This window comes from Trachurus japonicus, chromosome 22 (genome assembly GCF_045865225.1).
Source record: "Trachurus japonicus isolate A0001 chromosome 22, Traja_1.0".
Taxonomy (NCBI): domain Eukaryota; kingdom Metazoa; phylum Chordata; class Actinopteri; order Carangiformes; family Carangidae; genus Trachurus; species Trachurus japonicus.
The window spans coordinates 5501842-5568226 of NC_140928.1; the positions used below are offsets into that span (position 1 = coordinate 5501842).

The following is a 66385-nucleotide window of genomic DNA, read 5'->3' on the forward strand; positions in this document are numbered from 1 at the left end:
GAGCGAGGGTGAAAACACAAAGAGGAGAGAGGATGACAGGTATGATGAAGAGTGGCAGAGAGAGAGAGATGAGTCTGTTTGAATGGAGGTGGGGAGAGTGGGGGGGGTTGGAAACACGCAGAGAGTGAGGTATCAATTGAATTACAGTGTGCTTGGCTTGCTTGTGGTTGCCATGGACACCTCGCAGCAGCAGCAGCAGCAGCAGCAGAGAGAGAGAGAGAGAGAGACAGGTGTCCCAGGGAGTTTCTTCTGAGAGAATCGTCCAATGACGTCGTCGTCTGTCGTCGTCGTCTGTCGTCGTCGTCTGTCGTCGTCATGATGTGGCTATGGTTGGCTGGCTGGCTGTAACCGTGGCGACGACAGCTCTGACATCAGACACATCTCACAAGTGGAGCCGTCGTTGTCGTTGTTGTCGTGTGTTGTGTTGTACGCAGGTAGACAGTGGGCCAAGTCGACACACACACACACACACACACACTCCTTTCAGCAGCACCTCAGTGAGAAATTCTCACTTTCCATTCACCCTCCACCGTTCTCCGTTCTTTGCCAGAAGCTCATTCCAGGAGCGGGAGCGGGGGGATGAGGGGTGGGGGGGATGAATATTCTCTGTGTGAGATATTTATGCCATGCTTCTGCTGATTTTCCAATTCACCCTCTACTCTGCAACAGGACTTCCTATATTCAAGAGCAGCCACAATGCAAAATAGACCTCAGGCCAGAGAGAAAGAGAGAAAGAGAGATAGGGAGAGAGAGAGAGAGAGAGAGAGAGAGAGAGAGAGAGAGAGGTATGTATTAATCTTTGAGTTTCCAAGGCGGAAAAAAAAATGTGCAAAATTCTTTTGGGGATGTAAAGACTGGGAAAACATCTCTCTCAGCACGGATAAATATTTGGATTAATCCTGGTTTTCTCATGCTAAGTGGGGCCTTAGCGATACCTTCAGCAGAGCGCCGGCTCCTGGATGAGTTAAGTAAGCCCCAACGGCTTAAAGAGATCAATTGGAGCCCCCCACCCTCCCTTAAACCTCCTCCTCCTCCTCCTCCATTTTCTCCCTCTGCCCATTCAAAGAGTGGCCAACAGCATGAGATGGAGGCACACTCATGTGTGAAATAGACTCTTCATGAGGACGCCGGTCTTTGGCCGTCTCGTTTTGGGACCTTCGTCTTAATCCCCCCTTCAGATTCTCGGAGGAGGGAAGGCGAGGACAAGGCCTTTTCTTTGGGAACAGAGGGCGAAGGGCGGGGCGGGGGCGGGGGAGAGAGGCCGATGAGTCCTTTGACAACAGTTGCGTATCTGTGAAGATTTAAGTGATGATTTCATAAGGGACGGTCGACTGAGCAGCAATGGATGAAAAAAAAGAAAACAGCTCTGCAGTTTCTTCCTCTGTGCTGATGTGTTGTGTTTGTGAAACTGACTGATGAAGATTTCCACATAACACAAACAATGGGATTGAACCCAACTAATATAGCCTACACATAGAGACGCCCATGTCAAAACTATATTAAAGGAATAGTTCACCAAAAAATGAAATTAATGTTGTTGACTCACCCTCATGCTGATGAATAATTTGGAGTAGTTTTTTATTTCTCAAAGTGCATCTGGAGACCCAGGAGGAGCGTTCAAAACTTTAGCCTATATGAGAGCAATAGCGCCCAACACAAAATCGTCCATAAAACTACACAAAAACCCTGTAGCCTAATATTCCTCCACACTGCTCGTCCGCTGCAAATCCAAGTGTCCTGAAGGGATATAGTCCAGAGTTTACTCGAAACAACGTCATTTAGGCCATTTTTACAGCCTAAACAGTCTGTATTGAATTTGCCTGGTGTGCGCTTGTAACCCAGTGAATAGAAACACAGGTTAAAAGTAATAATGTGCCAATCTAGATGCACTATTTCTACGCTGTGAGAGTGAGAGATGACAGCCAGTCAAAACACGGAGTTGGTCAAGTCCCGCCTCCGGTTGAGCGTGATTGACAGATCACAACGTACCTGCGTGATCAGAGAGAATTAACAAGTTACGGTTATAGCTGCTAAAACACATAGTTTATGCACGCCAGTGAATCAATATAACCCGCCGGTGAAATACCTGGAGACGGTCCGGAGTGAGGAAGTCTTGGTTTTTCCATCGGTCGATCTCGGTAAGATAGCAGTGTTGTGCTAATGTTGCTAACTGTGTATACTGTGTCAGGCAGCCGGCCTGCTATAGAGAGCCTAAGCGGAAGCAGGAAGTAACGGTCACCATGGGACCTCAACTCTGAAAAACTCGCCATTCAAATGAACGGGACTGAAAATTTTATTTCGTGATCCGTTTGAATTGTGCCATGAGAAAAAAATATGTCCTCTACCTGTTTAAAACATCACGTTTCATCCCGAGAAATCAGCAGTTTGTTGTAAACCTACTGTAAAATAAAATTCAGAAGAATCCGTAACCAGAAAGACTACAAGTCGCGTAGGTGACGTCACACACCAAATGCCGCCCTTTCCCGTGTCAGTTGGTGACATATTTTTTGTGGGACACAGATCTGTAGTCCGTAGAGCGTCTTTACACAAAATACATTCTTCTGTTGCCGTTTTATGATAAACGGCTGATTTCTCGGCATGAAACGTGACGTTTTAAACGGGTAGAGGACATATTTTTTTCTCATGGCGCAATTCAAACGGATCACGAAATAACATTTTCAGTCCCGTTCATTTCTATGGCGAGTTTTTCAGAGTTGAGGTCCCATGGCACCGTTACTTCCTGCTTCCGCTTAGGCTCTCTATTGAGTCGGTCGATGCTAGCGGCCTAGCTGCTAATATCAAGCAGAATGGTAATGTTAATGCTGCTAATTAGTCAACTTAACAGTAGCTATTATGGAAGGAGGGTATTGAAATACCATAATATGTTAGTTTTATTGTGTTATTCTTTTGAAGATGTGAATGTTTAAACAGTTTACTGTGAGAGATGTGAGTTATTTAAATGTATTTGTATTTTCACTTGAGAGTGGGCATTGCAAACATCAGCAGAGCCATATGTGGCAGGTTTACAGTTTATAATCTGTATAGTAAAATACAGTAATGTTTGCTGACTGTATAATACTACTGCAATGATAAATTGAGAAATTGATTGAGATTTAAAGTTATTGAACTGAAGTGTAATAAAAGGCCTTAATAGGCTATGTGATCATTAAGTATTATACTATATGTTATGCTTAGTGTTACATTATTGTTATGCTTTGGAGTGATAGTTCTACAACAAATAGATAAGATAAGACATTAAATTCCTGTTTGTAAAACTAAACAGGTCAGGTCTTATGGATAGAGTGAGAACTTCTTCAGGATATCCATTGATGGCGAGCCTCCCAGCGTGATTCTGCTTGGAACTGAGACCCGATTCATCGAATACTTCACCTGGTGGTAGGGTGGTCAGCCGCCAGGACTGTCACACACATTCACACATTCACATTCACTCATCCCAGGAACATTCATGAGAACATTGGACACTTGAATACTAAGGAATCTCCAGACACTGGATTTGAAAGACACTTTATTGTGACAGAGATCACAGTACAGACTTGACAGATGGACTTTTTTTGACTGACCAGATTTATTATTTTAAAGGGCCCATTTTTATTTCTTTGTAATTCATATGTTATTTCATGTTGTGAATTATCACCTGCAAGTTACTTAACTAAAACATAGGCTACATTTTGCAACCTATACCTTGTCGTGTGTACTTTCCTGTATGGTTTCAGCAGTCCTGTCCCTTAGCTCCTCACGAACCTATATTAACAGCGTAGGCCTACTAACCAGGAGTGGGAGTCGGTTACACGCTCAACAATGACTGAATTTAATTTTTTTGGTGAACTATTCCTTTAACACAAAAAACATAGTCCACAACATGCTGCGATGTAAAATATGCACTGAAACAACCATTGGATTCACTTCCACTTCACTGTCCAGTCTCCAATGTTCATGTTTTGCTGGTTGTCACTAAAAACGACTGGATACGTCCACATGAACTCAAATGATCCAATAGCCTAACCCACAGGAAATCAGCAAATATCAGAGGAATGACTCAAAGATTAGTAGTTTGTTTTATGTTTGTTAATCATCTTGTAGATTTATTTAGATTTATTTTATGACGTCTCAGATCTCAGCGCCCTGTTGTTGTTGTTGTTGTTGTTGTTGTTGTTGTTGTTAGCTAACGACGGATAGCCATAACGACACACTACATGATAGTTCACGAGTGACAGCAACTAACAACATATCTGCAGGGTGAAGTTGCACAATACTGTCAGTGTGACTAATTTCATGACACACAAATGAGACTAAGTGGCTGATAAACGGTGAGATGTTCAGCTTTTACGCTTTGTTGATGCTCAGGGGCGGCCATCTTGGATTGCTAGCTTAGGGTTAGGCTACTGAAGACATAGCCGACTGGTGGACATTTATTTTAAGTCTTTCCTGTCACTGTGGTTGTCCAAGTTGGATTTGATCATTTGAAATGTAAATACAAACCAGACAGTGATCCCTCACTGACTTCCCACTAGTTGAGTTTATTGACAAAGACTCAACCTGACGTGTTGCTGCTTCCTGATCTAACCCAGAAACCTCTGGATGAACCTTCATGAGCTTCGACTACATCTGAGAGAATAATTCATCGTCTTCCAAACCTTTAGGATAAATTTCCATATAAGGCTATTAAAACTTTCCTTATTCCAGTCAAACACTTTGAAATCCTGTGATAAACATTGCAGCGGTGGACTTTTCTCCTACTGAAGCTCACATTGAAAAACACACATAAACAGCATTAAAATGTCGAACACAAATAAACTTCTAGGAGTCTGCAGTGATTGTTTTAGCTGATAATGAAGAGATTGTGGGCTCTGCGCTCTGCAAATGAAAGCAGACAACAGATAAATGTGTGCGGTTGTAGAAACAGATGCCTCCTCCACCACCACCACCACCGCTGTGCCCTCTTCAGCCTCCATTATAATGAAGCTCTCTGCCGCTCTGTGACTGGCCCATAGATTCAGCTCCAACTAAGTAATTATCCATGCTCTGCAAAATCCTCACAGCTAATGTGTAAGGATTCATTATAGTGTAAAAAAGATAAAAATTCAATTATTTTCTCCTGGGTACATGCATTAGTCCGGATTGTCCTTCTTTCTGTTGAGGCTATTCTCACTGACCGTGGTATCAACACCACATCACAACCTGGTGGTTAATGCAGCCGCTCTGGTTAGATATAAATTAAATGGGGAAAAAAAATAAAAAGAGGCGGCAGTTCATTTTATTCACACATTTTCTAAAAGAGGGAAAAGTTCCACTGATCTCTGTAAAACGTCTTTGACTGTCTGTTCTCTCTCTGCAATGTCATAAGGTGGTGACGGATGTTCTGTGTGTGGCTGAACAGATAATAATTACAAGTAAAAAACTACATTTAAACAAGGGCAGTATAACAGAAGTTTTCACTTTTTAACATGTTGGTGCCATTTGTAATTAGGACCCATTTTAATATTATTCTCATTGTTTCCAAGGAGACAGATGTGTTTGAATAATGTGTATTATTAGAGTTAGGGCAGTAGATATACAGCTGTATTTATGAAAGATCTAAATTATCATCTGCTCAAACAGACTAGTTTCAGTCTCTTGTAAAAAACAAAAACAAAAACAAAAACTGTGAAACACTGAAACACAAAGAATTTTGTCAAATAAACTCTGAATAAATAATATGGTTATAGAAACTGTAAATAAATAACACTGACACATACATTGCAAACACATAGAAGAGTGCTGGTGGTATTGTTTCTTATAATTTAATTATGCCAGAATAAATATTGGAAATATTGAATAAAAAATAAACAAACAACAACAAATAAAACGTCCTGCAATAAGTCTCAAAAGCAAAAATAAACTCAGTTCTTTCCAAAAAGTCTGTTCAGTATCTAAAAATACAATAACTTTTCTTTTTTTTTTAGTCACAACTAACACTTTCCATATAAAAACAAAACAAAACATTGATGTCAATGTTTTCGATATGGAAAAATTATAAATAAAGTTGTAAAAGAAAAAATAATTTCACTGATTTTTGTGACATCATTCCATGTCATCAAGAACCTCATGGTCTTGATCTTATGATGTCATAGCCTGCATCACTCTGATGTCATCGACCCATGATGTTTACATTCCATACAGAGGCTTGTGTCAGCAAAACATTCACTTCCACTCTAAACAATCAATAGGAGACATCACAGGAAAGACAGGAGGGATTTTGTCAATCGCTGGACGACCACATCAGGATTCTTCACACACAACAGTAAGAATTATTCAAACACTGTCTGTGTGAAAGATAAACAGTTACAACAATGAGTCCGTCCAAATTCCATATGGTCGACTGTAAAAACATCACAGCACAGGCGATTTTGCCCATAATCAACAAATATGTGAAGAGATTCACTCCCATACAATGGAGTCTGATAGTCCGCGAAGCCCCTGATTTCGCCACAACAATGACTCTGGTTGATATGTCTAAAGAACTGGTTCACACAATCCATACACTTGTCCTGAATGTCATCAAACCGACGATCAAGGAGAGCTTCAGTCGGAAATCATCCCCCGAGAGTGTCAGACAGTTCTTGGAGACGCTCCATGACGCTGTCGGTCAGTCTCTGTCCAGCGGCTTGGCCGAGGCCTTCAACGTCCCGCAAGAGGAGCATGATGTCATTGAACAACTGACAGCAATCATCGAGACGGAAGTTACAGATAAGGTATCTGCCATGGCGTGTGCAGCCATCCACAGTCCTGAATGGTCATTAGATGATGCCGTTCAAGTCAGTGAGTCCAACAAATGCAGCTCAGAGTCTCCTGATCGAATTGTATCCCATGTTACCAAATGTCTGAAGGGAAGTTTGACCAGACTGACACCCAATTACCTGGTAGCATGTTGGTGTGAGTACCGTGTTACTCCCTCACCACTCAGTAGCCAACCTGTGGGGTCAACGGTTGAGAAGTTCCCATCGCCTCAGAGCGTGAAATCAAGGATATCCATCCCCACAGCCGCTGAAACTGTGGCTGATATTCTTGTGAAATGGGCCAGACCGACACCAGAGCTGGACGAATCGGACCTCTTCATGGAAGCTCTGGATACAGCATCGGATATAGTCGAAATTATAGTAGACGATCTGCATTATGCTCCTGAGTGCAGGGAGAAAAGCAGCTCCCAACAGCATCATTTCAACGTGAGCATGATTGTCGACATAGTGAGAACCTTTTTCGACTCACAGATCGTCAACGTCAAACAAAGAAATCGGCACAACTTCAAATTTGCCAAAAAAGAGTTCGACAGGTTCTCACCGGTTCTCTCGACCGGTGAAATGACAAACACACCACGACCGATGGCCGACCAGACGTGTGAAACTCCTGCGGTTTCACCAGACGCAACTTCATCATCAGAAAAATCTACTCACAGTGAGGAAGTCTCCGGTGCACTCACTGAAATCCAAGATGAGATCACAACCATGCTGACCACGCCGGAGGGAAATGACAGCATGGAGCCGGCTTCAACACCTACTTGTTCAGGTCAAACAACCACAACAGATGACAACATCGATGACTTGCATTTCAAGGACCATCTTGATAGTCTCTTGGTGATTGAAAGCCAGTTTGCTAAGGGGAAATATGGCGACGAAAACAACAGGGCTTCACCAAACCTACTTACTTTCTACAGCTCTGAAGAATCTCCATCAAGTCCTTTTGCAGAGACTCAACTGCAGGAAGTGAAACAACCAAAAGAGTCGTCTCATATCGCTTCTCTACCGGAGATGACGCTCAACGACCTCATGACTGCTCTTCTCGTGAGGGTCGTTAGAAAGGCCCAACCCCAAACCGAAGGATCCGAAGAGGAAGGAAACATCGACGATTTAACCAACCGACTGCTACAGCTGTCGAAGGATGACAAGAAGGACGGCAAAATGGAGGAAATCCAAAAAGCCATACTGAAAGATATTCAAAAGATGGTTAGCACTCCAGGAGAACTGGCGGAGGACGCAGCATCAAGTAACAAAGACTTTGATGACGCTCTTTTGAACGTTCTCCGCAGCCAGCTGTATAATCAGAAAAATAATGATGAGGATAATAACGTCAATAATGAAGAACATACTGAAAAGGAGCCCAGAGTGACCAGGTTTTGCTCAACACTGAGGAAAGCTCTCTGCCGGCTCTTCAGGTGCCATCACTACAACTGCAGCTGCATCCGCTGCAGCTGGACACGCGACATCATGTGTCAGACAGTTGAGGTTGTCGGCCTTCAAGAATGAACCCACATGTTTCATCTAAAAAACTGTTTAGCATCTAGATGAATATTTCTCGAAATCGGGTTTTCTCCAGGTGCTCCGGTTCGCCCACTTCTTTGATACAAATTAAAGAGAGAAAAAAAATCACTTCCTCATTTCTGAACCTAAAGAACTGTTTTCCTTGCAGCTTTGTGTTAAAATCAATAAAATTCTTCATAAATATACTGTATTTATTTTATTTTTTCTTCACCACTCTACACTCACCGCACCACAATATCGGCACAAACCCAGAACTGTAGAACTGTTACTGAATGGAGAAAGGGGCGTGGTGCTATGTAGCCTATACATTTGGAACACGATGTTATTTGCGTATGATAGTTAAAGGGATAGTTCACCCAAAATGTAGCGGAAGCTCCCAGTGTCTCAGCCTCAAATCTCGCGCGATTTGCACAGACACAGGAAGAGCAGTGAACTGAGACACTGGGAGCTTCCGCTACAAACAAGCTTAAAATATAGACTTATTTAATTTTTTTCGGAACAATTTCTCATGTTGGGGCTTCAATACAAGAGGGACATTACAGATGAGCTGTGTGGAAGTATTTGGATGTTTTTTGGTGTGTCTTTTTGGACGAAGAAAAGTGAGCCCCGTTCGCAAACGTCATATGGACATGCAGTGCTGCACGGAGCCCCGCTGTAACTCAGAGAAGGCACGGAGGACTCTGAAACTTCTCCCAGCCCTTAGTCGACATGAGGGTGAGTAGATAAGGAGTGAAATTTGAATTTTGGGTGAACTATCCCTTTAAGAAAATCTAGAAATGCACTACATTCGTTTTGGAGACTGAAACAGGGGTCACAGTCAGGGAGGATGTAGTACTCATGTGCCTCTACATTTAAAACCGCTGCTTCATCCCTGCATCGCCCCATTTTCTCTCTGTCACGTCATTTACTTGTGTCATGAAATGTCAGATCCTACAATGCATGTCTCACACCCGCACATCTGCAGTGCATTAATATTCAGCACTCTGCTAAATATTGTATTCTCCCTGTCCCCGGCTGAACTTTAAATATCAGGGGTGAAGGATGAAAGAACTGAAAGTTAAAGCCTGAACGTTGAGAAAATGTTCTGGATCGGTGTCGATGTCTCAATGGTTTTATCCACATGGATGGACACACTAAACTGGCGTTCTTGTAATGTTTTCCATAAACACATGTGTACACACGAAACCCAACTCAAAACACTGTAGGTTATAAGTCAGGCCTGTATGCTGGATGTTGTATACAACACAGACTCCAAACAAACAAAGATGGGGAACATGTGACGTCTAGCCAAAGATACTTCCTGTCTCCTAAGCAGTCGAGGATAGTAAGCTATTTATATTTTCTTATTATAACTTTAGATTTGTACACAGCTAACAGTCATATTTAGCATTGGCACGGGTGTTCGTGAATGTTAGTTAACGTTACCTATGAGATCTGTTTGAGACACGTTTATGGAGTATCTGCAAAAATTTGTATCATGTCTTAAAGTTAAAGCCTGAACGTTGAGAATTGTTGGGATTCAAACCAGCAACCACCTCTCAATTTCATTTAAAATACTTTTTTTGCTTCAGCCTCAAATCCAAAAAACTGTCCAACATTTATTTGCAATGTGATTTAAACAGACAGATGTGACACATGTACAAATGCTGCAGGACTTCTCTGTGCGCGAGCATTCAGAACATTCAGTACTCACTAATTTGTTTCCTAGTTTATCACTTAATTAACTTCCAGCATTTGAGCCATGAGTCTCCGCGATCAATATAAATCACGGCTACAGACGGAGAGACCAGCTAATGAGATCAGATTAAGGGGCCGAATTACACCCGCTGCTCCCGCGAGTGATTAGAAATCACTAAGTAGCTCTCTATGCTATTAAAAGGCCATTTAAACATCATCTATAAACCCATGTCTGTCTGTGACAATGCTGTAATTACAATAAGTCGGACACAGATGCATCGCTCACTCCTACTCCCTCTTCCTCCTCTTGCCCTCGTTCCTCTCCTGCCTCACGTTCACGGTGCAGTTAACCTGGTCGCCTGACACAGTGTGTGTTTGTTTTAAACAAACTATGCATTGTTAAAGGGATAGTTCAACATTTTGGCAAATTGGCCCATTGCCATAATCCCTATAGTCATATAGCAGTAGGTTCGTTACCTTTATTTGTCGGTGCAAGCTATTTTTAGAACGGTGGAGCAGAGCCACGAGCTGCTCAGAGCTACGCTATGGAGGCTAATGGGATTTCTTGGTTTCCCTCATCAAACTCATCAAATACACAATCCACCAACTCCAAAACGCTCTGGTGGACAAGTTGTGACCTGCACATTCACCACGCTATGAGATAATAACAGAACGTTACCAGACAGAGTTGTTTTAGAGGTAAATTCAGAGACTGCTTGCTGAAAAACTGTCCCTGAAGGCAACGCGCATCAGCGGTTTGGCATGAATTTCCCTCTAAAACAACTCTGTCTGGTAACGTTCTGTTATTATCTCATAGCGTGGTGAATGTGCAGGTCACAACTTGACCACCAGAGCGTTTTGGAGTTGTTGGATTGCGTTTTTGATGAATTGGAAACCAAGAAATCCCATGAACCTCCGTAGCGTAGCTCTGAGCAACTCGCGGCTCTGCTCCGCCTACTGACTATAGGGATTATGGCAATGGGCCAATTTGCCAAAATGTTGAACTATCCCTTTAAAACACATAGCTCCAGGTCAGCTTTCCTATGTTATCGCCTCAAAAAACCTTAACTGTCCCTTTAAGACATTCCTGCACCTTGGTCACTGAATCCTGTCTGATTCATTCATTCATTCATTAAATTCATATGGGAGCAGTCAACACTATAATTTATTGCTCTCACTGCAGTGAGGTGTGAAGTGAGGTGTGATACTACTGAGACCTTATGTTGGCTTTAACATGTGAGGATAAAACACTGTGTGAAATGTGATATACATCAATGCCAGTTTTTTTTAAATAGACTTTATTGACATGCTAGAGACAAGACAAAAATCAACATTTAGAAAACAAATATGGTTGAATGTTCCAGTTTAAATGTTTGCACAAAGACAGAGGAGGATTTCAAGGCTGCACAGGTTTCATCACTCTGGTGATCATCAGATGTGTTGACTGCATTGCAAAAGCTCCAAATCTTACCAAGAATATTCATCTTATTTCTAGTCAAAATGTCATTTCTAGTCAAAACAAATCAAATTATACTCAAAATAAGACTCGTCACATAAAATTAGCTTGTTCTTAGACACTTTTTACTTATTTCAAGCATATTTTCACTTGAAATAAGTAGAAAAATCTGATAGTGGAGCAAGTTTTTCTTTCTTATTACAAGCATAAAAAACGTTCTACTTATTGTGTAAGTGAAAATGATCTAAAAACAAGTAAATTTTTAGGTGATGAGTCTTATTTTAAAGCAGAAGTAAGTGGTCCGGTCGTTTTCGCTAATGCTGCGTTCCAGGCAGGCTTTTGAAATCGTAAATTACAGCTTCAAGTCACAACTTACGACTTTGTAGTGTTTCAGGCAACCCACTAGTGTTTTTCCGACCTGTTTTACCGGTGAAAGTCACTATAACGGCCACTCGTAACTTCCGACCCGTGAACTCGTACCAGATCGAACTGGTACCACTTCACGGTCGGAAAAATACGAGTTTCCTTGAACGCACCATAACAGTCCTCGTCCCTACGTCGCCACATTCACGGCGTCCCTTGGCTGCACACACAGCCCTGCATGCCGTTCTCTCTCCTCATTGGATAAAAACTGTAGGATACGATAAATGTTTTCTCTTCGGCTCAGAGCAGAGCAGAGGGACTGACTTACATAGGGGGACTTACATAGAGTCCAAACACTCTATGTAAGTGATTGCTGTAGGAAGATATAACTATTTAAGACTTATATTAACACAAATATATCACTTACTTCTGCTTTAAGTGGAACGAGATTAGTTTTGACGAAAAATTTGACATTTTGACAAGAAATAAGACAATATTCTTGGAAAGATTTTGAGTTTTTGCATTGTGTGTGTATCTGTGTGTGTCTGTGTGTGTCATCAGTGCACATCAGATTGAGAAAACAACATCTCAAGCATCAAACAGTGTTTTGTGAAGTCGCAGTGAGTTCTTATACCTGTCTGCACACCTGCTGCTCTGAGGTCGTTTTCACAAGTGTGAGCTTCATGTTGCATTCAACAGTCGAGTCGCTATCAGACCTGAGCCCGGCGCAGGACAGAGACTGATTTACACCCGGCCAGTGAGTGGGAGAAGAGGAGATAGAGACTCCGTGGAGCAGGAAACCGTCCTATAAACACTCTGCTCCCACATTATTAGACATCACCTCACACACACTCGCACTATCAAGCTGTTTTTCTCACCATCGCTCCACTGAGGTCACTGCAGTCGTCCTCCTGTTCCGGCCGCAGGTACGTGGAGCTGCTGAAGTCAGGAAATGAGGGAGAGAGTTCTCACAAAGATTACAAAGTTAACACTGGGAGGAAACGCTTCAAAACCGGAAAACTGGTGGTGATTAAAAAGACATTTTCTTGTTTTGCTCCATCTGAAATGAAAGAAAACAGGTACTGAGCCAGCAGCGTAAGGTCTTATTAGGCTACCTCATGTCAGTTGATTTTTTTTATTAAAAGCTTGAGTGAATAAATGTTTTTTACTTTTTACATGTGTCTTTCTTTGCAACCTCATGCATGTACCGTTCACCGTTTTCTACTGCATCAACCTGGAACAATCTTCAACAGACTAGAGTTTGCTTGAAACAAACCCAAATTCGTTGACCTTTGGCCAGGTGTGAATACAGAAATCAAACTTAGGAGCATACTGAGACCCAGCGTGGTGCGGTTCCAATACAAACACTGGTACGGTTGGTTTGAGGTTTGAAAGCACACGGCTCACATGAGAAGTTGATGAGGACAGCATCGTAAAACATGACATTGTATTAAATGCTCTTGAGGCTCAAACTATTCTGTGAAGGTGTCTGAGCCAGATCAATATCAGAACAACCAAGCTCTCCGTGATTGTTTACTTCCACTTATTAGCGCTCTTTCTGATGATTGCACAACCTCAGCAAACATGTGGCTTTTTCTACAAACTCTGGTCCACATGCAAAAAGTGCAATGTGAAAGCAAACCACACAAACAATAAATAAATAAGTAAATAAATAAAACTCTGCATTTTTTTCTGGACAAAAGCAGGTGAACTAACAGATTTTCTTGATGTGAAAACGCCTTTAAACCCCAGCTATACATTTGTTACCAGAGCCAGTTTAAAAATATGATTAAAAATATCTGTAATTTTGAATGCAACTGCTTTGAATGATGATATGTTTCATGTTGTTGTTGTTGAATGTGCTTTTGATTGTGTCTCTGTGCTCTGTAATCAGAATCTACAGTGACTCCTGGAGATTGAAATAAAGGTTAAATGAAATGTAGGATTTATGGGTTACATGCTGTCATTCCGATATCCCACCATTTAGACATCCCACCACTCCGACATACCGCTATTCCGACAAGGCTGTCAATATAAGGAAATGTGCGTTACTCAACAGGTGTCTCCCCTCTTTAAGACATGCTGATAGAGGAATACCCACATGGTTGTGCGTCATTACGCAGCAGAGCGCAGACAGGGACTAGTCTGCCTGTCTAGCCACTACCTGGTCTTTTTACTAAACTTAACCAACTCCTTTCTTCATTGCCTAAAAAACCCAAACAGTGCAAAATCTTTTGGGGAAACAATACGCTAAAGGAATTGTTGGAAAGGCAGGATGTTTAAAAAAAGACTGGTGGGATGTAGGAATGGCAGTTGCCCCCCCGATTAATGCACTTGAATGTGAACTGGGATGTGGTAAAACTGCTGCATCAGACTGGATCTGTGCTGAGAACCTTCTCCACTATCCTGAAAGCGACAAAACACAAATCTGTCGTCAAAACAGCAGCGAGCTACGCGTGCTCTCCAGAGACAGGTGTTCACCACCAGCACCGCTGTGACAAGACGACGTGTCAGACTTTGCAGAAACATCTCAGACTGAGCTGTTTCTGGATTTATTTATAAGTTGCCCTCTCACACACACAGAGAGAGAGAGAGAACTCCACAGACATCCAAGCTCGTCGTCTCGTCTTTGTGTGAAAAGTCCTGATCCATCACAGAGCTTCCTGTCACAGTGTTAGAGGGTAGAGGGAGAGAAACACGGGCCCGACTGTAAAGACCGGAGAGACCCTGCAGTATCTCAGCTCGTCTCTGCTCCGTCGCTGGCATCCGGACTCTGTACCTGGCTTTATAAGGCCTTGAGCGATGCCAGAATGGGGCTATTCCTGGAGACTCACTGTACCCAGAGAGCTTTGTTTGGACTGAGGCAGAGGGGGAGATGTATGGTCTCCACTGCCACATAGAAACCCCCCCCCCCCCCCCTACCAGCACCACCTCCACCTCCACCTCCCCAACATCGCCTATTAAATCTTTATTATCTATGCCGTCCAGCGCTGCATGGGAGTATGGGACGAGGACACACTTTTAATTTTTATTTCTTTCCCCGTGTGAGGAACAGAACAGTTTGTTCTCCCGATAGCAGCTGTAAATAACGCTGATGGTTTGTTTAAACCTGTGTGAGGGTTACAGAACCACATGGGTACAGTTTACTGAAGCTGCTGGGCCCAGATAAATCAGCGCGACAGACGGTCTCTCTTTTTTTTTTTTTTAAACCTGTGTTGCTTAAAGGAACAGCTCCAGTTAATACTGTTGATTTCTGCAAACAGACGATTAAAGGGGAATTGCCGTTTTTTTACAATCTGGACCTTATTTCTAGCATAAAATACGACCATTTACTCACCCAGATAACTTTGGTTTCATTACAAGTCGTTTCCGACAAAATTAGCTCCAGCCGAGAGCCGTGTATAATGCGAGTGCATGGGGCAGCGCAATGCAGCCTCTAAATAACACATTATCTGCCACGAAACTTGTTAATTTCACCAATATTTCGTTATGATACACTAGTGCCATTCCCCTCTGAGTCCGGGGTGGCATGTTATCAACATTCGTGGTCTGTAGGTTGACCTACTGACCTCTGACCTGGATGATGTCATCTCTGAGCGCCGCGCGGCTCATTCTGATAATTATCATTCCGCTTCGGCATTCGGGTCCATTTTTAGCTCAACTAGCCAGAGCTTTAGTGAGTCCAGGCTGAGGAGAGGAAGCCTGTGGAAGCTGAAATTCATCCAGCTGCTCATTTTGTTCTGACAAGTCGGAAAACACGCAGAAACGAACCGTAGCATTAGCGGTAGCAACAAGCCGCGCCGCACAGCACTCAGAGATGACATCATCCACGTCAGAGGTCAGTAGGTCAACCTACAGACCCCGGATGTTGATAACAGCTAACCCCGGACTCAGAGGGGAATAGCACTAGCGTATCATAACTAAATATTGGTGAAATTAACAAGTTTCGCAGAAGATAATGTGTTATATAGAGGCTGCATTCTGCTGCCCTGTAGACTCACATTATATGGATATTGATTGATTGAGTACTTTATTGTCAGAATCACTTCACTATACGCGGCTCTCGGTTGGATCTAATTTCGTCGGAACAACTTGTAATGACACCAAAGTTATCTGGGTGAGTAAATGATCGTAGTTTATGCTAGAAATAAGGTCCAGATTGTAAAAAAAAAACTGCAATTCTCCTTTAAATTGACTTTGATTGGGTCAAACTCCAGAGACACTGGGTCTTTCATTTCCCATCATGCATTTCATTTCATTATGACTTCAGTGCTTGTTAAAATCCCACTCCTTTTAAAGGTTTTCCTTTGCTCCTCATGACTAAACGTTGGCGAAGACGTGAACTGTGACATTAACCATCAATTTGTAACATTTATCAAACCGATGTTCTTCATCTCAACATCTGCTTCTGTTTCCATCACAGACCTGAGACCTGAGACGAGCAGCATGAGAAGATGTGAGTGACACACACATGTCTGTGAAACTGGAGGTCAGTGTGTGATCCAGCAGCAAGCTGTGATTGATTCTCCGTCAGGCTCAGGCCGAAGAAGAGATCCCCCCTCTGGGATCGGCCCGAGCTCAGCCCCTGTGCAGCCTCAGCTGTTGGATGGCAGGATGGCGTGGCGGCCGGCCAAACGTAATGTTTACACTAACACGCACAACTGTTCTGTACGTAGTCACGGCGAATTAACAGCCATGAGACGAGGGGGCTCTCGTGAGCTGTTGTGATTACAGCGAGACAGGTGCACTAGTGGGAAAAGGGGGAGGTGGAGGGGTGAGGAGAGGAGAGGGGAGGGGAGGGGAGGGAGGGTAGGACGGGACTAAACTGCCCCACAGGATCTACATTTGGTTTCCATGTTTGAAATGAAACACACAGGCTGACACCTCATTCGTTATCAGGCCCTGGTGAATACGTTTTACAGCAGCTCCGTGTCATAGTAAAGTATGAGCATCACATGGTCTCACACCATGGGTTCTTCACTTTAAATGGAAAAGCATGGAAGACAGCGAGCTGCAAAAAAAAAAAAGTCTGAGGTGAAGTATTCATAATATTTCACTGAAACAAGTGAAAAAGATGGCATTCAGTCTTCACTGGTTGCACGGCTAAAAATATTATTTTCATCATGGTGGTGCAGCAACCTGCTGAATTTAGTTTCATAAGACAAATTTCAAAGCAAAGATAAGATTACATGTTTTTAAAGTTGTACTATGACTGTGATTGCTATGATTGATAAGAAAAAACGAACTAGTGCTGAAAACTCAAATCTCTTAACGTAGCTGAGAGAGACAGCAGTATTTTATTTTCTTGTTTTTCATTGGACACTGTTTCATATAACCTTAAGGATCAATTAATGCTGTGTTCATCTGAGTACAGTTGGAGGAATAAAACAACTCACTGAATATGATTTATATGATCAGGCCACTCATATTATATGAAGTCCTGAGTGTCTTTAACTCACTGCTGCTCCAAGGTGGAAACACTCAGTCATGGTGCTGACTGACCATTTCACTCATGATTTGCCCTGTATAAAAAAGCAGCATCTGGATGTTAACAAGGTTAAACACCTAACATACATGTTGCAGCTGGAGCCTTTAGCAGCCAAATGCTCCTCCCAGGAGCAGGAGTGAGTATTGGCCTCACAGCTCGCTGCTGATTTTAAAGTTGTCAGAGTCAGTTCTTGCAGGTTTAAGAACGAACAGTCTCTCTTAGGCTTAGGCTCTTGATAAGGTGTGTATTTGCAGTCGTGTGTGTATGGTTTGATGAACTGTGGTTCGTGTTGCAGGTGAGACGAGAGCGTCGCCGTAGAGCCGAGGTAGTTGAACTGTGACAAAGGTTTTGTTTCTTCCCGCGGCTTCGCAGCAGGGAGGCTGGTTGTAGCTACGAGACACGTGTCTGCTCTCTGTCACCGCCACAGGGTTTCCCTCTGCTCCTACAGCTGCAGGTGTTCAATTAAAAGTCACATCAAACTTATTCTGTATCTGTATCCGACAGACACACACGTGTTCGGCTGCTGCTGCTGCTGCTGCTGCTGCTGCTGTGTGAGAAACAAGACGAATCACAGCCTGTGAGATACGAGGCTGCAGCAGCATCTCAGCGCCGTCGACTGTATCCATTAGCAGGAGGATAAAGCAGCTAATGAGCAGAGGGGTCAGTCGTTCAGGTCCCCAGAGGAGGCGAGGAGGGGGGGTAGTGGGGGGGCCCGCTGCTGTAATACATTCAGCACTTAACCTGAATCTTAACCTGAACCGCCTCATTACACATCCAGCTGTACAAATGGAAAAAAAAATGTGTTGAGAATGTTTTGCTGCAGCTCGGGGATTTTCTTTCAGGAGAGAAGTGCCTGTTGGGCAGAGAGGCATGAAAAGGAATCAGTTCCTGTGATGTGGGGAGTTCAGGCGAGGTCAGCGCTGGAGGACCAATCTGGATTTCGTCTCTTCTGGTGCTGGAGAGGAGGAGAGGGGGAGAGAGAGAGAGAGAGATCATACCTGCATCCGAGAGTGTTGAAGTTAGGCATGTACCCGAACCCGAATACGTATTCGGAAGTAGCCTACACGAATAATGCTTTGATCCCGAATAGTTTTGCTGTCCGAAGTTTCTCCTCGTCATTCAGGAGCTTTTTTCTACAGAAAAAGAAACGTTTGGATCAGCAACAGCACATAACCAGGCGATTCTGGTTCACACTCCAACAGTAGGTGGCGCTAATGCACCTTAATTTTGGTGGTCTAGTTCACGTTAGGATTGCTAAAAAACAGCAACTCCCTGCATGCATTGCATTACAGTAGACAGGAAGTGCTCACCAATACTTCCATGGTCACCGTTCAACAAATTAGCATTTTTTTCATAGACAATAATGGGAAAAGAAGCGGCTATAAAACGGTGGATAATTAAAAAAAATAGGTCACAACCCCCGCAAAACGACTTGTTTCTCTACCAGAATTTGATCCATCCAGTCCAATTATGTTTGGAAAGTCTAGAAGAGCTGCACGATTAGAAATTATTTTATTCCCGTTCTAGTTAGCCGAGAGCTAAAGCGGAGGTTAGCCGGCTAGCTCAGCGTAGCACTAGCTCGGCTGAAGTCAGTGCACCCACTTCCAGTTTCTTCCCAAATCCGAATCCGAATCCAAAGTTTTTTTTTAAAGCCAGAAGCCAAATCCGAATACAGTCGACGTGTGCACGACTTTCACTTTTCAGACACTTCCTTTCCATTTATTTAGATTTGCTTCCTAAACGAGAGCAGTGGAGCGTTAATTACAGCGAGCAGGGACTCTGTGCTCAGCAGAAAAGGTCGGAGGCTGACGGAGAGATGCAGCTCCATGAAGAGGAGGTGAAGAGAGGAGATAGTCCGGGTAAACAAAGTGTGTTTGTGACCTTCATCACATCAAATACACACACACACACACACACACACACACACACACACACACACGTGTCTCCTTGACCTCGCTGTGGAGGCTGCAGCTCTTGTTTTTCATAGATAAAGCTCTGAACAGTTTGTTGTGTGCAGAGAAGAATAAAAATCAAAAAACAAAAAAACTATTCACACTTTAAAACAGAAGCTAATTAAAAAGTAGCAGCAGCTCAGTTCCTTCCTGTCCGCCCAGTTCATCTCCCATCTAAACCAAACAGCCGCAGCAGCAGCTCGGCCTCCACTCTGCTCTGTCTGAATTAAATGCTGAATTTCTCTGATCAATATTGAAATGTTTTAATATTGAAGGATCTTAATCAGTCTTTTTTTCTCCCTCATTCTCTTCATTAAAAACAAAAAGAAAATCTGATAAAAAATGAATCATTATACAAAAAGTTATGTGATTATCAAAATAACAATTACAACACAGTTGGGAGGAAACAGCTTCAGCAGCTTATTTAGCATTTTCTCCATTTTTTTTTCTTTCCACTTGATGTTTCCTTGTTGAGCTGCAAAACGTCTTCATTATAAACTCGAGTGAAAAAAAAGCAACAACTTGAAAATCAAGTTACAGAGCACATTTGAAAATGAATTGTTCACAAATCACATTGAGCACATAAAGTATAAAAGCAATTTGCAAAAAAACACAAACACTGTACACGTACTGTAAGACAAGTAATTAGTGAAAGCTGAGTAAGTAATATTTCGGGATAGATTTTTTATTTTTATCTCATCTATTATTGTCTTATTAAAAGAAAGTGGTGTTTGTGGTTTATAATGAAATAATAATTACATTTTAATATATCCAGAGTCTACCATCCATCAGACACACCAAAAACAAAGACACATATGCATATATATATATATATTTAGGGTGTGTAATACAGTAGGCTATATGGTATATTTTAGGATGCTGTTTATTCTGGTGAGGTTGTGGTGCCTCTGTCTGGGCAGCGTCAGAGCTGGAGGAGAAGGAGGTGGTGGGCGGAGTCAGTCATTATGTTTAATTACAGATTAGAAGATTGTACTAGAAGGTTTTTCTTTCATGCATGAAAGTGAGTTTAAAAACTAAATGCTGCTTTCAGCTCAAAACAATGAGTCTTGTGTATTTTTTTAAAAAAATTTTATGAGAACTCAGAGCCAACACTTTACCTGTGGTTCCCAGAAGCTTTTGCTCTTTTGGTTGAAGTGTTGTAAAGCTACAGTTGAGGCCTGTTTCCCAGATTTAAAAAGGCAGAAGTTAAAGGGGAACTAACCAAGTCCAGTCTCTTTGCCTCTGTGTCTCTAACCCTCCTCTCCTCCATGTGCATTTGTTTTCAAAGAAGCCGGTGAGAAATCAATCCATGGATAACGTTATTTATCATATACAAGGTTATGATATATTTGTGTCTTATCTGTCGTAAACAAGACATTACAAGTTACGGGGTGCGTTTGTGTGGCGGTGCCGCAGAGACGAGAGCGCCGGGTCGGAGGCTCTGATCTTACAAGGTTGGTTTTCAGCCAAGAGACGCTAGGTGGAAGGCAGAGAGCCTCCATTCTCCCTGGAACTAGTTAGTCATTGATTTCACATCACAATAACTCCAAAGCTGTAAAAGTGTAGCGAAGTTAAGGTAACAAATCTTGCATAGTTCCTCTTTAACTCGTCTGAGGTCCTAGTGATCGATATGTTTGTGGAGGACACTATTTGCTGCTGCAAGGTGCATCCAACAGGCTGGAGATCAGTTTGACTGTTCGCCCACTGAAGCCTGAAGATTTCCAGATCACCCGGGCTGTTTTGTTTTTTTTCTTTTTTAACGACTGAGGAAGGACTGAGCGTCTTGCGCAGGGGGCACATCTGCAGCAGGAAATAATCTGTGGTGTGAAACCAAAGTGGCTGAAGTGGGTGATCTGAGTTACACAAGCAGCGGTCAGCGCTCTTGAACGATGCCCCCCTGCTCTCTGCAGCTGTCTGTGTTGGCAGAGGAAGCTGCCGGGCCCTGGCAGTCGCCAACGCTGTCAGATCAAGTCAGTAACGATCTCCTGGAAGCCGTTCAACAACCCGAAGCCATCAGTCAGGGAGACAAAGGCCTGCCCACAGCATGGTCTGGCCCTAAAATGCAGCCATTCATCGCGAGGGAGAAGCCAGAGCACCGGCCAAGCCTTTCATGGGCAAGAGAAAGGGATCTGTAACCAAACCGTGCTCAATTAAGGCCCTCGATTCGCCAGGGGGAGATAAGGGGTAATCAATCATCTGTGGCCCGGCCTTGTGCAAACAATGTCAGGACGTGTCAGCACCGCAGCTCTGGGCCAAAGTCAGCTGACGACTCTCAGACAAAGGTACGAGGAAGGACTCGTCCTGTCAAACACTTTCACACGGAAAAACAGGTCGGCTCACAACAATGACGCTCTGTGCCGGTGTCGGTGCCGTCGTCTGCGGGTAAACGCCGGCTTATTTGTACGACTTGCATGAGTGCTGATGTATCTACAGTAGATGCTGTAGATCTGTTAGACTGTCATGTGTGGGAATGTGCAGAAGAAGCCTTCTGGTGATCTTCTGTTGTTTATTCAACAGCTCCACCTCTGGATGGCTCTATTACTGAGAGCCGATGATGTCATCCTGTTTCTGCAGGAAGAGCAGCTCGACAACACCTGATCAGCACAGGTATCAGGATAAACGAAGGCCCCGCACAAAATTTTATCGGTTGATGTATCATCATCACCCGGAGAATATGTGAAATCAGATTCAATCCAAAGCTGCAGGATAATGAAAAATAGTTAAAGAAATGTAATATATGATAGATATAGGAAATATATGACTTCTGGTGCCGTTTGGCTCAGTGTGGGGGCGTTGTTTCATTTTAAAGCAGCCACAGCTGATGGAGGATCTGTGTGGGCGAGTAAAGGGCTTGAAAAAAAAAGAAAAAAGAAAGCTGGTTTCTACAGTAGAGGAGAAACAGTCATGACTGTGGAGGAAGTCTAGAATAAGTCATTAGACGCTGTTTTTCCCTGGAGCTTCATTACTGGAGGTTTAAGCTGCGCGAGTGTCACAGAAACTTTACGACTTCCTTTAAAGTGAGGAGGAAAGATTCGCATTTAGTTTGGAAGCTGGGAATGATGTCAAATCTGAGCTATTGTTGTTGTTATTGTGTGTTTGGCAGCCATTGGTGACGTTGCGCCGACTTCTTGAGTCAGAAAAACTGACCTTGTGAGGCGTTCAGGTTCATATTTTTGAATGGGAATTCTCCCGTACTCTCTCACATACAACATAAAAGACGTAAAACTCAACAAAAACACACACCTGTCATGTAGGAGATAATATCTTTACCAGGTGGAGACCGTTATTCACACAAAGCTTTACTGATTGTAGTCTGAAGCTGGAGGTTTTATTATCTATTTATTGGTGATAAATTATGTAAAAGATGGCAGCATATTTATATAACCCAGTAGAAATAAAGTTTGAAAATGGAAAATAATTGATTTTTCTTATCAAAACTGTAAACAAATAATCCAACTTTAATTTCCTGTTGATAGGTTTAAAGAAATAAAACCTCTCTGAAACTTTATTTGGTGACTGTCCCATTTTGAATAATGGACCTTGGCCTGTAATAAGAAAATGATTGAATATTAAAAACTTGTTAGTATTCATGGTTGAGTGCATGTGCTGCATTCAGGCTCTGCTGTGAGCTCTTTAACTTTCTGTGGGTCACTCTCTCTTTTCTTGTTTCTCTTGGTTTCCATCACCAGTTCTTCTCTTCCGTCCAAACAAATCAGAGACGTTCGCTGCCTCATTTCCGAGCAGCGGGAACTGACTGCAGCAGCAACATGGAGAGTTATTTATATAAAACTGTGGTGGGTCGCTACTTTTTCTTTTCTTTCTTTTTTTTTTACTAGTTTAAATGTCTTTTTTCTTCTTTTTCTTCTTCTCTGCATCCTCCTCCTCTTCTTCTTCTGCTCGACATCACGTCCGTCCCAGCAGACGTGTCTAAAGAGCAGCGTGTTTTGGATGAGTCAGCAGCAGTTGGGCACCTTTCAACCGTTGTCTGTCGGTTAAAATAATCCAACACTTCAGTCTGTCACATCGTGATCCTGGAGGAGCCCACAGAGGGCGAGCAGAAGGCGGCTTCTTCTCTCCGTGAATCATCGTTCACCTTCTGTCTGCTGATTCTGACTCCGCTGAACTCACACAAGTCATCAGCACAGAGGAAAATATACATACTGGAACTTTCATTATAATACACTCTTTATTTAAAGCAGATATCAGTGGAATGTTTTTGTTAATATAAGTCCTAAATAGTCCTATTTTCCGTCAGCAATCACTTACATGAAGTATTTCAGCCTAAACACGAGTCTCTCCGTCACTCTGCTCTGCTGTAACCCGAGGAGAAAATTTTCCTTGTGGGATACAAGTGTTATCCAATGAGGGGAGAGAACGGCATGAAGGGCTGTGTGTGCAGCCAAGGGATGCGCGTGAATGTGGTGACGTAGCACGAGGACCAATTGATGCCTGACAAGGGCGGGGGCTGCTAACTCATGGTGCGTTCAAGGAAACTCGTACTTTGTGTTTTTCCTTCCTGTGAAGTCATACCAGTTCGATCTGGTACGAGTTCACGGGTCGGAAGTTACGAGTGGCCGTTATAGGGAACTTTCACAGACAACAGGACGGTAAAAACACGAGCTACGGGTTACCTGGAACGCTACCAAGTCGTAGTTGTGACTTGAAGCTGTAACTTACGGTTTCAAAAGCCTGCCTTGAACACAGCATTAGCCGAAACGGCCGTGCCGCTGTTATCTGCTTTAATTATAAGCTTACCATGTGAATTTATGCAATTTTATTTCATTTTACTTTACTGACTTGATTACATACTTTCATCATCAGCTGCAGTACTTTATTATTTCACATATAGAATTTAAGTTTTAAAGGGATAGTTCACCCAAAATTCAAATTTCACTCATTTTCTACTCACCCTCATGTCGACTAAGGGCTGGGAGATGTTTCAGAGTCCTCCGTGCCTTCTCTGAGTTATGGGGGGGCTCCGTGCAGCGCTGCATGTCCATATGACGATTGTGAATGGTGCTCATTTTTCTTCGTCCAAAAAGACACACCAAAAAACATCCAAATACCTCCATACTACTCGTCTGTAATGTCCCCCTTGTATTGAAGCCCCGACATGAGAAATTGTTTCGCCGGTCAGTGCAGAGCAGTGAACTGAGACACTGGGAGCTTCCGCTACAAACAAGCTTAAAACATATACTTATTTAATTTTTTTCTGAACAATTTCTCATGTTGGGGCTTCAATACAAGAAGGACATTACAGACGAGCAGTATGGAGGTATTTGGATGTTTTTTGGTGTGTCTTTTTGGTCGAAGAAAAGTGAGCTCCGTTTGCAACCGTCATATGGACATGCAGTGCTGCACGGAGCCCCGCTGTAACTCAGAGAAGCCACGGAGGACTCTGAAACTTCTCCCAGCCCTTAGTCGACATGAGGGTGAGTAGATAATGAGTGAAATTTGAATTTTGGGTGAACTATCCCTTTAAGTTATATACAGTAGTTGGTGTGGAGCACTTTTGTTCCCACCTGCCACTGTTTGCAGGGGGACAGGTGTTAATGTGACGCTCTGTGAGCTGCACATGTCTTTGCCAGTAGAGGTGGATAAAGTTGAGTTCTCTGAAAAACTCTGTTTTTTTACCAGATTAAATTGTGTCAGTTTGATCAGTGTAATTGAGGGCAGCGGTTCAGTCCAGATGTTTACAATGTAAGTTTATTGGCGTTAATTACATTTTCTCAGAAAGAGAGAAATTCTGTCAGAACATCAGCAACATAGCTTTACTGAATAGAGATCAACTAATTCCAAGACACATGCTCATACATGTGTCAGATTCCTCCAGTTTATCCAAGAAAATTGAACACAGTTGGTCATAATTGGCTTCTTCTCTTGTTTTTATGACTTCCCTCATTACAACTCATTTAAAAATGAGCATTGGTCATGTAGTTATACCATGAAATCCTTAAAAAAAAACAAAAAAAACATACAGTCTGTGCCAAAAGAAAGTAGAAACCAAAGCAAAAACTGTTTTAATCAGATTTTTTTCTATTGTCGAAATGTCTTTAAATGATCAGGCCCACACTATGACGCCTTGATCCTCAGTCCTGGTCTGACACACACCCCCATCTACAGGCAGGATGTGCACACACACATGCAGCTTCACCCACACACATGCAGATGCACACGATGGTCACGACGACAATCTGCACAAACACAGACACGAAAAGAAAAGAAAAGAAAAAGGAAGAATCATGGTGAGGTCACGGGGTCAGCTCAGTTCCTGAACACTGTGCCGCCGGCCACTTGTTTAGGTCGGTTTGGCCCCGGAGCAGGAAGTCTGCCCGGGGGACCCGAGGGGGGCCCCCTTTCACATCACCCATCATCCCTCGCTGCTCGCCGCTCACTGTCAAGTCCCACTGGCCGGAGCTGCAGAGGAGCTCATTGGCATGCTGTGCGAGTGTGAGAGATGACAACTCTACAGTAGCTGGCGTCTTTTCTCTCGTCTCTTTTCTCCTCACGTCTCTTCTCAGAAAAATTCTTGGCAGGAGAAAGATCCAGAGGAATGGGGAGGACTAAAACCAGCCTGCACAGATAAGACGCTGTATTGTTTAGCCAAAGTCCCACTTTGCACAATGTGAGCTCGCTTGACACTGTTACTGTTTGTAAGATGTGACGTTCAGGATAAATCATGTGTTGATCCACCCTTTTTTTTTTTTTTTTAAGTCGTCACAAGTTACAAGAAGCTGCAGGATCTTCTTAGGCTGTCAAGGCTGGTTCTGCACCTCTATAACTATGTATATTACATTTATATTTCATATAATTCAACAGCTGGAGGTATAATCAACTACAATTCTTCCTAATTGATATAAGAAGGGTTTTTTGCATAAAAAATTGGCAATGTGATGAAAACGCTTCAGGAAACATGCATACTGATCTCTGAGATGGTTGAAATTTTTAATCCTTCAAATACTTTGTTTAATAACTAAAATACATGCAATATTTACCTTTTATTATCACCCTTAAACCTTCACTCAGACTGAATATTTCAGTGTTTTACATGGGATGTGGTTCCATATAACCTGCGGTTTATGTTTAATCAGAACAGCTGTGTGACAAAAGGGACAATTATGTCATGCAAATAAAGAAGAAGAATTAGTAGACCAAGTGTAGTGTTTTATTTGGGGGGTTTAAAGTGATTCAGAAGAATATTAGGCTCCATGTTTCCCATAATCCTCCGCACAGCTATCTTGTGTTTAGTGCTTATATTAGCATGCTAATATCTGTGTTTTAATCTTAAATCAGAATATTGAGATCCACGTTTCCCATCATCCTCAGCTCAGCATCCTAACATGCTAACTAAAATGGTGAACTTGTAAACATCATGTCTGCATTTGTCTTAAAGGAGACATATTATGCCCCTTTTCCACAAATTAAAATAATTCCCAGGTGTCTTAAAGACATATCTGTGACATGCTTCGGTCAAAACACCCCAAGGATCAAACATCACAGCTCTTTTCATACTCTCAAAATGGCCCTGTTCAGAACAGCTGGTTTCAGTGCCTGTCCCTTTAAATGCAAATGAGGTACTCACAGGTAGGGGTGGTATTATGCAAATTCAAAAACTAATGACATCATTGGATGACAACGAGGGAACAGCTCATAAAACCACATGGATTTCACTGGGAGCCTGAAAAAATTACATTTTTTTTGGCAATTCTCACATTTTGGGGGCCGGAAGGCAAGACAAACACCCAAATATTATGTTAAAGACCCTTTAAAAAGTAGTATTTCCATAATATGTCCCCTTTAAAGCACAGCTGTGTTATGCACAGACTCTAGCAGTTAGCACGGCTGTAGTGTTTTAGTTGATTGAGAAGCAATGTTAATAGGACTTCATTATTTTTCTTCGTGAACAAACAGGGTTAAAAAAAAAATGTAATTTCTGAACCTCGTTTTGTGCTGCTGGTCCTTTAATATGAAATATGAACTGGTTTCCACTGTCAGAGCCATCAAAGCCAGACAGAGACAGGAGGAGAGATTCATGAGAGGGGGCCCAGCGGTTTACATGTCTGATGGAGGTCTAATTGGCCTGAAGTTTACTCCTCATTTAAAACCCCCTTGTCGGTTTCTCCTCCTCCTCTTGTACCATTGTTCCTCTTCCAGTGTCTGAGCTCCCTCGCAGTATAATTATGCACAGTACGCCACCACTGCAGTAATAAGGAACTCAGATGTGAACTCTGCCCCCGTGGCCGCCCCCCGACTATCCTCTGCCCACTGCGCTGACCAGTCACCATGGCAACTGGCACAAAACTCATTTTGCTGAAATTTGGCCATGGCCTTTGGAAAGAAAGAGCAAAGCAAAATAAAAAAAAGTGAACAGTTGTATTTGCTGAAACGCGTCTTTCATATGATGCCAGAGAGCCGGCGAGGCTTTGTCCTCTGTACAAATATGAGTGGCAACCTCTTTACCAGCCCTGAACAAACATCACGGACCTCCTCATCTTCCTCCTCCTCATCCTCATCATCCTCCTCGTCCTCCTTCTTGCCGGGCTTGAAGGTACCATGGGACTGTTGTCTGGAGGCTCAGTGTAAGAAAAGGAAGCGGTGGCACTGAGATTGATCTGGCTTTAATTAACCATTGTACAATGATCCACGACTTCTGCCAAGCAGCCGGCATGATTTACGGTCCGCCTGTGGTTGAATGGGCACAGGAGGCGACTTCAGCTGCTCTTGTTCTGCTGTAAAACGGCGTCTACGTTTAGCCACACATGGGTTTAATCTCAACTCTATACACACCAAAATGTTCTTTTAATCAAACGAGGAAATAAGGATTGTGTTGCAGGTTTCAAGGTGTTCGTGTCACAGTGCGCTAATGCAGACTGTATGTTTACTATTCTAAATTAATATCAGTACATAGTTGTGTTTTATTCAAAGTCCAGGGTCATTGCACATAAAGATCCACTTGTTGCATGAAACATAAAACATCAACAGGTTGTCAACGTCCAGATTCAAGTCAAAAATGTAGTTTTTTAATCATAATGTTCCCTTTATTCATTTTATTTCATAGCAGTTAGTATAAAGAGATGATTAATGCTTTTTATATTAACTCAAATACAGTTTTTACTTCCAAATGTGATAATGTGAGGTGTCATCTGTCGTCTGTCTGCAAGTCTGCACAAACATGCTTTTCCCTCCTGTTTTGGCTGCTGTCGGATCGACTGTCAGGAGGATGAAGAGTTTATCTGTTGCTTCGTTTTCACAAGATGATTTTTAAATAAAATGCATTAAATGGTAACAATTATGCTTAATATTGTACATCCCCTATGTCCCCTTACAAAATAATAATAATAATCAAAAACTTAAGTTCTTAACTCTATTCTACACACATTGAAGATGAATTGAACAGAAAATTAAAGAAATAAGTCTAAGAAAAATAATAAGTAACTAAATCCATCTGACTTCTCTCACTGATCTATGTTGAATGTTCATCTTTCTGATTTAATGCTAAAAAACCATCATGATTGACAGCTGTCATTGGCTCAACATTGGGTTACGCAGGTTAATGGGTGGGACTTCGATACTCCTGCACACTCTTGACTTTAGCCAAATGAGAGACAGGTCGTCCATCTTTATAAACATCTGTATTAATTCTTCATGAAGTCGTCTACAGGCGATTTTGTTTCAAGTGAATGAATTATACATGTTTTTTTCTCTCCAGCTCTGGACGTGACCTGCACTCATTCGTGTGTCTTGTTGTGTCTTTACACACTGAAAACAGCTGCTCATGTTCTTTACCTGCAGCTTGTGTCTGTACAGAAGTCATCCAACTGCTAGATTGTTCTCAGTCAACTGAAGTGGTTTCTTCTTTTAAAGGGTTAGTTCAACATTTTGGCAAACTGGCCCATTGCCATAATCCCTATAGTTATAGCAGTATAGGTTTGTTACCTTTATTTGCCGGTGCAAGCTATTTTTAGAACGGCGGAGCAGAGCCGCGAACTGCTCAGAGCTACGCTACGGAGGCTCATGATTTCTTGGTTTCCCTCATCAAACTCATCAAATACACAATCCAACAACTCCACAACGCTCTGGTGGACAAGTTGTGACCTGCACATTCACCACGCTATGAGATAATAACAGAACGTTACCAGACAGAGTTGTTTTAGAGGGAAATACAGAGACTGCTTGATGAAAAACTGCCCCTGACGGGAACGCGCATCAGCGGTTTTGCATGAATTTACCTCTAAAACAACTCTGTCTCATAACGTTCTGTTATTATCTCATAGCGTGGTGAATGTGCAGGTCACAACTTGTCCACCAGAGCGTTTTGGAGTTGTTGGATTGTGTATTTGATGAGTTTGATGGGGAAAACCAAAATTTCCCATAAGCCTCCGTAGCGTAGCTCTGAGCAGCTCACGGTTCTGCTCCGCCGTTCTAAAAATAGCTTGCACCTACAAATAAAGGTGACAAACCTACTGCTATGACTATAGGGATTATGGCAATGAGCCAATTTGCCAAAATGTTGAACTAACCCTTTAAGGCTACAAATCACTGACCAAGCAGGATGCTCTCAGCCTCCTTCTTTCACCGGAGCAGGCAGAGGATAACGCTGCGCCTGCACAGCCACCAAGTCAATACTTTAAGAAGAAAAAAAAAAAGACATGAAAAAGAGGAAGGTATTAACATATCAAAGGCCAAGATCTGACACGGCCCTGCCTGAGCCTACAGTAAGTGGAGTGCAGCGGTTGAGTAAGGGTCGACCGTTGGAGGAGGAGGTGAGAAAAATAAAAGTCCTCCGGTCGAAGCTCAGCTCGGGTTTTTACCACGGCTGCTCATCAAGTCGCACGAGGAGAAGGAGTCTACGCCCGCAGGAAGGAGGATTAGGAGGAATACGAGGGGGCAGAGGATAAAACCAGGACAGGATGAGAGCTCTGCTTTCTGCCTCAGGCTCTGATTAAACCACACACTACAGATCTCAGTGTGAAAAGGTTAGAGGTCAAAAGTAGAAGAGGGTGGGAAGAGCAGGAGGAGGATGTGAAGTAATCTGGAGGGAAGCAGCAAATGAGGGTGGAGGGTTAGGACGGGGAGAGGAAAATCACCTGCAAATTAGACAATTACGTGTTTCACAGCTTTACACTCTGAGCTAAAATTAGACTAAAGGAGGTGTTTTTAAAACGTATGAGTCTCCCTCAGCTGTAGCATCATAGCAACCGTGCATAGATCCAGAACAAACTGTGTAATCCAAAACTAGAATTAAGAAACTAGAATCACCTCCTCACGGTTGTCTGGCTCCAACACTCACAGTTTTTCCACAGTTACGTATAGGAATTTAGTCAGAACTGCAGTGCGAAGTCTTGGAGTAATGCAGTAAAAGGTGCAGCAAAGTCTAATCAGCTCGTCTTTTAGTCCAAGTGAACACTTGTTTGAAATTTTAAATTTTAAAGGTATTTCTTGAGATATTGTGTTCACATGGCCATAATCCTGTACTATTATGTCACTGTGACCTTGACCTTGACCTCTGACTTTAAGCGACCAAAATGTAATCGTTAAGTCCTTATAGGGATAGTTCGACATTTTGGCAAATTTGCCTATTGGCATGATCCCTCTATAGCAGTAGGTTCATTGCCTTTAATTATAGGTGCATGTTGTTTTGAGATCCAGAGACAGAGACGCGAGCTGCTCAGCAAACACAATGGAGGTGAATGGTACAGGTCCCCTGTCCCTCAAAGGTAATTAACCTACTCCTATTGACTATAGGCATTGTGGCAATGGGCAAATTTGCCAAATATGTTGAACGATCCCTTTAAGTCCTGGTGAACATTTGTACTAAATTTCAAGAGATTCCTAAAAGGTGTTTTGGAGGTTTTGCATTCACAAAGCAGAAATTGCTTCTTTTTTTTTAGAGTCACTCCAACCTTGACCTTTGACCTTTGACACCCAAACTCAAATCAGTTCAGTTCTGAGCCTGTGTGTCCATGGTAACTTTATATTTCCCCACTTGATTTGAAAATATCAGATGAGAAGGAGTTTGTGTGAGCACCTGAAATGTTTTTTATGACCCATTTATGTAGAGACTGCTGCTTCAAGTGCTACTTGAGTAGGAAATTCTAGTGCTATTTCCAGAGCAACAGTGACCGTGGACGAGAGACAGAAATAAAAAGAGAGACAGAGGGAGAGAGGGGGGGGGGGGCTGGTTGAAGCGGCAGGCAGGTGACGGCATATATGGCAGGCGGTTCAACAGGTGCCGCGGTAAAAGGCAGCGCTGACAGACAGGAAGAGAGATGAATGTTTGGTGTCAGATCTCTTCTCTGGCTTCTGTCTGTTGTCAATGAGGTGAGGACAACCAGAAGAGAGGGGGAGAAAGAAAGAGAGAGCAGAACAGTAGAGAGGAAAGAAAAAAGAAAAAGATGAAGAAGAAGAAGAAAAAAAAAACGAGTGATTCTTGGCGGCGGTGCAGTACATACTGTATTACAGCTGTATTTAATAAAAAGCACAGCAGCATTGATCTGAGTGGGGGGAAACTCTCCAAACATCCTGCAGACCTAAGAGGCCGGTGGAATCCCTGCGCCGGCCGGCCTGATGGAGAGCTTCCTGTTTTAAGCGCTTAATGAGGAACTGGGGAGAAATTTAACTTCCAGGTCTCCCAGGCTTGGAAACTTTCCTGAAAATATGAAAGACTAACCCTTTTTAAAATTCCCCCTTCAGTTCATCCTGGCTGATATTCACCTGCCACTGCTTCACTTGTGCCATTGTTTCAGGGTCTCTTAACAGACTGTGGCCACTAGGGGGCAGGAGAACCAACAGAACCGATCTATTAGGCCGTCTTTACACTACAGACGTTGATATCCAATTCCGATTTGTTGCCTATATGCGATTTTTTTTGACTGTCTATTTACATAGATCTATCAGAAGTGACCTATATCTGATCTGTCTGTTTAGACTACAGATGTATTGGCAGATGTGTATCTGAGTTATTTCCACATTTGGGGGCCTGAATCTGATCTGACAATAGCCGATTCCATGCGTAATTGTCCCGTTTACACGTTCGTGTTACAGATACGATTTTTTCCTCTCCGATCTTGAGAGGAAAAACCCGGAACTGGGCCACTTTGTAGTGTAAAGACAGCCTTATTGTTCGACGTTCGCGCCTGAAAATCTGAACCATGGTTGGTGTTTATGCTCCATTGTCTACATTTGATCCAGTTGGTTCTGGTTTCATTCTGCATTAAGAACTGTTTGTCCTTGTATGCTGCTTCTCCCTACACTTTACATTGATTGGTTTGTAAACAAGTGTGTGTATGACGTAGTCTTGTCACCAAAGCTCTCCATGAGTTAGCTCGTTAGCAAAGTAGCGAAATGAATGAGCAAGTTTCTGGCATTGTGGCAACGATAATTGCACTGTTATGGCATAGGCTAACCACTACAACTTCCTGTTCAAGCTACAAAAGTCTGAACCATGGTTTTGTTTGGTCTCAACCAAGACCACCTCTTTTGATCAGACCAAATTTTGGGTCATGGGAGATTTCAGACCTGTAAATTTGGTCTGGATCAAACGGAAAAGTCTGACCAAAAAATCCAGACTCAAAGAGATCGGTGTGAAAGCCCAACATGTTAGCAATCTGGGTTTGGAGATACAGAAGCATAAAGTAGTGAAGAACTACCCAATTGACACATAAAAATGACAATGAAGGAATCAAACCATTAATTTCTCTAGTAGGCTATTCAGTTTTTTTCTCTCATTGCCTAATGCTTCATTTTCAACATTTTCGTCTCGGAAAATGATCATTGGAGTAAAAATTTGCCTATTGTAAACGTTGTTTGGCCTTGGTGAAATTCATTTGGTTACAATTTAATAACTGTATTTAATAAAAACTATGTCATTCTTCTTCTGATGTATCTTCTCTAACAGAGTTCTAATTAAATTATTCACAGAGCTGAGCTGCCGCGTCCGTCCTTGAGTGCTTCATTGAGAGGCGTCTTATTGACACATTAATTTACTCCATGAAGACGTTTCATTAACTACTCTGTCCGTGTCTGACTGACTGGATCAACTGAGAGGGCGACAAGGTGAAGGTTCCTCTCTCTCTCTGTTCACATCTCCACCAAGATAGGCTATCAAAAGAAAAAAAACATAATGTACAAATCAATAAAGTGAACTCCTATCTGATAAGATAGGAGCTGCTGCTGACCATATTTCTTAAGTGTCAATTCATTGACCCACTTTAAAACACAATGTTGTTGAAACACCTACCCTATTGCAAATCCCTGTGTGAACATTCAAAATCATATCAGATTAGCAGTTAAAGCTCAGAAACTAAAAAATAAAGATGCTTGATTATTTGTTGTTTTTTTCAGTCCAGCTCAATTTTGGACCCAGAGGATTTGAGAGATGAAACAAGACAGGAATTTGTTTTCTTGTTAAAACTATCACTGCTGTGTGATTTATGCAGAAGTTCTGTCTCTAGAATTACAAATGCAATGTTGTTGATATAAAAACACAGAGACAGTGTGTGTTTGCACGTACCCACTGCCCAGTTCCCAAGAAACGAAACCTACCCTTTACTGCCTTCAGCACTGCCTGGCTGCAGTCCAGGTCCAGTGTGTTCATCTCTCTCTCGAGTTAATGATTTGCAAATTAAGGCCGTGCAGCCTGGTTATATCCAGTGAGCACCGATGTGTTTATCTAATCTTGCCCTGTTTGTATTTCGGTGCTTATCAGCTGACACACCAGTGTGATCACTTTTAGCTCAGGAATCCCGGAGCACTCTTAGGTTTCGTTTCCTGCTCAGACCGACGGGCTGAGTCACCCCTGTTGTTGGAAACAGAGGACACATGCAGGAGTGAAGACATGGCTCCGACACTGGTGAGTCTCCTGCTGCTCTGCTCCCTCACTGACACAAGTTACTGTAGATTTTGTTTCTTTTTTTCAGTCTCAGCTGATGTGTTTATGTTTTAGGCTATTTACACTGACACAGCTCTAGTTTCCTGCAGTGCAGCATGACTGACTGACTGACTGACTGACTGACTAAAGCCTGGTTTGCTCCTGACCTGTATAGCCTACGTGTGTTACCATTTCAATTGCAATGAAAACACACATCTAAATGTTATTAAGCTTTTAGATTTTGTAATGTCTGTGGTACATTCATGTTGCTGGAAGTTAAAGCACTTGTTTGAGTTGTAGCTGAGTAAACTGAGTGTTTGATTGCTCTGCAATGTTTGTTTGATGATTTACACTCAGATTTCTAGTGTTTTGTGAAAGAAGAAGAAAGACGAGACACTTGTGCATGAGCGGCAGTCGTTACAAAAGCTTCCTGCACATGCATGAGAACCAAACAGAAGACATGAGCGCTCAAAGCTAGCACTAGCATTTAGCTACAGCTGTTTTTCTGACCAGTTGTGCCAAAAGCCTCGGCCATGGCTGCGTAAAAGTGATAAGAGATTGTTTTGATACGCACTGCTACAGAGTTGTTATAACAGGAGCAAATGGGAAAGTGCACTGATGTTGTGTAAAGACACAAAGTTTAGCTGTCAGGGAGAAGTTGTGAAGGACACACAAAAAAAACACCACAACACAACACACAGTCATGTGACTCAGTAGAGCGGCGTTTGATTCCTTAATAACAACAGAGGTTTACGTTATTTTTCTTTCATCCAAACATTGTTGTTATTATTGTAACCATAGTTTGACCATTTATTTAGCTAAATTTACAGCCACTTTTTAGACAAAACCGTACAGCTACTGTTGATGTAATCAATATGGTAAATTAGCACCTAGCAGCATTTACAACACTGGCCAGGATCCTGGAGTGACTCGGTATCAGAAAATGACAAGGCTAGCTGGTTAGCATGCTAGCTTCAGAGGAGGAGAAACAGAAACAAAACAAGAAGTTGTAGTGTTTATGCTAACATCGGCTACGTAGCAGTAGCAAAGCTTGCACAAATACCTCCTTAATGACTTAATTATACTAACTACATTGTGAATTTTGTTTATTTTACTCAGTTTGACTGTGAAGCAAAGCCCGGAGACCTGATCGAGATCCATCGTGGGGTGTATCAGCACTGGGCTGTTTACATCGGAGGAAATGAAGTGGTTCATATGATTCCTCCAAGTGAGTGAAGTTTTTTTTTAACCTTGCTCCTGATCAGTTATCTGTTTCCTTTCTGGACTTCTTTCACCTAACTTAACTTCCTGTCTCCTCTACAAACAGATCAGTCAGGTGATGACTCAGGGACTTTTGACCTTCTAATGTTCACGGAGAGCCGCACGGCCCAGGTCAGGCGCCAGAAGCTGTGGGAGGTGGTCGGCCACCACAGGTACGAGATCAACAACCACCTGGACGACGAGTACGAGCCTCGAGAGAGTCACATCATCGTGAGGGAGGCGTGTCGGCTGGTGGGTCAAGAGCTGCCCTACTCCGTCACCAGTCACAACTGTGAACACTTTGTCACAGAGCTACGCTACGGCAAGCAGGAGTCTCGACAGGTGAGCAGACTGGTCCTGCACAGGAACTGTCTATCATGAGTTTGCATTGTATTCAAGCAGCGTAGTTGTAGGCTATATTGATTCACACATACACTTTGATGTGACCTGGTTTCACCTGTGGCTTTCTTTATCTTGTCCCATTACTCATCTGGAAACATTTTCAATGACCCAGTGGCAAAAAAGGCAGTCGGCGTTTATCTTTATAGAAGATTTATTCAAGTTTCCTGTGGCTGCTTCACAGTTAAATCCTCTCTGTGATGTTTTTAATGCGACGCAGCTGCTTGTGTTCAGTTTGCATTGGCAGTAATTCAGTAATACAGCTCTGACATGACCATAGAGAGCTTTATATAAACAGGGTGGCATCTTCAGAGAGATACTAATACATGCATGCAAGCACAGAAATTACAGAATATATAAATATGTTTCTGACAAACATTATGACTTTTGAAGTCATTTTACATTAAAATGGTGTTTGGGATAATGAAATGATGTCAGGTTTAATTATGTAGCGTTTTAACTTATTTGTTTTAGGTAGAGATTAGTAAGGTTTACCCAGCACACAAAGGGGAAGTACAAGCCTAAAATGAAAAATCTCACATCTAACAAACTAAGATGTTATGTGAATAGAATCAATCAGCAGATCAAATAACTCATCTAAACCCATTCATAATCTTCTCTCTAAAAGAAAATGGGAGAAAAAAAAGTCACACAGCCATTAAACAAACCTCTCCACGGCTAATCATAATAGAACATAACAGATGCGGTTGTAACGTATCGCATTGACGTTTCAGAGGGAAATCCTTTTATCAAAGTGATGCACGATCCTGGTGAGCGTCTGCACCTGGATACCCGATGTGTTTATCACATAAGCATCTCGGTACCTGTAACAATACACAGATCTAACACAATCCATTACAGCTGATAAGAAGCAGATGTGGCGCTGAATAAATTGTGATTGCCCATATTTCAAACAACCGGAGGATGATTAACAATCTGATTTTGCGAAGTTTTCCAAAAAAAGCTTTTGTTTAATCAACCCACTTAGTGCATCTGTCACCTTCACCGTGTTGTGCCCATATATAATCATCCAACAAGACAAAAGCAACTATTTCACCAGCGTGGCACCGGAATTAAAGGACCACACATCCCCAGCAGCTGGACTGGTTTAGCTTTTTAATTGGAAGTAAATATGTACTTTACACTGGTTTTGCTTAGATGCTGTTAAATTGCAGCAGCTGAGGAGTTCCCCATGTTGCAGAAGAAATCTGTTTCATTGTTTCTCCTGGGAAAGGCACGTCATTTGCATGGCCCTCTATGTTAACTATAGGACAAAACAAAAAAACACCATAGCTGCACGTTTTGTATGTTTATCAGATATGAGTTGCCAGGTTGTACATGGAAGGAATGGAATTTGTTTTTTAAAGTGTGAATTAATCTTATTTGTTAAATATACGGTATATACCATAGTTTTCTGTGATACCCCTCTCTCTTTGGGAAAACTATGGTGGCCCTTAAGAAAACACAAGGAAAAACACCTCTACATATCTTCAATTTGACATGTAACATCTTCAATCTCTTGAAGATATCTTTTTATCATCTTCTTTGTTTTCTCTCATTGTTTTCTTGAGGTTGTGTTTGGGATAATTGTTTATACAATATTTTTTTTTAGGGATACTCAGCTAAATTTAACACAGTGTTGTGACCAGGAACATAAGAAAATGTAAAAAGAAAATCAAACTTGACGTTGACCGACACAGATTTCATCAATATTTCTCCAGCTCTTGCAGACTGTGTGTGACACAAATATTAAATTGGTGTTTGTGATATTTTGAGCTGCTCGTCCTTGACCTCCTGCCTCTCTGTCTTATTTGTGTTTTGCAGGTGGAAACGGCTCAGACGGTGGCTGTGGTCGGAGGCATCGCTCTAGCCGGTGTTGCATTAGCTGCTCTGGGAGCTGCTCTGTTTTCCAGTTCCACCAAGGATGATAGAAAGAACAGATATAAGTAAAACCAACGAGAGGGTGAGATGAGAAAAATCGTTTGAGTCAATTCATTTGTTGATGTGATGTTGATTTGAAGCATCTGAATAAACCATAAACATGAAGCAAACTGTGTCAACGCACAAAACAGACAACCTTGGACACAACCAGGCAAACAGAGAGAGGCCTTCTGGGTAACTTGTTCCTTTTCTGTCATGTTTGTTGCTGGACCTTCAGTGTGTTAGGTTCAGGTGCATGTCTGAAAGCCCAGTTCTGGATGTAGAAAATAGGAAAAGAACTTTCTTTCTTTTCTGATATGAAGTATAATTTTAGTTAGGTTACAATAAGTTACTGGAGTGAAGCCATTTGTTTTATGTGATCAATACTGAATTGTATATTTAATGTATTGATTTATGTAAATAAATAAATGAAAAATGAAATCTGTAAAGTATTTTTTTTTAATGCAGAGCAGTTCGCTTATCAAATGTATCATTTTGAACATGTTGCAGGATGTTGATGTTTGCAGCTCCATTTCCCTGATCTTAATAATCCTCAATAGTCAATATTCACAGAGCAGCAGCAGCAGAGGACAAAGGCAAACAGAGGAACAGGAGAACACTGACTAATGTTTTTCTTGCAGCCTAGTTATGAGCTTAAAGAGTGTTTAACTCCCTCGCCCCCCCCAACAACCCCCACCACCCACTCACCATCTCTGTGCCAGCATTGTGCTGCATCACAATCTCCCCCTGTGCACATGTGGACCCCTGTCACAGCCGAGGCAGGTGGGGATTCACACAAGACCACGAGACCATCTACATGCTGCCTGTGTGTGTATGTGTGTGTGTAGTTTGGTTTAACTTCTTTGTGAGGACCAATGTTGGAGTTAAACCTTGCATGAGGACATTTTTACAAATTTGGACCGATTACGAGGAAACTATCTTATTATTTATTATAGTGAATGAAGGTTTATGTTGCAAGCTGTTGGGATTTGATTATGTCACCAAGGGTCCTCACAAGTATAGCATACATCTATCTGCACGCGCCAGCAGCTGATTGGTTGTGGAGGGTTAGTTTGTGTGGTCTGGTTTATCTGTCTTTGTGAGGACCACTGTTGAAGTGACACCTTGCGCGAGGACATTTTTTTCAAACGGGGGCTGATTTAGGATAATGTTTTATATAATCTCAAGATTTAATACAGTGGATCAAAGTTAAGGTTATGGGCTGTAGGGATTTTGTTTTGTCAACAGGTCCTCATTAGTATATAAAATTCAAATGTTATGTATCTACACACACTGGCAGCTGATTGGCTGTGGAACTTTGATGTGTGTGTGTGTGTGTATGTGTGTGTACTTGTACAGTTATAAATGTGAGGACCAGTTCAAGTTTTAAACCATCAGAGTGAGGACATTTGGGGAAAGTGAGGACATTTTGGTTGGTTCTCACTTTCTCAGACCCCTTCCAAGGGCTGTTTGAGGGCTAAGACTTTATAATAACTAGGATATTATAATTAGGTTTAAATGCCTAACCGTAACCGTTACGGTTAAGGTTAGTCATTTGTTTTGGATGGTTAAGGTTAGAGTAAGGGGCTAGGGAATACATTATGTCAGTGAGTGTCCTCATAAAGATAGCCATACAAACGTGTGTGTGTGTGTGTGTGTGTGTGTGTGTGTGTGTGTGTGTGTGTGTGTGTGTGTGTGTGTGTGTGTGTGTGTTTGGACTCGACAGCTGAGCGAAGGATCACCATAACCAAACACACACTCTCTCTCAGGCTCCTCCTCCCCCCACCAGCTGAATGGCCAAAAACAAAACAAAACAAATATCTATCTCATTGAACTAATATTTTTTAAACATTTTTAATTGTTAAATTATCTTTTTCTGTAAAATAAAATGTTGATATTAACAACAGCAAATCTCACATCTGCAGTTTAGATCAATTTCCAGCTGTTGAAGATTTTTGTCTTGTCAATGTGAATGACACTATTTTAAATAAGTATGAAAACTGACAGACTCAACAGACAGCTGCTGCTCAGAGTATCATGTATGGATGATTAAGCACTGTCCTTCACTGAGACATCATCATCATCATCACTCCTTATTTTAGCAACTGACAAACGGATAAATTGTGTGAAACGAATCCGACATCAATGTCACGCTGAGACAAAATCGTGTAAAATTCATCAACAAGTCGTCGCCTACAGTGAATCACCATAGTTGGACTTGAGTCTCTTTGAGTTAATTGTTTTCCGGACCTAAACTCTCAGCAGCAGGAGGCACATGAAATGATCTCAATCTGCAACTTTGCACTTGCTTTAAAGACTTAATACAAAAATTATTTTTTTTTATTTTCCCCTCCCTGCAGCATATAGCAACAGCTAGGCCTCGGGGCCGGGGCCAAGCCAGTAAAGCTGCTAGCAGGTGGGGGCAGCTGGGCTCGCCTGCATGGTCCCCAGAATCAGCACAGCGCCACACATTGTTCTTGAGGTTTCTGCCCGAGAGCTCCATGAAATCCAGGGTGGGCTGCAAAGGCTCGGGCCATGGGAACGGCTCCAGAAATAATAAAACCTCACACTCTCTGCATTTTGTGGAGTCGTCGAGGACGGCTTATCGTGGCTGATCATTAGGCTCCGAATCAGCTCGGAAATAATCACCATGCATAACAAATGTGCAGCGGTGTCCCCCTGATAGAGAGATGTGGTGATGCTGCAGGACCTCAAATGCAAACAATGATTAGACGTTTTAAATCCGTTTTATTTTGTTGTTTATTGGATTTTCTTCTGTCATTAGAATTAAAAATGGCTGACATGCATTCAGTTATAAGCTGAGTATACAATTAGGATGCCCCAAAAATGCAGCAGGTTATATAATCCTGTTGTCCTTCTGGGTCAAATTGACCCAATCTGTTCCCTTCCTCCATCCTCCTTTCTTTCCTTCTTTCCACAATCCTTTTTGCCTCCCTTCCTTCCTTCTTTCCTCTTATCTTTCCCTTTGTCCTTCCTTCCTTCTTTCCCTTCGTCCTTCCTGCCTTCCTTCTTTCCCTTTGTCCTTCCTTCCTTCCTTCTTTCTATCGCTTTGTCCTTCCTTCTTTCCCTTTGTCTTTCCTTCCTTCCTTCCTTCTATCGCTTTGTCCTTCCTTCCTTCCTTCTTTCCCTTTGTCCTTCCTTCCTTCCTTCCTTCTTTCCCTTCGTCCTTCCTTCTTTCCCTTTGTCCTTCCTTCCTTCCATCGCTTTGTCCTTCCTTCCTTCTTTCCCTTTGTCCTTCCTTCCTTCCTTCTTTCCTTCCTTCCTTCCTTCCTTCTTTCCCTTTGTCCTTCCTTCCTTCTTTCCCTTTGTCCTTCCTTCCTTCCTTCTTTCCCTTCGTTTTTCCTTCTTTCCCTTTGTCCTTCCTTCCTTCCTTCCTTCCTTCCTTCCTTCCTTCCTTCCTTCCTTCCTTCTATCACTTTGTCCTTCCTTCCTTCCTTCTTTCCCTTTGTCCTTCCTTCCTTCTATCCCTTCGTCCTTCCTTCCTTCCTTGACCCAGGAGAACAACAGGAGGGTTAAAATACCTGTATCTGAGAATAGTTTTACCTGAGTGTGTGGAGGTGTTTTTCTTGGGTCAGGCCATCATGACCCACATCACTGGAGGAAAAGCTTCAAAGACACGTCCTCCTCCTGGCCACACGCTTGAAGTGGTAAACGCCTGAGGTCTGCAGTCTGATGTGCCATCTCCATCCTCAGTAAAGCCCCCGTGTCTTTGAACTGCACTTCCCTCACCTGTCCACTGTGGCATCGCTCTCCCTGGAGTCTCTGCTGACGGTGTTTGAGCTCCTGGCTGAGTCTTCACTGAAATGAAAAATGAAAATGTAATCTCATGAGAAAGTGTCTCTTCTGGAAACCCGTCAAACTGAGAGAGATGTCGATACCTGAGATTTATTTAACACCTGTCATTTAAAGTGCTTGGTGTTTGGATAAAGTCCAGAGGATATCAATGACATCACAGATTAGTTACTGCACTAACAGTTATGAGGGATCTTGTTCCCAGTTTGCACTGATCGAGGATCAGATAAACGACTTCATCTGGCAGGAAAACCGTGTACAGAGCAGGCTTGAACAATCGGATTTCAAATCATCTTGGACGCTAGAAATGTGTGGATTTACACTTCACTTTCTGAGATCTGATCCGATCTAAGACGCATGAAGTGAGTATGTGTGAATGGGCTCTGAGAGCGTTGAATGGTCAGTGCTGAGGTTCAGCGCAGTCCAATAAGGATTTTGTGGATCCTCTGTTTGGTTAGCATAAGTCTCCACCCTCATAGTTTCACCATCTTCCTTAAAGGGATAGTTCAACATTTTTGGCAAATTGGCCCATTGCCATCATCGCTATAGTCATAGCAGTAGGTTCGTTACCTTTATTTGTCCGTGCAAGCTATTTTTAGAACGGCGGAGCAGAGTCGCAAACTGTTCAGAGCTACGCTACGGAGGCTCATGGGATTTCTTGGTTTCCCTCATCAAACTCATCAAATACACAATCCAACAACTCCAAAACGCTCTGGTGGACAAGTTGCGACCTGCACATTCACCACGCCATGAGATAATAACAGAACGTTACAAGACGGAGTCGTTTTCGAGGTAAATACAGAGACCGCTTGCTGAAAAACTGTGCCTGAAGGCAACGCGCATCAGCGGTTTTGCATGAATTTACCTCTAAAACAACTCTGTCTGGTAACGTTCTGTTATTATCTCATAGCGTGGTGAATGTGCAGGTCACAACTTGTCCACCAGAGTGTTTTGGAGTTGTTGGAGTGTGTATTTGATGAGTTTGATGAGGGAAACCAAGAAATCCTATGAGCCTCCGTAGTGTAGCTCTGAGCAGCTCGCGGCTCTGCTCCGCCGTTCTAAAAATAGCTTGCACCGACAAATAAAGGTAACAAACCTACTGCTATGACTATAGGGATTATGGCAATGGGTCAATTTGCCAAAATGTTGAACTATCCCTTTAAAAAACTGAGACAGTAAGGCAGGTATACTGAGCCAGTGCATTTTGAAAAATGGAAAATTTCTACACTACGGGGCTGAAATCTGAGATCACTGCAAAGGTAGTGAGACTCACATCGTGGACTAGCAGGCGGCAGGATTGTCACATCTGATAGCAACATGTGGGTAGAGCAGGAAACAGAGTGTTGGACGACATCCCAGTGGACATAAATCTGGGACAGTGTCTTTAAAAAGCTGCCAGTAAACACCAGAGATGCTTTTCTTGCCATTTGCAGCATATGCCCACCTGGCAGCCCATGTGGTTGTTACAGTCATTTCTTATCAGCTCAAGTTCATGGGAAACGGTTCATTAATTGAGCTCCTGTGTTACTTTTATTTCTGGCTGCAGTTATATGGAGGTGCTTTCTCTGGTCTGTAGAAGAGTCTTGTTTGCATCTTGTTGTGAAGTCTGAGCGACTAAACAGGACGTTTGTGTTGTGAGTTTCTATTGTGGGCTTCGGGACAGCAGCGAGCCAGCATGAATCACTGCAGCCAGTAAAAGCCAAAGCCAAAAAACCAACTATACCTTTGGTGTCCGTGTCACCTCAGGATATATGGTTGCCCCCAACTTCTCACGTTCAACCCCCCCTCCCACCCCCACTCTCCACTCTCCACTCTCCACTCTCCCCAAAGGGCAGATGGATGGGAGGTGGTGGGTGCTGTCAAACCCCCGAAACTTCTTCCATTCGGTACAAAGATGTCATTGAGCCTTGTCTTTGCACCTGCTCGAGTCGTGAAGGAGATGGCAGAGGCTCTTCCTGTGTGTCTGCAGAGGGGGGGAGTGGGGGCATCGTGGATGTGGGAGAGTGGGGCGGGGGGGCAACAGTCCGCCGCCTCCCTGCAGCAAAACAAACTCAACAAACAGTGTTTAAGGATTTTTTTCTCTCTCTCTCGAAAGGCGAACTTCTGCCATGCCAGATAAGTCAACAAATGAGGGCCAGTGAAACTTTGTTCGTCGTGTGAGGGGCTTTTTGTGTCGAGAGCAGAGGGGGGCTGGGAGGGGGCGTTGGCAGGCGGCGGGATGATGGGGAAGTAGTGGAGCTATACGACCACATAAAAAAGAGCAGGAGCCAAGGAGGACGCGGTTTAGAGATGGCGGGTTGGACCACCCTAAATGTAAGATTTTGTGGATGCCAATGCCCACTCAGGTGGCAGCGGTTGAAACACCTCCACTCTCCTCCTCCTCCTCCTCCTCCTCCTCCTAAACACCACCACTGCCCCCTCCCTCCATGCTCACAATGAGGAAACTGTTTCGACGAGACGAGGGCTCTGCCCCCGTGGCCGCTGACAGAGAGAGATTAGAATAACAATAGCCTGGGTTAATGGCGTTTGTGCCGTTAAAGACACAAAGTCGTTACTAAAAAAGCCATTAGGCCTCAGAGTCAAAGAGAATGAAAGAGCTGGGTTTTTCAATTTTTTTTTTTTTTTTTAACGCTGATTACTTGCAGCGAATCCTAAACAGAAAAGTGATCAACTCACAAAACACCAGCGGCTCAATGTCCCATTTCATCCGACAGGTCTTGGGTATTATTCCTGCTGCTTTAACTTCTTTTCAGCAACATGAGATAGTGGCTCGTTTCATGAATTAGCTGCAGTCGCTTTAAGGCTTTTCACCCGACTTCTTCACTCAGCTCCACTCATCACGTTTGGAGGCAGAAGGCAGCGCCGAAGCTGGAGCTGCTGGCAGAAGGGGGCAAAAAAAAAAAAAAAGCCAAAGAAAAGAAGGCTTTGAAGAAGACTGAGCTCGCAAAGCTGTATTTTAAAGTTGGATGGCACATCAGAGGCACAAGCAGCTACAGCTCTGCCTTTTTAAGGGATATATACGCTCATACTACAGCATCCAAAAGGAGCATTCTCTTTAAAGCCGAGCAGAGTGAGACCAAACATTCACCGCCGTGCTCCGAGGCCTAATTATCCTCTGGATCACAAACAGAGAGCTGGTTTCAGAGGAGCAGGGACCAACAGAGGATAGCTGTGTCTGAAAATAATTAAACGTGACATGATTTCGGCTGTTATTTACATTCACATTATAGGCTGACACTATCATTTAGAACAACACTGAGCAACAGTAGAAGAAGACGCTCCATTTCCTTCAAGCCCCACACCCTGCATGTGTCCTTGAAGCTCATGTTTAATAGAGATGAGACGGAAAAATAAATAAAAAGTCAAAGTAAAAAGAAGCGCTGACAGAAGCCTTAGTCATGGAGGCAGTTGCCTTTCGAGGCATGGATATATTCCACTGTATGTTTTCACACAAGAGCTGTGGTGACTAAGCTCATCAAGGGGAAGGTCGGTGCAATTCGACTGAAGTTCGCGTCGCATCATGAAATAAAAATGTGCAATTTATCATCTTTTGTGCAACTCATCACATACCTATGATGACAGGCTTTTATATTTTGGATATTCAAAACAGCCTGAAACACTTTTGACTTTGTGAACTTGCCATGTTAGCAGATTGGCTTTTTAATAAAGGCTTTGGTGGAGTCATTATGGATTTCTCTTCTGCACAGCTGTGACTTTTTTGTCTGTCACCGAAGGCACTCAGCTGGAAAACACAGGAAATGGTGGAAGTATGGGAAGAAGATAAAGGGGAAAAACTCAAATCTTGCCTTTTTCAGACCTTCACGCAATCGATGGTCAATCGCAAACAAAGTCATTGCCTTAATATTTAGGGTTAGCGTTAAAGAGATGTCTGTGACGAGTCTTCCAGGTCGGGATATTTCTTAGAGCTTTTCAAAAACTGGAGTTGCTTGAGGTTGCTGCAGATGTTTCAACCCTCATCTGTAAGGCTTCTAGACTTTTGGAAAGATGGCTTCATCCATTGGCTTCATTAAGTACCTGCTAGATCACTGAGCTTTACAAAGACAACTGGACTTAAAGCCTGTAGGTTAGGTAGGAGTATCTGCAGAGGTTTTGTATCGCATCAGCATTTCAAGAGTGTAGCAAGTGTAGCAAGAGTGTATGAGTTTGTATTCAGTGGTTTTGTGTGTACGCAGACATTTCTTTAAACACTGCTGTGTTTACGGAAAACTTTTAAAGAATGAAAAAGAAAAAAAAGCCGTATAGGGAAAGCTCTGTTTTCGTGTGGATAAGGTCTTAATCCAAAAAGGCCTTCAGGTTGATGAAGATGTTTCACTGCTCGTCCAAAAGGCTTTGACCCTGACCCTTCAAGAACCTCAAGCAAGTCTTTGTAAAGCTCTGTGTGATTTCAGAGACTGCTCAGTGATCTTGAAAGCACTTAAAGCGAGACGTACTGACATCTTTAGGCCGAGCAGGATACGACGTAAACACTTCCAGTTCCCTAACCCATAAAACTGGGACAATTCTCCTGACTTAGCCAAACTTCTTTTTTCAGTCTTTCAACAGCCTTGGTTCCTTGTTTCAACAATCTGAGCTGCTCATGAAGCCAAACTTTATTTCAGATATCAACAGCAGTCGAGACTCAAATTCAAGGCAGCAGCTCCCAAACATGCAGCAGTGAAATACACTTCAACTCCTTGGTGGCCCGACATTATATCCAACCAGTAGTGAGCAACACGAGGGTCAATCCAAACAATAGATGCACCAAATATTTCCCTGTATGAATTCCCATGTGTCTAAAGTTACACTAAATCAACATTTCAAGTAAATAAGAGTGTTGCAGAGGTTGCCGCTGCAGGATCCAGACAATAGAAGAAGCAAATAGTTGGGCTGGGGCGAAGAAACAAGAGCCGGCTGGTGAAAGGAGTTTGTGATAGAATATATGCAAAAAGGAGAAGGAGAAATAGGGATGCCTATTTCTGAAATGATGGAGTATGACATGTGCTCAGCTCTCATATAAACGCTCGCTGCCTCCCTCCCACACAGGCCTGGAGAGGTGACTGGGGAGAGAGGAGCCAAGGAAATGCCTGTGGCCGAGCCTCTTATTTTTCCATGGCAGCGTTATAAACATATAGAGCAATAACATCTCCTGTATGTACCCTCTCCACCCGCAGAACTGTGGCTGGCCTCTCAAAAGCAGCACTATGTTATTACCGCCTGCCATGAATGCCTTCTATGTGCGTGCACACATGTTCTTATCTGTCCTCTGTTGCTCTCACATGCATGTCTCTGTGCGCGCTTGCTCTCAAAAAAACAGGCAACATAGCCTATATAATAAGTGCAAATGTTTATTTCCAAAGGCTTCCTGTGTCAATTATCCTGCTCGGGCCCAAAACACAGGTAGATTCACTGAGGCTGACGCGTGTGGGTATAAATATGTCACAGAAATAGACGGGAGGTAAATGGCGGAGATTGTGCATCGGCTGAATGGGCCCGACTGTCTCGGAAATAGGAATAAATAGGTCTTTGCATCCACAAATTTGCAGCTTAGCCTCCCCTCTAACCAGCAGTGGTAAAGCAGTAAAGCCTAACAAGTTTACCTGTTTATGTACATATGCAGGATTGTATTGATTACATACAGTGTCACCATTCAGGGGTGGAAAAATCCCCACCGCACGTTTATCAGTCAATATTTGTACAATATCAAGGTAAAAGTCACAATCACTGATTAAAATCATTAGAAGTACTTCCTTGTTTCATTGTAAGTAAATAAAGTGGCGCTAATAAGTTTTTAAGACATTTAATCATGTCTTTTTGTGTTTTTCCAAGACATTATACACTGGCAGGATGAAATATCATTATCGTTATTAGATAAACTGGATAAAACGTATCCTGTCAAACACTACAGACCTGAAATAAGTGAGAATATTTAGTATTTTTCCTTTCTACATTATAAAATAGTAGAAAATTATAAACATGTGGTGACATTTAGGTTATGATAATCTATTGTAGCTACGTTTTCCAGGATTAACACCATTGGCATTTCGTGTGCAGTTTGTTTTCTACAAGAAAGAAAGGATGGTGCTTTTGTTTCCCAGTTACCAGAGAAGTTGTAAAAAATCAAGAAGAGGGAGAGGAAGCCAGAGATTGAAGTTCGTTAGTTTTTTTTAAGTTTCTGGTCTATATTGGAGTTCTTCTTGTACCCAGAAAACCATAAACGTTTTTTCTTAATCTTAAATCCCTTCCACCATTAATTAAATGGCTTCTCCTCAAAACACACCTTACTTTTCAAAAATGGTGCCGCCAGAGCCAAGATGGCGGCTCAACGTACCGGAGCAGCAGTGTCTGTCTCGCCGTCTCCTCAGCTCCTGTCTTTCTTTGGCTGTTGTGTAAAGTCCACGGTCACGCCAGAAAGGTCATAACTAGTGATGGGTCTTGCCGTGCCGAGGCTTCGAAGCGCGCGTCGAGTAATCCAGGAAGTATTTTGTATTTTATCGAAGCGTGTATCGATGCATGAGACGTATGAGATGACGTCCGAAGCCTCGCCGGCCCGTTGCTCCGCCTACTGGTTCAGGAAGCGGTTCACGATTTAGTGTGCTATTCGAAATAGGAGGCACAGTGAAACGCAGTGGAGGTTCCCCTGCATCCTGTGGTATTTCTGCATCGATTGCAACATGTGTTTCAAGAGTATTATCTATATTCTGAATAAAAATTATTCCACAAGTTCAACAAGCACATTCACTGCCCCACAACCCACGTTAACAGAAGTGTAACGGAGATCCGCGGGTATAGTCACAGTCACGACCGTCAGGACTCATGAGCTACCAGTAAAGACAAGAAACAGCATGTTACGGTTAGCGAAACGGTTAGCATCGTTGCCTACGGTGCGGGAGATCTGTGTTCAAGACCACTCAGGGCAGGCCTGAAACTCTTTTTATAGACAGTCCTCACCCTCATTCCCACTTTCCCTTATGAATCTTTATGGACACAAATCGCCTATTTAAACCAGTAAAAAGTTCAAATATATAACTAAATATATACAGTATATAGCTACACTACAGACCACTATATCATTGTAATATTTTTTTTCCCGTTTAATTATTTTTGGCCAGTAGATGGCCTAGTAGAGCAACTGAAGTCCCAAGAAGCTTTGCCCTTGATGAACCAATTTGATGGAAAGCTTCGAATGCTTCATGAGGCTTCATCTGGCCATCACTAGTCATAACGTCCTCGTCCTTTGGATTATAAAGTCTGGACCCACGACGGAACATCTGAGCTACGTCGGATAAACCAGCAGCAAACTAGGCGCCGACAAGGTAATAAGGTAAGACCGTCAACTGTCCAAGTAGCCTACTGCAAGTAACGTTAGGCCTACTGTCGGAGAATTACGTTAAATCAAAGATCCTTTATTTGTTCATTTGATAAGAGGAGTTACTCGGGTGAGAAAAAAAAAACCAACCCAAGATTTTATATTGAGAAAGAGGGATCACTTTGCGGTGCTTTTATTGCACTGAGATAAACTGGATTTTCTGTTGGTTGAACTGAACTCATTGTTTGTGTGGGACATTTTTGGGCCTTCTGCTTTTATTTCGCCTGAAAAGGACATTCCCTTCTGTGGTTTGTGCTTGAATATTAGGATTAACTGTGTTGTTTTGTTAGTTGTCTTTTTTTGCTTGTCTCTTTCATGCCTTGTCTTGGTGATTTGAACAAAGTGAGGATAGCCTATGGGTCTAAACTTTGTGAGTTGTGTAGGCTATCTTTGTGTCATTCTCAAGAGAAAGAGCACTGTGCGGAGATGAATGAATGGAACGATATTGCGTTGCTCGAGCCAAAAGACGAAAAATCTATTCGTGGCAGACGTAATTTGTTTATTTTGTTTTATTTGTGGCGGTCCACCACGAATAAATGAATGTATGGGAAACACTGGTCAGTCTGTTTACATTTGTGTTGCTACATGTAATGCCTACTACTAGCAGTGAGAACGCCATCTATGATTCACTATGCAAACAAAGAGCATGTCTTATGATGGTGACCTTATGCGAACAAACTATATTATACAGTCAGGGCCGGCTCTAGGCATAGGCGATATAGGCGGTCGCCTAGAGCGCCAACTGCTGGAGGGGCGCCGCCAGTCAAGGGAAAAAAAAAAAAAAAAAAAACCCCAAAACAAATAAATAAACAATGACAAACATGTTCCTAAATTGTGTATAGTCCAAGGGGGCAGTTGTCGGTCTGAGAAGTGAAGCTCACTTCCGCGTTCAAAAAACTGCTTTCCCCTCGGATTCCTCTGGGGGCTGGTGTCAGAAGGGAGCATTCCCCATAGACCCCCATGTTAAAATCACCGACTTTACATCCTCAGTAAACATGTTAAAAGCCTGGTGTCAGAACGTTTTTTCGTCTCAATCGATAGTTTCTACCCCCGCACACACTCTGAGGGGGGTGAATTTTTACTCTACAGTTTTACTGTTATTAGGTTAAAACTCTGGCCAATTAGGGCGCGGAAACGTTGAGTGACAGGTCCGAGCAGCTCCGTGGACAGCTGCTTCGAGGCCAGTAGGCGAGTTCTCGGCCGGCCAATCCAACATGGCACTGTTCAGGCCGCCATATTTGAGTCACAAAAACGACTCCCCAAAACCAATGGGTGACGTCACGGACGCTACGTCCATTCTTTTTACAGTCTATGGTATAGTCACACACACAGCAGATACCTGTCTGCAGCAGGAATGCTCTCAAGCCGTTTTCTTGTTAGAAACGCCACATTTTTAATTAGATGTGTGGCACAAATGCCGGCGCGTTTGCGCGACCGTCTCGATATGTTTTTCTTTTTTTTTTTTTCATATTTCGGTCATTTACGCAGTAGAAATGCGGTTCAACTACTGTGATCGGGAGACTCTCCTCTTTCAAATACGCACGGACGCACGCCCTTGACGACCTGTCAATCAAAACAACTGTGAAGCGCTTCGAAACAGCAGAGTCGTTCAGAGGGATAGAGAGAGAGAGAGAGAGAGAGAGAGAGAGAGAAGCAGTGAGGATGATGACGGTGCTTCAGAGGTTTAAAGTTCTGACTAATTTGATGAGGAAGATTATGAAAAAAGAAGAGAGAGTTGAGATTTCAGCCTGCTCACACAGCAGGGCCAGTGGGCCACAGCTCCAGATCAGCTCCAGCTCTGTATTCAGACCTGCTGAGCTCTCAAACTAGTTTTTTTTTTTTTTTTTTTTACCTCTCAAACAGTACCACGGTGACAACACATATATAGGGTACATTATATAGGCTAAATATTGTAAATTTTGTGTATTTTTTTGTCTATTTAGTTGATATTTGGAGAAAATGTCTCATTTCAGGCTACACACATCTCATGAAGTTTGAAATGTAATGTGAAGTCAATATTTAGCTTCTGTTATCCCACATCTAACACATTTGGTGAGAATGACAGTTAGGCCTAACATTTATGCTCAAAAAGCAATTTCACAATTTTTTTTCTACACTAATAGCCTTATATCATACAGTATATTCCACTGCTTTTGTGAAGCCCAGACTTTTGTATACCCATTTCAAGCACCACAACAGTTTGTTCTCATGATTGTGAAGAGACTAATTTTTTCATGTCTTCACCCAGGATTTACTCAATGCAATTTTACTGATTGTTGTGCAAATTGTGTATCTCAGGGTCAGAGAGGACATATAGATACACTGCTATGTTATCGTTATGATCATTATGATCATTGTTGGGGGGGGCACCTAAGAGTAATCTCGCCTAGGGCACCAAAATGGCTAGAGCCGACCCTGTATACAGTATCTACCACTTGGGAAGGGAGCAATAAATTGTAGTCTTATCATTTTCCGATACCGAGTCATTGTAGCATCCGCGAGAAGAACCTGTTCAGAGGATGCGTTATAACCTATTGTCCTGTAAATAGCAGGATGATTGAAACTACTAAGGATGATTGAAACTTACTAAGTAAGTAAACAGCTGTCAGTGTTAACACTGGTTCTGTAGAAATAGCTCTTTTATGAATGTCATTTCTCTGCTACTGTCATGAAAACTGATTATTTCTAAGCTCTGTGTGAACATACAAAGGATAAACTCATTTTTCATCTCATGAAACAGCTAAAATATACACAACGCCATCTGTCATTACTTTGTGTTTTCTTGGGAAGGCTTTATGCTGCGGCTGATGATGATGAAATCTCAGGCCGAGAAGACGCAAGAAACACTCGTTGTGGCTCCAAGAATTAATTTTCCTAAAAAAAACCCAAAAAAAACATGGAGCTTCGTCCTTTCTTATCCCTCAGGACAAAAAGCTCACTTCACTATTGAGAGAAAAAAAGGGTTATAAATATGCGAAATGTTCCTTTACCTGGTTCCATAATGAAAGAATGAATTCTCTGGGCTAAAAGTAGTTGTTTGGGCCGAAACCACACTGAGTCATGAGCTGATTTATTACTTCCTGTTTCTAACCATTTTCTTCATCTGTATATAATCCTACGCTCTTAAACACACCGTGCCACCGCCTGCTGTTTGCTTAACGTCTGTTTGTGCTCGTTTTGAAAAGGTCCTCCTGACTAAAAACGAAAATACTCTGCTCTATAACTCACATGATCCTTCCTGCCTCCGTCTGAAATCACATCTGTCATCTGTTGCTCTTTATTTGTTCATGTTGGTCTACAGAAATACATCGCTTCTGTTTGCCGACATAAATAACAAGAACAAAACCATGTCAGATCCTGTTGTTTGTCATGTCTGTGCCTCTTTTTTTTTGTTTCTATTTCTGCCTCTTTTGTCTGTAATTACATGTTCACACACCCCTTAAAAGTGTGAATTATGTGTGTCTATCTTGGTGTGTTTCTAAAAAATGACCTTCTCTTTTGGAAACCAGTCATGACTAACATTTAAAAAAGAAAAATCACAAAACAATACAATCTAAAATTTATTGTCTGGCTGAGCTTTCCAAATTAGAGATGAGAAAGTGGCCTGCTTTCATGTTTTCTCTATAATTCACACTCGGTATGAGACCAACACGGCAGCTCTTAACTATTCATGCCTTCCTCCTTCGTCTTTCGAGTATTTCTTTTAAAGATTTACCAGCGAGATGCTTTGAACAGAGCTGATTTCTCAAGACGAACCGGTCGGGCAGAGCTCACACGGTCTGCTTTTGTTTTTTTTGCAGTAGTCCGTAAACTCTTGTGTTTTTTGCTCCACATCATGCAGAAACATGCATGAAGATCTAGTGAGTCCATCGTCGTACCTGTCAGTGACAGCGAAGGGCAGCTAACGAGCCACCCTCTGCTTCATATTTTACAACTTTTCTGTTTGTTTGCTTTGTATTAAAGGCGCCGTGTGGTGTCAGTCAGGAAACATGGGCTCAACCTCACGTTACAAAATCCACATTTTTTTACAAAAGTTTACACAATTCATAAAGTTTTGCTTTGAGTTCACATAAACTTTTTTATTCTGTTTCTTCTTTTTCTGTTGCTGCTGACAGAGATTCTTCCCTTTTCCACAATCTCAATTTCTCATACATACATTTCAGTTTTGTGAAACTGTTCTGGCGACGCGCGATGAGCTCGGGGATTATTGTCATAGCCAACCCCAATATTATAGAATTACAGTCAGACAGAGCGACTCCTGGTGCTGCGCGGACAATTACTCTGCGGCCTGGATCTCAGTGGAAAAGCTGCATTAGAGAAAAACCTCAGTCTATCGGATGCTGAAAAACAGTGGAAGTGTTGGCAGATAATGTGTCAATACCAACCAGAGCTGAGGCTCAGAGGGGGTCCAGCTCTGTTTTATTAGAAGGTTCCTCTCCAAGACAGAAATGTAACACCAATGGGTTCAAACATAAAAACTTCGAAACACAATGAATGCAGCTTCCCCCGGGTCACAGAGACACTCACGCTCTGCCTCTGTTTTAAAACCAGAAGAAGCAATATTCAGTCTATTACTGGTCTGACTCTGGACTCTGGAAATTACTTTTGATGTTCTGTGAAAGTGCAGTTCTTCAAAGACTTTCTCAATCTGCAGGAGCTCTCATTTAACAAACCACATTTCTGCATCAGATTTCTAAAGGCCAGAAATCTGCAGCTACAGTTTGACGGCTCCTTGGCAACTTCATGCAAAAAAAGAAAAGAAAAAAAAAAGACATGTTCAGCAGAAGGTCAGTCACTTCTTGTGGGGGCTGCAGCTCTGTGCACAGTGATCTGCCTCCATCTTGTGGCAACTAATGCATCCTGCATGAAAAACAGGAAACCCTGCAATTTTTTTTTTAAAGAATCGCTGGGACTGAGGGAATTTGCCACTGAAGACAAGACATCTGAAGGTGGCAGTGTAGCTCCATATGTGAGGAGCCACACACACAGAGGCTGCAGGAAGAAGCATGAAGTCCTGCTGGGATCTAATCTTTAAGGAGGACCGAGGTGCACAAAGGTACAGAAAATGTAATATTTGTTTAAAAAAAAAAAAAACATGTAGGTGTTAGTGTTAGCCCAATTGCTCTTCACAGTAAATTGCAACTTTTACACTTTCTTTTATAATTGCATCATCAATATATAATTATTGATTTTACATAATCTTTCAGCAAAAACATGTTGTTGTTTTTTTGTCTATGTTAAGTCAGATAAACATATGGATCATCAGAGACAGATATCACTGACTGTTGCCGTTAAAGTTGGAATACGTATATTACATTTCTATACTTCTTCTCATGAAATGATTGTGACAAAAATGTATTGATCAATCCCTTCCAAACATGTCATTGTGAAAATTAAACCTTTGCAAACTGTTTGCATTCAGGCACAAAACTGGGGGTATTGAACCAATAGTATTGAGGCTTTGTTTCACTTTTTCAACCTTGGTCAGCTAAACAGAAACACATATTCAAATGGGATTTCATGCATAACATTATCCAATATGACTCAGTCGTTAATACTGAGTATGGCCACTCCTGACAGAAATCAATGCGTTTGGATGTCGGGCATACTGTCCACAAGCATGAACTCATTTCACCTGGGTAACTAGGACTCAGTATGTGATCACTGCACCTGGTCAAAGGTGAGAGGAATAAAAGGAATGTGTCTGAAAACAAAATTATTCCAACTTTATGGGCAACAGTGTGTAAATACATATCAAAATTTACTCAGGACACTGATTTAACTATAGTGACCCATGAAAACCACAGCAAACCAAATTAACCCACAAATATGAATAGAGTGAAGTGAAAAAAAAACAGATTTCTGATGAAAAAAAACATTTGAAAATCATTTAAATTTTGTTTGTTTCCGTTTTTTCTGCTTTTCCTGCAGGTTATTTGGGGGCCAGAGCTGTTTCATCAACACAACATTGGAGCACCTGAACCTGGTCTACATAGGAGCTGCTGTCTGAGAGGTGACGTTTACATCATCTCACACATACATACTGTACATCCATCCATCCATCCACTTAAAAACACCAGTGGTGAACAGCTTGATTCTGAACATTGTATCTGGCCTTGACGTCCTTAAACGCATCATCACTCAAAACCGGTAAAACTTTATTCTAAACTCTGAGTTGAGATCCAAAAGTTTCTTAAGTTTCCAGATGTGTTGTGAATAACTTTTGCAAATGTGAATAAAAGGATTCAATAAACAAATGTGATGGAAAGGGGCAGCCATAACTAAAATGTTATATGTGTTCAAAGACAATGTGAAAAGTCCAAAATGTTTTTGTACATGTGAGAAAGTTTCAGACACAGACACAAGGCTGTTTGAGGTGAAATTAATTTGAAAAAATCTACTCATCTCATACTAAATGATCTGGATCTTATAAGACTTTTTATGATACAGCGAAACATGGATCATCAAAAAACATTACAATATATGAATATCTTGAGGTAAAAAAGTTAATTTTACAGGCTATTTTCTTAATAATATAATATAGAGCTGAGCTGTGAGATGAGGTTTAAAACTCTGAGTGAAGTCTGAGTTAAGAGGAATTTGTCAAACTATTTCCAATCGTCTCTAAAAAAAATCAATCGCTCATGGAAAATAAGATAAAAACCCTAACTCTCCTAAATCAATAAACGCTGCATCTTTTAAGCCGGCGTATCCTGAATGAAGCAGCTTTTATGGAAAAAGATGAAAAAAAGAAGGATGAGTGTCATACTTTTCTCCAGACATCTTAATTAGCCAAGAAAACAAGTTTTGAAACTCTTCAAAGACGGTGATGATGTGTTGTGTGTGTGTGTGTGTGGCCTGAGGACATTCAACAATATAAACATGTCAGGTTTCCTGTCGAGACCTTTTGACAGTTCACAATATTAATACACGTGCTCTAATTGGCCCCTGTAGCATAATTGTAAACAAAAAAAACAGGTTCTCTATGGGAGGTGGTGTCTCAGCTCCACCAGGGTTATTACACATGAATATAACTGGTATGTGTATGGGCATAGACATTATAATAACATTTCAAAATAAAGTTTTTTTTAATAAAGTTTATATAAACTGAAACTGATATTTAGAAATAGATCAAACTCATTTGAATACACTGGGCATGTTTGAGTCGGTGTAAACAGGAAGTAGATTGTCTCTCCTCTACAGTTGCTAAGCTGCAAAAAATTAAATACAACAAACAAGGAAGTAGCAAAGAGCTGCAGAGTTAAAATAGTGAATTTAATACCTCTACAACAAAGGTCAGTGACACTGTGGAAGTTAAGATGCTGAGAGTGTCAACATAATCGAAAAAAAGTAAAACCGGGTCTGCTGCATTTCCAAAATTCTTCTCAGTGCTGAAAAAACTGTGGACGATAAATAAAAACGTAGCAATGGAGATGTTTTTTTAAAAAATATATGTATATATTTATTATATATAATTGTGAATGAATTACATCTGAGGGTAAATATACAGCAGAATCAGAGTGATACAGATGTCAGTGAATGCATCATGTCACTGAGGATCCTCAACTCATATAATGTGGATATAGTTGTAAAAATGAGCAGAACTCTGTGTATTGTGTTTAAAAGCCTCTTTAATCCATCCAGAGTTATGAACTCGTTAAGTTATTGATCATTAAATGCACCAAAAGTTTGATTATCTGTTAAAACCAATGAGCCGTGACTTTATTTGGCAGCTCTCAAGTCTGAGCTGAAATAATCAACCAAAGTTATTTTCCTCACGCCGTGGCATGAATGGATAACATGACACATCAATCAGATTATTACTGATCGATTATCATCTTTTCTTGTGTAATAGTTTTATGGTCTATTTAGGATCTGTCAGTTTTGCGGCTTCAGTGTGTTTTCATTGACCAGATTCACTGGAGCTCGTTGGCTCTTTAATATAAAGCTGATGAGAGATTACATTGTGAGACTGAACCGACGAGTCATCACTCAGTGGGAAAAAGATCTTTATCACACGATCAATGAAGCTGCTGAAGTCTGACAATGTGAGGAGGACATGCCTGGGTATGATAGGGTTTTTGTGGTATGTTATTGTTTCAGGTGTTGATTTAAAATTTTTATTGAAACTGTTTATAAGTTATAAAGAAAAGCTGTAAAAACTGGACTAAAACTGCACAAAAATCTCTGCAAACACAAAATACGTTGACACGAGAAAGTGGAAAATGATCATTTCTACTGTTAATGTGAAAATAAACCCTTATAATCATCAAACTGCTGCTCATTTCAGGTTTGATCAGATCCTACAAACTCAATATTTCCTACAGTTTCACTTTCAAAACAGGCTGAAGGAAACTGAGGAACATTATATCTTATATCATTTTCCTGATGTGAAAAACATCAGTAGCCTAATGTCCAGACACAAGGAGGTTGTGCAAATAAAAGTGTGACTTACATTAATTTGCATCGATTTGCAGACCAGCTGCTGCAGAATAATCCTGCATGATGCAAGTTTTCTTCACTTTAAATAAAAATGAGACTCACAGGGAGACAGTAAAAACATGTCACACTGTGATTATGGTTCATAATAATAAAGTCTCTATCAGTCAAATCAGCAGCAGAGGTGATTATAAAACCGGTTTCCTGCAGCAGCCGGACTCAGGTGAGCTGATCACAGCCCAGCAGGACTCTGTTGTGTCTCCGGGAGGTTTTGACAAGGTGGAGGTGGAGGTGGTGAGTGTGTGTGTAGGTGGTGGTGGTGGTGGGGGGACCACTGACCCAGTCTCTCTCTGCTGATTCTGAATGAGCTGCTAGAACATGACCACACCCCCCCTGTTACTCCGTGTGTGTCTATTGGCTGCTGGGAATTAAACTGGAGCCTGGATGTGGCCACTGTCAAAAGGCTTTATACTTATTAAAACTCCCCAAACTTGCAGCAGCGTCCTCCTCCCCGACACTTGTTGCTGCTGCTACCTGCACACACACAGAGAGAAGGAGAGAGAGGGAGAGCCCACCTGAACCTGAACCGCTGCAGCGAGCTCCTTCTGGGATTGTTTTTTCCTTTTTCCCGCGGGGAGTGATGAACTCCATCGACCCCCAGTCCCATCACCAGCAGCAGCAGCAGCACCAGAACCAGAACCAGAACCACAACCACCACACATCCTCCCCTACCGTCGGCTCTCTCCCACCCAAAGGCGCCCAGGAGGCCCCGGACATGGCCGCGGTGTACTGCGACAACTTCAGCAGCATGTACCAGCAGCACCAGCAGAGCCTGCAGCAGAGCGCGCAGCAGACCAGAGCCTCGGCCGGATACCACCACCACCACCACGGTCCCACCTTAGGGGAGTACGCGTCGTCTCCGAACCCGTACCTGTGGCTCAACACGCCGGGCGTCAACTCCTCCGCGTCCGCGTACCTGCACGGCAACAACCCGGCTTCCTTCATCCCCTCGCCCGCCTACGGCTCGTCGCAGCGGCAGTTCATCACCAACTCACCTGGCTTCGCGGGGCCGGACCTGGGCTGGCTGTCCATCGCCAGCCAGGAGGAGCTGCTGAAGCTGGTGCGGCCGCCGTACTCCTACTCCGCGCTCATCGCCATGGCCATCCAGAACGCGCACGAGAAGAAGCTGACCCTGAGTCAGATCTACCAGTACGTGGCCGACAACTTCCCGTTTTATAAGAAGAGCAAAGCCGGGTGGCAGAACTCGATCCGGCACAACCTGTCTCTGAACGACTGCTTCAAGAAAGTGCCGAGGGACGAGGACGATCCAGGTACAGTGAACGCACCACGGGGAAAACTGTTAATAAAAAAGGTGGCATTTAGGTTCAGGAGGAGAAATGATAACAATTAGTCTCCATCCTCTCAAGACAAACCATAATCTGTTATTATTATTATCATTATCATCATCGTCGTCATTATTATTATTATGAGTTAACTTAACACTAAATAAAAAATGTTCTCAGTTGCTGTTCATTTAAATAAATATGGTGGCAATAGATGGTGAAATAATAATAATAATAATACAGGTAGGTACATTATTATAATAACAATATAATATAATAATAATAATAATAATAATAATAATGTCAACACATATTTAAATTATTATTAAATTATATTTAAAGCAGCACAAAAAATTACAGGATATTTAAAGTGTCAATAATTGTATATTTTAATTTCCTATAAAAGCTGAATTATTCAGCATTTAAAATAATTTCCACAGTGTAATATGTCTAATGCTAAATTACAATCAATTCAAGAAGGTTTTATTTGAGGAGGACCGAACTGAAAAATTCCTCATTATAATAATAACTATTATTAATATTGTGTTTTATTGTATCGTTATAGAGGCCGGTGATTCATAAATACCTAGAGAAAAAAGCCTCCAGGCCTCCAATAGATTTGAAAATATTGAACAGATAGAAATGTATTTATCCACAGATTCATAAAGTCATGAGAAGGAAGTGGATAAAATATTGTGAAAATAAATGTAGCCTTCACTTTTAGACGCTGTAACGTCTCCGCCTCAGGCCTCAGAGCCTCCGTCAGCTAACGCTAAACAAGCTAACTCTGTGTCTCATCTTCACCTTCAGGAAAAGGAAACTACTGGACGTTGGACCCAAACTGTGAGAAGATGTTCGACAACGGGAACTTCCGCAGGAAAAGGAAAAGACGTTCGGATCCGAGCGGCGCAGGCGGAGCGGCGGCGGCAACAGCGGCGGCGGTCGGGGCCACGAAGGTGGAGGACGTCCGGGCGGCGGTGGTGGGGGGCTCGACCCTGAAGCCGTCGGACAGTCCGCAGCTCCTGGGGCCGTCGTCCCCGGAGATGGAGGCGCTGAACGAGAACCACAAGAGCTCGTCGTCGTCGTCGCCGCCCGGCCTCCTGTCCTCCTCCTCCTCCTCGCTGTCGTCGTCGTCCGCTCCGTGTTTTAACAACTTTTACAGCAGCATGTCGGCGCTCGGCTCGGGCGGCCCCCCCACCGGCCGGCAGGGGCCCCTCGGGCTGGTGAACGAGCTCTCGAACAGGAACATTACGGCCCTGAGCCCGTACCACGCCGCCAACCCGGCGGGCGGGCAGGACTCGGGGGCTTCGGAGCACGGCGACGGCCTGCATTTCAACCGTGGAGTGTACTACAACACGTTTGGCGGCGGGCAGAGCGGACAGTTCAACAGCCACTTCTACAACAGCTTCAGCGTCAACAGCCTGATTTACCCCCGGGAGGGCACCGAGCTATAGGAGCCATCGCTGCTGCTGCTGCTGTTGCTGCTGCTGCACCGACGCCCAACGGCACCCAACGCCCTCGTAGGGACTTCCTGCTTCGTTATAGGATTCGTGCATTTCCTGCAGAGAGGTCAGAGGTCGGGCTTCTCCCCTCACACAGCTCTCTGGCCTCGCTCGTCGTTCACAGGATGGATCAGAGAACATAAAGCATTTTATCCACGCTTGATTTAACTCGACAAGTGCCCTGGGATCACGGCTGCTGTGATCCGACGCTGTTTGAATAACAAAGAAAAAACAAAAAAATTATAAAAAACTGACTGTCACAGAGTCAAATGAGAAATTAGCACTTATCTTTTTTTATTTCTCTATTATTTCTCTTATATCAAAAATCCTACTTGTCTTCTAATGCTTAAAAATATATATTTTCAAAGTAAAACAACCACTGAAAACTTGTATTTTTTAAAATATTTTACTTTTTGTTTTGACAGTTTCAACAGAAACTTTCCCACGTCTTGTCCTAACTGCTCTGTCATGTTTTTTTTTTAAAGATGTAAATGTACATTTGATATTTTTTTAACCACTGATGCCAAATCCAGCCGGTTTGTCTTTTCATTTTTTTTTTTTTATGGAGCAGCTAAAATCCTCCTCCCCGCATGTTGAAACTGCTTCACTCATAATCAACATAAATCTGCCAAAGTTTGCCTTTTGTGAGACCGACATTACCTCAGAGCAACGATCACATGAGACGACGACACTGCCCTGCTGCTGTCCCAGGCTTCACCTGCATATTGTTTTATTTCGGATAATGGCAATAATTGTTTCAACACAAATATGATCCAACAAAAACAAACAGGGCTCGCCTTATATTTTTATATATCCTTCCACGTTGACTGAAAAACCACAGCACTATACTACGGCTCATGTAAATACTTTATAAAATGTGTATTTTTGTAAATTATAAAGATAGTTTGAGACTATTTATGCTATTTATGCTAATAGGCATTTGTTTTTTGTTTTCTTTGTTTTTCTACTGTTGTCTGAACATAGTTTGATTCAAGCAGAAGTGATGGATGATATTAGAGCTGTGCCAAGAACAGTATCACTACAAACCCAGATGTCATGAGTGTATATATATATCTATAGATATATATATATATACTACATATAAATGAAACAGTAAATGCTGAGTCATGGTCTCTCTCAGGATTCAACGTGACAATCATTGAATGGCTTTTTGTATCTATTGTCCTTTTTTAAAATCTTTATACAGTACATACAGCTTCCAGGCAGTTTTCCACTGTGATTATAAATAAATTTCATGTGGTGTCTCTATTTGTATTGTCATGCATCATTTTCAAATAGGACATCCGTGTGTGTGTGTGTGTGTGTGTGTGTGTGTGTGTATGTGTGTGTGTGTGTGTGTATTCAGTTCTTTGTTATAATTTGAATGCAAATTATGACTTTAATCTCGTATTTAATTACTTCTACTCCATTTCATCTCAATGCAGCTTCTTACTAGTTGCATAAAAACAACAGGAACATCCCTGCAGTGTCGACATGTTTAGTTTCTCTTGATGGCAAAAAGTAGTTTTCACATGTCGTTAAACAGCAGCATTTACAACATTTACTTTTCCCTGCAGTGATTCAACACCAGGTTCACGTCCAACTAAAACAGAGTTAATCCACCTGCTTCTGTGACTCTACATGCAGATCAAAGAGGATGAACTCTCCTCTTCAAAATCGTCTTTTGCAGTTTTGTTTAATTTTGTTTTTTTTTCTGTTTGCTGGGAAAGTGGGAGCAGTTCCCAGACCCCCCCCCCAAAAAAAAAAAAACCTCTCAAACCTCATCTGTCACCCCTAATATCCTCTTATGTATCTGATAAGCAGGTCAAAGAAAAGAAAAAAAGATGCTGCAAAAAATGGTAGTAAACAAACAGGTCTTTATAATAATGTTTTATTTTGAGAGTTGGTAATTTCCTGAGAAAAATGTAATTTGGTGTAAATTATAGTGAAAGTGGTGTTGACAGTGTGGAGTTAAATTATTATAATACATTCATTCAAATGCATTGCATCTTTAATGAAGGAGCTTCTTTTAGTTAGTGCACAGGTAGGAAGTGTGATGTTTCATTCAAGGATGTTCCTTTTTTCACAACAAGATAATGCTTTTTTTAATCATATTTTCATTTTTGCATTTCTTATTCTTCATTTATAAAGATTTAAATCCATATTTACATACAGAAGTTATAACGTCCTGGAAATATGAGACATGAAGTCGACTGGTTTGACCAGATTGTTAAATGTTTTCTGACTGAAAACCGTCGGCAGCGATCACACGTTGAACCTCGACTCCTCCGATGAGGAAATCAGCTTCAGGAGAGAAAGTTCAAGTTTGGAGTCGAGCCAGACTCCCTGCAAAGACACCGCAAGTTGACAGACGTCTTGATTCAGAAAGCGGTGAAACAATAGAGCCATTGTCCACGGCAACCCACCCCCCCCACTTCACGCCAATCCGCATGTATCAATTAGGGACTCTCTGAAGATATCCCCCCCCTCCCTCCTTTGAGCGTTAAGCATCTCCTTTTGTCTCCATTCTCCTGCAGTGTTTGCCCCAAATTAAGAGGAGGCCATCTTGCTTTGTTCCTGTTAAGAAACGACGCAATCGAGAAATTCCCTCTGCAAATATTTGCCACCCATTGTGCAGATTAGCGACGATGATTTGACCATTTATTTAGTTTGCACTGTGTATGATTCACACCAGGCTTGTGTGCGAGGGACTTAAGTGTTGATGCTGTGAAACTGATATGATTGCACTTTCCCAGCATCTCGGATTTGGCCTCAGGAAATTGTTAAAAGAAGGAATAATAATGGGAAGAAACATGTAGAGAGAGAGAGCTGCTTTGTTTCTGTCCTGTGTCTCTAAATATGTTTTTTATAATTGTTAAAAAGTCCGTCACCTCGCGCCGTGAACCCATGTAGCTCCATACAACCACCCTGCTAATTAAAGCCTCCACATAAACACCGCTCTGTAGCCAAAGACGCACCATGATCCAATCTGCCAGTATGGATCAGTCGACCTCTGTGGACGTCTGAAACGTGTCTCTCCGGTGCCACACTGACTCCAAAAACCACAATCTGATGACCCAGATCTGACTGTAAGGGGTCAAGCCCAGTTTTTTGCATGGCATTTCCTTTCCAGAACTTTTCCACTCTGGCAGTCTTCATCTTCTGTTGTTTTGCTTCTTTTTTTTCTTTTTTTTTCCAGTGAATGAGGCCGACCGCTGCCAAGTGTGAACGTCTCTATTAGTGGAGATCCACTGACCCGGGCTCTGTTTGATCACCTTTGTTTTGCGCCCGGGACACCGTACAGTCCGTTCTAATTTGGCACCAACGCCACCGCTCTATCGGGTGACATTTTTTTTGGGGTTGAAAAGCGGCATTGTTGCTCCGGGGCTGGGAAGCAGGTTGCACACGGGACGGGTGCTATTTCAAGGGGGTGACTGTACGCTGGTAGGTTCATGTCCTAAAACAACCCCAAAGCCAAATTGTTCCTCCAGATAATGGACGAGAAGAGGGGAGAAGAGGTGACGCCTCGCTAATGAGAAACAACGCAGGAGCCCCGAGCGCAGAAAGCAACTTGTCTGCGTTGCCAGCATGTTTCACGTGAAGGGCTTAGAGATCAGCCTCATCAAGGATCCCTCACTGCGATGTTAAACCAGGACAGCAGCGATGCCGTGTCGGGCCGATGGCTCGTTTTAAGGACACAGGACGCCGGTGTCCTCAAATGATCCACGTGGACAGACCCAGATTTTACTCCAAATGTTGTTTGACAGTTGTCTATGAAAGTGGTTCCACGTGGTGCAGAAGGAGGCTGTATTGATGCATTGACATAAGGAAGTGTATTGTTCTTGTACATCTGCAATGAAATTTCAATTTGGCACTCCCCAAAAGCAGCAGATCACAAGATAAAAAATAAATAAATAAATGAAATAAATAAATAACGTATACGATCTTACAAGAGCTTTAGTGCTGGTATCACACGTTAAAGAGCTGGTGAAGAGGCCGAAGCTGTTGAGCTGAAAGTTCACTAATCTTTTACCTCCTCTCACCTCCAGTCAGACTGTTTACAGCGTTTTACTGAAACTCTGAAGCTCTACAGGAATGAAACAAGTAGAAAAAAACTGACAACGGTGAGTCAAGCTCACAAATCGTATCTTATCTTATACCATTTTATCTTATCTAATAACATTTTAACTTACAGTATCTTATACCATTTTATCTTATCTTATACCATCTTATTTTATATAATCTTATCTTATCCTATCTTACTGTATCTTATCTTATCTTATCTTATCTTATCTTATCTTATCTTATCTTATACCATTTTATCTTGTCTTATACCATCTTATCTTATACCATATTACCTTATCTTATACCATCATATTTTATATAATCTTATCTTATACCATTTTATCTTATCTTATACCATCTTATCTTATCATATCTTATACCATTTTATCTTATCTTATACCATCTTATTCCATCTTATCTTGTCTTGTCTTATCTTATATCATCTTATACCATCTCATCTCACCTATCTTATTTCATCTTATCTTATCCTATACCACATTATCTAAAATATAGAAGTTAAATACTGTTCTCTATCAGGGTGCAGGTCGCATGTAAGGTCAAAGTCAAAAGACAAGTTATGCACAGGATACAATATTTCAGATAAAAGAAAAATAATGATCTAAATTTTAAAAGCCACTGATCGAAGTGTCATTTAAATATATATATATATATATATTAATGCACATTTCTTTACTAGTGCAACAAGTGTGAGGTAGAAAGTTCAGTCTAATAAATCTCAGTAAAATCAACTATTTATAGAACAGAAATCAAACATAGCATATGTGGACAGGACACATATGACAGGAGAGGGTAATGTTGTTGTGCATAAACTGTTAAAACAGTAAAGCGGAGAAGGATGTGTAAGTGGAGGAATGAGAGCGGAGGGGTGTGTGCAGGAAAACATCTTGATGGGTAGTGTCTGGGAAGGAGGTTGAAGGTGTGTGGGGGGGTGAGGAGGAGGAGGAGGAGGAGGAGGGTTGATCGCGGGGTGGCTCGGAGGGGTCCTGAGTATGATTTGATCCTGGAAGGCTCAATTAAGTGGTTCGTTTACCCCTCGTGTGGAGCTGGTGAATTGGAGCCAGGTCAGCTCCGGGTTGAGGTGTTGTTCATTATTTTTCCGCCTGTCAGATCCCATGAGCGGCGGCTGGAGACGGTGGCTGCTCGGCGGCCGAGGAGCAAAGGGCCTGCCGGTGGGGTACGTCAAACACACTCAAAGCCTCTCTCCCCTTGCCCGGGGGATTATGATCAACAAAGCATGTCCCACACCTGCACCGGCCAGCACAATGGAAACTCCGCGGGCCAATGGAGACGCAGAGAGAGACCAGTTATTAGAGGCCCCCACCAATGAAATGGATTACATTAACCCCTTCTGTTGTTCTTCCTCCCGGAGCTTAAACATCGAACTGACAGACTCCACATCCCATTGAGAAAAATCCTGGTAACACTTTGCTACAATAGCTTTATTCCAGTTTAAACTCACCGACGGGAAGTTTCGTGTGTGTGTGTGTGTGTGTGTGTGTGTGTGTGTGTGTGTGTGTTTGCGGCTGGACCTGTGTGATGACTTGATGAAGTGCTGCAAAGATCTTCCACTGGTTTCTCATCAGTGTCGACTGTGCAAAGTGTCGGAGAGCTGAAAGAATATGAGCTGAAAACAGACATGACAACACAAAGCTGAGGAGGAGCAGGAGCAGGAGGAACCTTCTAGAGCAACATGTGGAGAGTCTGGAGGTGGAGAAGCTCCAGAAGCTCCAGGAAGTTCTCAGGGTCTCACCTGAAAAAAAGTTATGTTGATGATGAGTTCATGTTCAGCTCTGCTTAAACTGTGTTGTTGCATGTGATGCTGCTCACCTGTGATAGTGGCCACTCTCGTTACTGCAGCCTCACAAACTGGATGTGTTCGCATCATTAAAGATGTTCAGAAATGGCTGTTTGTCCTGTTTGTTGCACCTCCATCCACGAGTTTCAACAAGTTGCCGCACGAGTTTACCCAAGTAAGGACAACGAATTTGGCTAAGTGATGGACCGCAGGGATCTGGAGGAGGAGAGTGGAGTAGGGACGGAGGAGAGTTTGTGTCGGTGGTGGTGGACGAGTCTCCTCGTTTTTCTCAGACGTTTGATTGACTGATGACGGACCCTGATAGCTGTGATTGGCTGGTGA

General features: G+C 42.3%; 2 protein-coding genes across 2 annotated transcripts; both read left to right on the plus strand.

Annotated features, from left to right (window-relative positions):
- Positions 1 to 33966: 33966 nt before the first annotated feature.
- Positions 33967 to 38140, plus strand: LOC146963313 (phospholipase A and acyltransferase 4-like). The gene is made up of 4 exons (XM_085767766.1): positions 33967 to 34102; positions 35240 to 35348; positions 35448 to 35722; positions 37604 to 38140. The coding sequence occupies exons 1-4, from the start codon at positions 34088 to 34090 to the stop codon at positions 37727 to 37729; spliced, it is 525 nt and encodes a 174-aa protein (XP_085623892.1). The 5' UTR covers positions 33967 to 34087; the 3' UTR covers positions 37730 to 38140.
- Positions 38141 to 57704: 19564 nt separating this feature from the next.
- On the plus strand, positions 57705 to 60533 carry foxi2 (forkhead box I2). Its single transcript, XM_085767094.1, has 2 exons — positions 57705 to 58648; positions 59471 to 60533. Exons 1-2 carry the CDS (start codon positions 57958 to 57960, stop codon positions 60112 to 60114), a joined length of 1335 nt encoding a protein of 444 aa, XP_085623220.1. The 5' UTR covers positions 57705 to 57957; the 3' UTR covers positions 60115 to 60533.
- The last annotated feature ends 5852 nt before the right edge of the window (positions 60534 to 66385 follow it).

Coding starts and splice junctions, on each gene's coding strand:
- LOC146963313 (XM_085767766.1), top strand. Junction 35,349..35,447: donor GGTTCATATGATTCCTCCAA/GTGAGTGAAGTT, acceptor CTCTACAAACAG/ATCAGTCAGGTGATGACTCA. Junction 35,723..37,603: donor GCAAGCAGGAGTCTCGACAG/GTGAGCAGACTG, acceptor TGTGTTTTGCAG/GTGGAAACGGCTCAGACGGT.
- foxi2 (XM_085767094.1), top strand. CDS start 57,958: ATGAACTCCATCGACCCCCAGTCCCATCACCAGCAGCAGCAGCAGCAC. Junction 58,649..59,470: donor GAGGGACGAGGACGATCCAG/GTACAGTGAACG, acceptor CTTCACCTTCAG/GAAAAGGAAACTACTGGACG.